At 49.3% G+C, this 71,459-nt stretch overlaps 1 protein-coding gene across 1 annotated transcript; it reads right to left on the reverse strand.

Annotated features, from left to right (window-relative positions):
• Positions 1-22,269: 22,269 nt before the first annotated feature.
• IRX4 (iroquois homeobox 4) lies at positions 22,270-45,473 on the reverse strand. Its single transcript, XM_029053973.1, has 6 exons — positions 45,098-45,473; positions 38,073-38,227; positions 36,440-36,697; positions 32,826-32,950; positions 26,831-27,189; positions 22,270-23,129 (listed from the first exon to the last, which is right to left on the reverse strand). Exons 2-6 carry the CDS (start codon positions 38,115-38,117, stop codon positions 22,357-22,359), a joined length of 1,560 nt encoding a protein of 519 aa, XP_028909806.1. The 5' UTR covers positions 38,118-38,227; positions 45,098-45,473; the 3' UTR covers positions 22,270-22,356.
• Between the last annotated feature and the right edge of the window lie 25,986 nt (positions 45,474-71,459).

Here is a 71,459-nt window from a genome sequence, read left to right on the forward strand (position 1 = left end):
ATGATAGCTCACAGATCTGTACACTTAATTCTCTTCATTTAAGGCAATGTCTTAAAACCATAGAGCGTGGGGTGAATATTTACAAAGGTAACTAAGGACCCTGGTAGGCGCCGAGTTACCTACACATAACTTCCCTCCCAATTCATTGTGGCCAAATTCAGTCCTCCAAAGTCAGGCTTGCACATCTACAGAGAGACAGGCTTATCACTGGCCTCTGCTGGAACACAGAGCTCCGCACAGTGCGGGGGGGGGGGGCCTATGTACTTGGGTACACGGGGTTTCATCTACCAACAGTCCTGTGTGTCTTCTGTCCAAGTTGATTTGACTAACGTTTGCCCTGGGACATTAGAAGAAGTTAACGGCAGTTCCAATATGGCACCACGGATATCAGTACGCGTCAAGAATTTTCAGCATGAGCTTATTTCGCGGTACAAAGTGACTGAAATGGAGCCCTGACATCACGTGTCTTCTTGCACATGATCACACATGTCAAGATGCATGTTCTTGAAAATTCCCCACAAGCACCAAATTGCCGAAATTACGCCACTGGTGCATATTAATCAACAAAGAGAACATAATTTTGTAGACAGGGAAGAAGAAGAAGGGGGTAAATTGTTGGATTGGGGATTTGAATAGAAGAAAAACACCTTTACTTTCAACCTAATTAATGGCCATTACAAGGAGGATGCATTTTTCTTTGATATTCAGATGCCAAAATGCATTTGCCGTTGTCGTGTGTGCTGAGAGCAGATTGATTCTATAACCTTTCCATCGTAAGTTGAGAGAAGAGCCCTGGAGAATCCGCTTTTGTAAATGTTTCCAGAGGAGGGGCTTCAAGGAGTTCTTCCAGCGTGTAATCTGGACCTCAGATGTTTTTCGGTATCTACTAGTAGGAGCAATAGCATTTAGCAAGCATTTACTATGTGCAAAATACAGTGCACGTAGTCTGTACGTCAGATGCTCTGTGGTACCTAGTGGTAGGAGCATTTAGTAAGCATTTACTGGGTGAAACACCGTGCAGGGTTAGATTCATAACTACTGTTGGCTCGAAGAAAATCGTCCTCTCCCTGTAAATTAAAGCACTCACATCCCGAATGATGAACTACGTCTTTCATTCAATAGTATTTATTGAGCGCTTACTATGTGCAGGGCACTGTACTAAGCGCTTGGAATGTACAACCCGGCAACAGAGACAATGGGCTCACAGTCTAAACAACCGGCTCACAGTCTTTCTCCAGCAGCTTGCCCTAGTGGAAAGAGCTCAGGCTTTGGAGTCAAAGGACCTGAGTTCTAATGCCGACGCTGACGACTGCTTGTTATGTGACCTTCCTGGGCCGGTCGCTTCACTTTTCTTTGCCTCAGTGAACTCATTGTGAAATGGAGATTAAGACTGTGTGCCTCAGGTGGGACAAGGACGGTGTCTAACCTGATTATCTTGTATCTACCCCAGTGCTTAGTACAGTGCCTGGCACATAGGAAGTGCTTAACAAATACCATTAAAAAAGAAAAGCCGTGCTTGCCTTAGCACTGTTCCGCTGGGTGAGACACGGGAAGAAAATGAGGAGACCGAAATAGGGAGGGCTGAAATTGGGAAGTTGAGACTGTCCCCCCTCTAAACTGTGAGCTCGTCGTGGGCAGGGATGGTCACTCTTTACTGTTGGATCGTTCTTTCCCAAGCACTTAGTAAGCACACTGTAAGAGCTTAATAAATACCTCTGGATGAATGAAAGAAGGGTATGGAAGCGCTTTAAGGACATGGTAGAGTAAAGGTCAGACAAAGCTGAAGCCCGTTTGTAAACTGGGATAGACCTGCAGAACACACTGCAATTAAGAAAGGAATGGGGTGTTTTTGAGCCAAAGTTTCAAAAGGAACAAGAGACATGAGGCAAAAGAGAAAACATTAAGAATGACAATAGAACAAGGGACAGTTGTTTTGTATGTTCAATGTGGCTGAACTACGTGTCCTCCATTGGTCTTCTCAGCCAACTATGAGCACTTGGGTGAACCTCGCCATCACTGATGCTGTCTTTGAAAATGAAGAACAAGTGTATGTACGTGTTTTTATGGTATTTATTAAGTGCTTACTATGTGCCAGGCACTTTACTAAGCGCTGGGGTAGATAGAAGCTAATCAGGTTGGACACAGTCCCTGTCCCACATGGGGTTCCCGGTCTTAATCCCCATTTTACAGATGAGGTAATCGAGGTTGCCCAAGGTCACACAGCAGACAAGGGGCGGGGGCAGGATTAAAACCCAAGTCCTTTTGATTTCCAGGCCTGTGCTCTATCCACACTCTCTATGTCCTGCCTGTCTGATGAACACTGTTTTCATTCATTCAGTTGTATTTACTGTCTACTTACTGTGTGCAGAGCACTGTACTAAGTGCCTGTTCAGCTTTGGAAAATGGAATTACCGAAATGACACGTGGAAAGTACCTGGAAAGCATCTTAGTGGAGGACGTAAATCATTTCACAATATTCCCTTTAATTTACATCCAGAAATATATTTTATGACTAGCGTATAGCTACATGGTTCTGCATATTATCACATAGCAAATAAATGGTTGTTTCATTTTGCAGATAACATGGTAATTGCCTTTGGATTCCTTGTCGACTAAAAGCTTAATTGGTCAGAGAGCTGCAAGGCATAAATTACCACGTCATTGCTATATATTTATGTCATAAAAGATGCCCGTTAACTTAGAATGGGAAAAGAAAAAGACTGCGTTTCACACTATAATTACATAACAAGATCAGAATTTAAAATAATGCTTGGCCAAAGAGCTGCGGAGGGCTGGGAAGTTTAAAGAGCAATTTAGTTGTCGGTGTCTTATCGAAATGGGTCATTGTGGAATAAATTCTTCTGAAGTGAAAGCCCCTTGAAAATATTTGATGGATTGTCACAATATTATGGGAAGCACTTGCCTAATGTATTAAACTGCATAAATAATGAATTAAGAACTACAGATGTTCAAAGGGAAATCAATTAATAGCATTTATTGAGATCCTGTTTGTGCAGAGCATTTTACTAAGAGCTTTGGAGGGTGCAAAAGAGGACACGAGCTCTCTGCTCTCACGGAGTTTACAGTCTAGCCGGGGAGATGGATGCTCTAACGAATCACAGGTAGGGTGAATGATAGGATATGTATTCAAGAAGTTAAAGGTCAAAAATAAGTAGGAAGGGGTGGAAGTCATTGAGCCAAGGAAAGCGATTATCAACGTGGTTAAAGTGTAAGATCCCAAGTGCTCAATAAAGTGCTCTGCACACAGTAAGCGCTCAATAAATAGGATTGATTGAGGGGGGAGTTGTAACATTGTTATGCAGAAGTGAAGGCAGAGTTACAGCAGGCAAGGATGAATTTGAAGTGGCTTAAATCGACCCGACGCCCGCATGTAAGTGAACAGAGAATAGCTGAGAAATCTGAAATAAAGTATCCTATCCACAATCAGAGATTTTAATTGGAATTAAACCATAACTAATCGGAGTACTAAGGCGCTAAATTGTCTAACAACATTCTGTTAACACGCTGTCCAACAACGAAATGCTGGACAAGAAAACAGAAAAGCGGAGAACAGGGCCGAAGTAACTTCTGGGAGGACTGAGGCGGGGAGGATCATGACATCAGGCTTCAAACTAAACTAAGGGGCTTTAGAGGTATCGGGCTGTCCAAGAACAATGAGGTTCTTGAATAAACTCAGTCAACTAGCATTGAAACTATATTCACCTCAGCACGGCTCGACCGGCGGGACATAATAATAATGTTGGGTATTTGTTAAGCGCTTACTATGTGCAGAGCACTGTTCTAAGCACCGGGGTAGATACAGGGTAATCAGGTTGTCCTATGTGAGGCTCACAGTTAATCCCCATTTTACAGATGAGGTCACTGAGGCACAGAGACGTTAAGTGACATGTGAGAAGCAAGGTGGACTAGTGCAAAGAGCGTGGGCCCGGAAGCCAGGGGACCTGGGTTCTAATCCTGACTCCGCCACTTTGCTGTGTGACCTTGGATCAGTCACTTGGCCTCTCTGTGGCTCAGTTACCTCATCTATAAAATGGAGATTAACACTGTGAGCCCCGTCTGGGACAGGGACTGTATCCGACCTGATTATCTTGTATCTAACCCAGTGATTAGGACAGTGCCTGGCACATAGTAAGCACTTAACAAGTACCACAAAAAAAAATTTAAAAAATCAGATTGCCACAGGATACTCAAAGAGCAGGTCTATGCTGAAATGGAAAGAAGATTCTATTTTTATCATAATTCTTCTCTCTCACTGAGACTTTTAGCTTTAGTCGTTAGACTATTCCATGAGGTCTTACATTAAAACCTCTGAACTTTTGCTGAAAAGGCTGCTTCTTTATTTCTCTTTTTTGTGCCTTTTCCTCAAATCAGTCTATTTCTGAGTAGAGTAGTCCTCTAGAACGTAGGTAAGCTGCCTATGGGCAGGGGGCATGTCTCCTAACTCTGTTGTATTGTACTCTCCCAAAGACTTAATACTCTGCACCCAGCGCTCAGTAAATACCATCGATGGATTGACCGAATGATTTTAGATTGCTTTTTTGTCAAGCTGGTGGAAGAAGCCATTGTGAATCCCAAACCTGGTAGATATATATGTAACTGGAATCTGGCTGAATTTCTGCCTTCTGTAGTTGTGCTATGGGAGGTTTTACTGTATACAGAAAGGTTTAACCACGTGAGAATTGATTTTCCACCTCATAAAGGATCTGAAAGCTCACGAAAAGAAAAGCAAACTTTACCAGTAATCTGTGTGATTATTGGAGGGCTTAACATGTCATCACTTAGCCTGCTATTCTTTAAGACTGTGAAATGATTCCAGAAACATGAATGAATCCAAAAACCTAATTGATCAGACTAAGAAATTTCAACCTCCTTGAAGATAACTCCATTTCACGCTGCCTCGGGCGTATTATCTGAACAACTCCAGGTGAGCAAACTAGAAATGGGCTAATGCTCGGTTGCCTTCCTCTGTAACTAGCCAAAGTCTCTTCTGTGAATTTTATGCCACAAATTGCTTGGGATTCAGCGGAGAGAATGAGAGGGTGCCATTCAGTAATCGAGGATGGGTAAGGAAATCGGAACCTGACGGGGCAGGAGACATTTCAGGAATGCTACCTGGAAGTACGTTTTCTGGGAGTCGAGTGCCCCTCGGGACCTTTGCCCTGGACCCGTCCTGGTCCAGAAGGCGAGTACGGAGCTTAAGCGGTCGTAGCATGCACTCCTAGCCACCAACACCATCAAACTGCCCCCTTTATTCACCCCCTCTCCCAGCCCCACAGCACTTATGTACATATCTGTCATTTATTTATTTCTATCAATGTCTGCCTCTCCCTCTAGACTGTAAGCTCACTGTGGGCAGGGAATGTGTCTGTTTATTGTTATATTGTACTCTTTCAGGCGCTTAGTACTGTGCTCTGCACACAGTAAGCGCTCAATAAATATGATTGCATGAATGAACGATTCAGTTAGTCAGTGGCAATAAGAGGTTGCCAGAAAATTTAGAATGTCAGTAAAGCACTGGATGTCACTAGACTTTTTATGAATGGTATTTGTTAAGGTCTTCCTATGTGCCAGGCACTGTTCTAAATGCTGGGATAGATACAAGCTAATCAGGTTGGACAAAGTCCATGTCCCACATGGGGCTCCCAGTCTTATAGATGAGGTAACTGAGGTGCACAGAGAAGTGAAGTGACTTGTCCAAGGTCACTCAGCAGCAGGCAAGTGGCGGAGTCAAGATTAGAACCCAGGTCCATCCGACTCCCAGACCTACTCTCCAACCAGGTAAGCCTTGCTGTTTCTCCCGACTCTGAACATGCCGGTTTTGTGTTTTTATTAGTTCACCTTTCCTTATGTACCTCTCACCAAATCAGCCCCCAATTTCTTAAAATAGTCTGAAAGCTCTACTCTAGACTGCAAGCTCCTTGTGGCACGCATCAAGTCTGTACACTTTCCTAAGTGTTTAGTACAGTGTTCTGCACACAGTAAGTGCTCAGTAAATTAATGATTCATAAATAATATTGATGAATTTACTTTGAGCCCCTTGGGGATCAAGGACCTTGCCTAATTCTCACCCATATTCCCTGCCTGCAACAAACTTACAGTCTAGAGCGGGGGACAGCCATTAATATAAGTGAATAAATTATAGATATGGACATAAGTGCTGTGGGGCTGGGAGAGGGGGTGAATGAAGGCAGCAAGTCAGGGCGACACAGAAGGGAGTAGAAGAGAAGGAAAAGAGGGCTTAGTCGGGGAAAGCCTCTTGGAGATGGGCCTTCAATAAGAGTTTGAAGTCGGGGGACCGTAACTGTCTGCCGGACATGGAGAGAGAGGGCGTTCCAGGCCAGAGGCGGAACGCGGGCGAGAGGTCGGTGGTGAGATAGAGGAGATCGAGGTACAGTGAGTAGGATGGCATCTCTCCGGCTCTTCTCCCTCTCCAGTTATCTAGCAAGTAGACAGGCTAACCCACTTGTTTTGTTTTGTTGTCTGTCTCCCCCTTCTAGACAGTGAGCCCCTTGTCGGGTAGGGATCGTCTCTGTTGCCGAATTGTACTTTCCAAGCGCCTAGTACAGTGCTCTGCACACAGTAAGCGCTCAATAAATACGACTGAATGAACGAATGAGATTGGCTGAGCCACCCCCCAGCCGCCAACATATTCAAGTGTCGGGCTGAACCCGTCCGTGGTTTGACTAAGATTGCAGAAATGGAGTGTCAGTGCAGCAGAAGTCACGATCACACTGCAAAATGGGAATCACGGTGGGCCACAACCTCTTTTCAGGGGAACCCACATTGCTCTTGCAGCTAATTAAAAAGAAAACCCTCTGTCCCGAAGGGCCACGAGACGGTTTGGGAAAATCAGACATCGCACACATTCATAAGTCTGACGGTCTATCTGGCCGGAGTAGGCGGCCTATTCACTGTGCGATTCGGGAAATGGAATTAGCTCTTACTGAATCGAGGCTGTCCCGGGAGAGAGGAGAATCAGCTGCTAGTTCTCTGTGCCAGCACTTACACTTTTCACACTTTAGGTAAAAAGTCAATGTTTGTACAGTGTAGGATTGGCTTAAGTGCAGTAAAATCAACCAGGGAGAACATAGCAGATACTGGGTAATTTGGGCAGCAGGGAATCGATCAAAAACTACATTGGCAATGTCACCTTGGAGGTAGCGGGAACCCTAGACCCTTTTCGTCCGTGTAACTCTCTCCCGGATTTTGATTTTTGCTCTCACTGGGCGGTTTTCTTGAAGGAATTCATCCTCCATCTTATTTCTATAAAACCTCTTGGAATAACAGAGTGGGAAACCTCAGTAGAGGAGATGCATCCCATGGTCATCATCAGTGACATTGATTGACAGACTACATTGAAAGAGAGCACTTGTACTAAGCATGAGGGATTTATAAAAGAAGTAAACTGTGCAATCCTTGACTTCAAGGAGCTTACAATCTAACGGGGAAGACGATAGACATAAATTTGACCAAATCAGTCGCATTTATTGAGTGCATACTGTGTGTAGAGCACTGTACTAAGTGGTTGGGAGAGCGCAATGTAACAAAAATATGGGAATTACAAGTATGAAAATAAATATAAAGAATAACGACCGGCAGATGGATAAATCAATAACAAATAAACACTTCAGAGGGCTGAGGTTGTCAATGATTGAGAAAATGAGAGGGATAGATCAGGGAGGACCTTCTGGAGGACTGGAGTGACTTTTAAAAAGGCTTTGAAGGAGGCGAGAATCTGGTTTGACGAAAGCGGAAGCATCATGGCCTAGTGGAAAGAGCAAGGGTCTGGGAGTCAGAGGGTTTGGATTCTAATCCCAGCTCCACTGCTGGTCTGTTGTGTGATCGTAGGCAAATCACTTCACTTCTCTGGGCCTCAGTGACCTCATCTGTAAAATGGGGATGAAGACTGAGAGCCTCACGTGGCACAACCTGATTACCCTGTATCTACCCCAGCGCTTAGAACAGTGCTCGGCACATAGTAAGCGCTTAACAAATACCATCATTATCATTATGATTATTACTTCTCTGTGCCTCAGTTCCCTCATCTGCAAAATTGGGATTCAATACCTCTTGTCCTTCCTACTTACTCTGTGAGCTCCATGTGGGTCCTGATTATCTTGTATCTATCCCAGCACTTGGAACAGTGCCTGGAACAGTAAGCCCATAAATACTATTATTATTATTTTAGTGCCCCCAGCTCTGAGAGATACTAAAACCACTAACACTCCAGCTGTTGATGGAGGCTGAGGGAGACATTTTCATCCCACAGTACTTGCTTTCTCTTGTCTTCCTTGAATAATATTCCAAGGTTCTTGGAGCCTGGAGGGCCAACTAAGGAAACGATTTGCCACCTAGGAAAAGAAGGTCCATTAATGACATAGGAAGAGGCTGTTTTTGACACGAGGTGTATTTGAACTTGGGTCTTCAGAAGGAAAATGTTAATGAGCAATAGAAATTCACTACCTCTTAACCTTTACTTAGACAGCTTTTAAAAGCTACCTTCTTATTTCTACCTTATCTCTCCTTCAATAGTATCTCTCCTCCACACTGACTCATGGATTCGTCATTAAATAATACTTGACAGGCCTGAATTTCTTAGAGTTCTTTTCTTTCTCCACCTGTTCTGGTGTCAGTCAATCAATAGGTTGTATTTAATGAGCGCTTACTGCGTGCAGAGACTGTACTAAGTGCGTGGGAGAGTACTGTGTAGCAGAGTTGATAGACCTGCTCCCTGCCCACAGGGAGCTTACAGTCTAAGAGGGTGTCCTCGATTTCTGTAGGAGGGGCCGAGTTTTGCAAGCACTCTTAGAACTAGCAAACTACCCTTGTGGTATAAATAATTTCCTCCCAGCAGCTTGGTTTCAAGACAACCCCTCTAAATGGAAATACCCTCCAATATAATGTAGTTAAATACTTTCAGTGTTTGCATTACACCACTATTTGCTATTATATCGATAGATTCAAGAAAACATCACGCAGCAGCAGTCGTAAAAGTGCAGTGCAACATTCTAGGCTTTGAAAGCGGCCCAAGGGAAATCCTGAAAAATAGTTGGCTTTTGTGTCAGCTTTTTTTGTAGTATTTGTTAAGCCCTTACTCTGTACCAGGCCCTGTGCTGAGCGCTGGAGTAGATACAAGCCGATCAGGATGGACACAGTCCATGTCCCGAGTGGGGCTCGGCCTCTCAATCCCCATTTTACAGAGGAGGCAACCGAGGCACGGAGAAGCGAAGTGACTTGCCCAAGGTCACTCAACAGACGGGTGGCGGAGCCGGGATGAGAACCCAGGTCTTTCTGACTGCCGGGCCTGTGCTCTGTCCACTAGGCCACCCTGCTTCTTGTTAATTTGGGAGCAAAGATCGCAGTAGCTACCAAGTACCCGCTGCCTGATCATAACACTATGGTCCAGTATTGCCACGCTGCTGTGGATCCAAGTAGGAAATCTTTGTGGGCATCTTTTACAGTTTTCCATACCCCTTGCCTGCTTACGTGCTCATTTCACTCAATGCCCCAGTGGGAATTTAACAGTCAGAGAAGTGAGCGGTGATGCATTTATCCCTCTCATCAACTCCTCGGCTAGATTCTCAGTTCTGAGGTCTTAGGACTAAGGTGTCCCCAACATTCAGTCACTCAATCAATCGTTTTTACTGAGCACTTATGGTATACAGAGCACTGTACTCAGCGTTTGGGAGAGTACAATACAATAGGGTTGATACACGTGTTCCCTGCCACAGTGAGCTTACGGTCTAGATGGTGAGACAGATATCGATATAAATAAATGATAGATATGCACATAAATGTTGTGGGGTGGAGGGTGAATTTAGGGTGCCAGTCCAAGTGGAAGGGTGGTTCGGAAGAGAGCGGGAGAAGAGGAAATGAGGGCTTAGTTGGGGAATCTTTGGAGGAGATGTGCTTTGAATAAGGCTTTGAAGGTGGGGAGCGCGATCGTCGGTCAGATAGCAAGATAGACGAGCTCAGTGTACAGGGAGTAGGTTGGTATTAGAAGTACTTCTTTTTCTCCTCCTCTTCCTCCCCTTCTTCTTCCTTCTCATTCCTCCTTCTCCTCCATATTTTTCTCTTCCTCCTCCTCCTTTTTCTTCTCCTTCCTCTTTTCCTCCTTTCTTCCTCCTCCTTCTGCTATTCCTTTTCCTCCATTTTCTCCTCCACCTCTTCCTATTCTTTCCATTGCTTCTCCATCTTCTTCTTCCCCTCCTTTTCCTCTTTTCCTATTTCCTATGCTACTTCTTCTTCTTCTCCTTCTCCTCCTTCACCTCCTTCATCATCTCCAGTAATTCTCCATGTCCAGGAAGGGGAAAATAGAATTACTTGCAGATGGCAAGATTAAGTACAATCCAAAGAAGAATTTTTCAACCATAACGGTTTGGGAGATTCTGGAATCGATAACCAAGAGAAGATATGGAATCTCCTCCCATGGGGATCCTCAAGGAATCCATATCGCTTCAGAAAGCTACTCCATCAGACTGCCAGCGGGAGAAGAAACATTCCTCATCTAGCTACAGGGTGGTGGTGCAGCACTGGAAGGACAGAGCAAGGGAGAGGAAAACTACTTATCTGTGTTCTCTGTCTTGCTTCAATTTCACCGAGCTGCACTGACAACACTCCTCAAGTGGGAGTCGCCATCTAATTAGGAAGAGGAGCATCTTTATAACTTTCCAATTCGCTTGAGCGTAATTCTGTGAGAGAGGTCTAAGGGTGATATGGTTACTCATGTGAATGCACACATTGAAAAACATAGCCTTCCGTTACCTATAGAAACCCAAGTTCTCGTCGTCATTCAAAAGGGAAGTTGGGAGTGAGTTTTAGGAGGCAAAAAGGGAAAATGGAAAGTTTTTGAGTGGATGGGGATGTGATAATAGCTTCAGGTCCGTCTTATTCAGGGGGCAACTACAGATACAGTGCTCTGCACACAGTAAGCGCCCAATAAATACGATTGAATGAATGTCAAAGGACTCCTTCCCAGGAGTTGGCAAATTCTCCTGCACTGTCCCGTGGCTCCTTCTGAGCTCTGAATGAATGTGCTAGAAGATGGAAACAAAGCTGACGTGACAGCTGGGGTACGTGAAATCTTTGGAGGGCAAAAGGAGGTCAACTGGCTGGGGACATCACCGAAATTCTACAGCCTCAGTACCCTCAGTAGTTATATTCTGGCCTCGTCAGGGTAGAGGTTGCTATTGCCCCTTCGCATGATTTTCACACATACTCCAGAGTTCATAGACTCTTACTCACTCACTTGATCACTCGCTGTCAGGCAGGAGACCAATATGACTTTAATTTGGGTTTATTAACAATCCACTGACAGTAAATGGCCCCAAAGAGCTGTTAGACCCCCTGGGCCAAGCTTAGCTCAATTGGTTGCATTTATTTTTAATAAACTTAAGTCCAGTTTAAAGGCATGATGGAACAGTACGCTTTGATTCAGAGAGACAGACCCACACACATTTACAAAGCTCGCTTAAGTAGTCTTCCCAACGTCCTCCGGGGGCTCCACGGGAATAAGGCGACATATGGTGAGAGTTCTTTTAAGGTACTCTTACAAGGAACACTAAGCAGACAGAAATACACAGGTTGTTGACAGCACCCCGTAGCAAATGTAAGGTCAAAAGTCCCCAGAGGTGTGAAGCTGAAAGCCAGTGTGAGACGGAGATCTGCTCCATGCTGCAATGGGCTTCGGATTCTGCTCTACTGACTTTCCCTTCCGTGGAGCAAATGCACGACTTTCTGCTGGGGAAAAAAAAATGCGTTTACAGTCGGAAGGTCCGATTAGAAGAAAATAGCTGAGGAGAATTAACATCACCAGTCCCCCTTGCGTTTGCAAACACCTCTTTAGTTCAACTCCCGCTGATGTTGATGGACCCGGTAGCTTTCCGTGGGCTGGCTCCTTTCGCTTAAGGAAGAGTGGCAGAGGAGGACTGAAATAATCTGTCCTCCCCAGATAAACCTGGGGAAGGCCACCTTCTGTGGACTTGCATAATGCAGTGTATTTTCAAGCAAGTCATTCCAGAGTTGGGCTCGGAGGAGCTGCGTATAAGCATTTGTCTTTTTGCCTGGGCTGCAGCAGACAGGAGAAAAATGAGCTATTTGAATCCAACATGACTTGGCTTAGTAATAATAATGGCATTTGTTAAGAGCTTACTATGCGACGAGCACTGTTCTAAGCACCTAGGTGGATACAAGATAATCAGGTTGTTCACAATCCTTATCCCATACTGGATTCCCAGTCTTAAACCCCATTTTACAGATGAGGTGACTGAGGCCAGAGAAGAGAAGTGACTTGCCCAGGGTCACGCAGCAGACAAGTGGCGGAGCCGGGATCCGAACCCGGGGCCTCCTGACTCCCAGGCCCATACTCTAGGCCGTCACACGGGAAAACGGGGCGACGTTGGAAGAATCAGAAAGGGAGACTCAGCCCTCAGAACCTGATTTGAGATCGAAAGACATTCGTGTGATGCCTCGGCCCAAAGAAAGCAAGCGTGATGACGACTCGCGATAAAAAAAATCAACAGCAGTAACAACGGGTAGGGTTTTTGTCACATTTTTAGTTTTGTAGTTGGTCACGCACTGTGTGATTTGCATATACTCCGAGCACAGATCTCTGATACGGCTCCATCTTTCCCCCACCTGGAGAGCAGGATCTGGGTCAGGGCTATCAGATGTTTTACTCCCGATGTACATGTTTTCAAAAACAATCAAAGGCTCCTTTGGAGAATAACGCCTAAATAATCATACAGAAAAGCTGTTAAGGGAAGGGGGAGAAATTATATGAGAAAGATGGATTCAATTTATTTCAAGATAAAAAGGCTTCAAGCATTCAAAGACAGAATATTTTCTTTCCGTGAATCAAAATCAGAATTAAATGCGATCGTCTCGTGCTTTAGTTTCGAAAGATGTTATTCTTGATTAGCTGAAGGAAAAGAGCAGACTACAGGAATATTGATGGGGAAAGTAGTTTGCATAATTGGAAAACAATAAAAAAGATTACAGATTACCATTTTGACCAATTATACCGAATGGAACAACATTCTGGAACTCATATTTTCTAGCTTCATTAAGCTCCTCAGGCTACAAACTTGCTAACAGAAAAGAGAATTTCAGATTCTATGCAGCTCTAGAGTCTCTTTTCACAGCCAAGAAAAGGAAGGAAAATAAGGTTGCAAATGTCCCGATAACCTCCAGACAAATCAATACTTTCTAACTTGGAAAGGTTAAGGGTCAACCTAGGGAAAGAAGTCAAGATAAGGATAGCCAATTCAGCCTTCGGATGCAAGGAACAATATGGATGTGTACTTCATCGAGCTTTTTACAGACGTCAAGTGAAGCAGCCAATCACTTTTTCTAGAAATAAATCCTCAAGGGAAACTCCAGAAAAATCCTATTATGTTTTCAAGAGTTTCAAATTCCCCAGAGACCTCTTTCCTCTTCTAATCATCACACCTCGCCACGTTGAAGATGTGCTGAGAAAAGATGAACACCGTTTTCGTCCCTTGACCAGAGTAGGTTGCCGACAGCTTTTCCGGGGGGGAAGGTATTTATGAAGTGCTTAATTAGCCCGTCGTGGGCAGAGACGCGTCTACCAACTGCGTTCTGTTGCACTCTCCCAAGCCCTTAGTACAGTGTTCTGCACATAGAAGGTGCTTAATAAATACCACTGTTGACGGTGACGATGCCAAGCACTGCGCCGAGCACTGGGGAAGACGCAGTATAATCAGATGAGATACAGTCCCTGACCCACCTGAGGATCCCAGATGATAAGCTTGTCGTGGGCAGGGAATGTGTCTGTTGATTGTTGTGTTGTAAAAATATGATGATGGCATTTGTTAAGCGCTTACTATGTGTCAAGCACTGTACTAAGCGCTGGGGTAGATACAGGCTAATCACGTTGCTCACAGCCCCTGTCCCACATGGGGCTCACAGTCTCAATCCCCATCTTACAGATGAGGTAACTGAGGCACAGAGAAGTGCCTCAAACGTTTACTACAGTGCCCTGCGCACAGTAAGCGTTCAATAAATAAGAATGAAGAACTGAGTGATAGCTGGTCAGACTTTCATTCATTCATTCAATAGTATTTATTGAGCGCTTACTATGTGCAGAGCACTGTACTAAGCGCTTGGAATGAACAAGTCGGCAACAGATAGAGACGGTCCCTGCCCTCTGACGGGCGCACGGTCTGATCGGGGGAGACGGACGGACGAGAACGATGGCGATAAATAGAGTCGAGGGGAAGAACATCTCGTAAAAACCGATGGCGACTAAATAGAATCGAGGCGATGTACATTTCATTAACAAAATAAATAGGGTAATGGAAATATATACAGGTGAGCGGATGAGTACAGTGCTGAGGGGATGGGAAGGGAGAGGGGGAGGAGCAGAGGGAAAGGGGGAAAAGAGGGTTTAGCTCTGGTTTTGAGGTCCCCTCCCTCTGAGAAATTGTGTTTGGAAGTCTCGAAGAGGTGCAGATGAATCCAAGGGACGCTTCCGTGGGGCCTCGGCAGGTGAGAGCCCTGAGGGCCCCTGGCCTAAATTTCCAACCACCAGCCTCTTTTTGGCAGGAGGGTGGGCCCCAGTACCAGACGATCTCTAGTCGGAACTGGCGCTTTGAGCCGAGATGAGAGTGTGAGGGAGAGGTAGCCACCTGGAGCACGTGCTGGCCAAGAAGGGCTGAGGTAGCCTTTGGAGGCTGAATCCTTTTAAGGGGTTGATGAACCAGGGGCGTCTAGGGGGTCCCCAATTATTAGGGGCTGCCCTATCCAACCTCCCACTCCCTCTTAGAGCAGCAGAGTCCTGTCCCTCCCACCCACTGGCGGGGGACGCGGGGGGACCCAATCTCCCTGCCTTTTTCCCTTCCAGCCAGAGGCTTCCCCTGGTGATCCCTTACTAGGCCAAGGGGAAAGGAGGGGTGTTAAAGAATCAGTCTTCTTGTCCCCGCAGTAATAATAAAAATCGGGGCAGTTGTTAAGCACTCACTATGTCCCAAGCACTGTACTAAGGACTGGGGTAGATGCAATACAATCAGTTGGACGTTGTCCCCGTCCTACCTGGGACTTGCCATCTAAGAGGCCAGGAGAACAGGTATTTAATCCACATTTTACAGATGAGGAAACTGAGGCACAGAGAAGTTAAGTAATAATAATAAAAATGGTATTTGTTGAGCACTACGTGCCGATCACTGGACTAAATGCAGGGGTAGATGAAAGGTAATTGCATTGGATGCAGTCCCTGCCTATACAGGATTCAAAGTCTTAATCCCCATTTTACAGACGAAGGAACTGAGGCCCAGAGAAGTGAAGTGACTTGCCCAAGGTCACACAAAGCAGACAAGCTTTGTGGAGCTAAGATTAGAACCCAGGTCTTTCTAACTTCCAAGCCCGGGCTCTATCCACTAGGCCCACGCTGAGTGACACTCTGAACTTTTCCTTGGCCTTTGCTACGTTTAAAATCCCATAAAGATTAAACATAAGCCATTGGGAGCTTTAATTGGGATTGGGAGGAAGAAATACATGTGCCTCAATTTTGTCTGATCTAAGGGTGCTTTGCTCCTTCTCTTTGATCTCCCTCCCCTTTTTCTCAGATATTACTGAGGTGCTCCTTGTTCCCGAAGGGTGTCACTTGGGTACTCTTTATTTTGAACGATGACATTATGTCACTAATCCTCTGATTTAAGGTCTCTAATAGTCACAAAGACAGCATCTAGAAGTTTATGAAAGAATCATCATATCCTTGATGTGCTCGTAGGATTACACGCCTTGTTCGTAGTGAAATTAGCTAATTATCTTCTCAAATATTCTCTCTTTATAAGTCTACCTCACCTCACTCCCTGCATTACCCTTTCTTTTTTTTTTTTTTAAAGAAGCGGAGGTATTTAGAGGGGAGACCTAATTCCTAGATCTCCGTCTCTCCTTTCTCTCCGTATTTTTTTCTTTCCGAAAGAAACGAGCTATATGGCCAGTTGCAGTTTTGCATGCATGCCTAGGAAAAAGTAGGTGACATAAATCGCATGCATAATCTCAGGAGACGATCATTTTAAATCTTAATTGGCTGCCTTTTAAATATCATTTAAGGTCTGGTTTCCTCTGCCTCTCTCTCTAGTTAAGAAGGTGTTGTGTCAAAGTCTATTACTTTGCTGGACGTCTCTCCCCTAAGTTAAAAAAAAAAATAGAATCATCAGCGGAGGTTTGAGAGGTCGATAAAGCTTTTAGATTTGGAGATGTTTTCAGGGAGCCCATTTCCTGCGGCTAAGAGTTGTTAATGGAGCTGAAGGAATTATCTTATGACTGGGGTGGGGAGAGCAGTATATTTCTCCGCTCCTGTTCCCTTGTCGAGGCTGAATATGCCGCTGTCAAACTCGCTTAATGAAAAGAAACGCGTCGCTGATTACAGTTTTATTTGGGCTCTATGTAAAAAGCGCTGTTAATTTAGCACCCCCCTCCTTTGTGTGTTTGAATTTGCCATGGTTGAACGATTTAGAGTCTCTCAGTTTCCAGCCCTTTTCTTTCTCCTTTTTTTTTTTTCTTTTCCCCTCCTCTTTCTTTTAAATTCTGGTCTTTGTATCTTGCCTTTCCCCTTCTCTCTCTTCTTCCCGATCCCTCCCCCAACCCCACTGGCGATGATTTTTCACTTGGGCCGCCGCATTCAACACCTAAAATGAATTCGTCGTATCCTTTCTCGTTCCCGAGGCCGAAGCTTTCGCTGGGAGCTTTTTGCTACCCGGTGTTTTCCTCTTCTCCTCCGGATAAGCCGGAACGTTCAAGAAAAGGGAAGGGGGAGAAATGAGCCTCTGTCTGTGTAGATGTGGGTGTTTTGTAAAGGAGGGGACCCTTAAAGGCCGCTGCACAGGGCCCCTGGGTTGAATCCTATTCGGGGGTGGAGGGACACGATCTCTCCCTGATGTGTTTCGTTCATTTATTCCTTCAATCGTATTGATTGAGCACTTACTGTGTGCAGAGCACTGTACTAAGCGCTTGGGAGAGGACACGATCACAACGGACACATTCCTTGCCCGCAGTTGTGCGCTGACTCCCGTGGGATGGTATGTCTGTGTCGTCTGAAGCGACCAAGACACTTCCAGGTTTCCCTTCTGCCAGGACTGGAGCTGGGATAGCCCGGGTTGGTGGGGAGAGTGGAATGCGTCTGTTTATTGTCATATCGTACTCTCCCGAGTGCTTAGTACAGCGCTCTGCCAACAGAAAGCCCTCAATAAATACGAATGAATGAAGGATTGAAAAGGAATGGACTTGTTTCCTCCCAGAATCTTCTGGGTTCCCCGACCGCCACTCAATCGATCATTTTTTAATAAAACACGGGTATTTGTTAAGCGCTTACTATGTGCCAGGCACTATACTGAACGCTAGGGTAAATACAAGCAAACCAAGTTGGACACAGTCCGGGTCCCCTATGGATCTCTCAGTCTCAATCCCCATTTTACAGATGAGGTAACTGAGGCCTCGACCTGAAGCGACCTGCCCAGGGTCACACAGGCAAGTGGCGGAGCCGAGATTAGAGCCCAGGACTTTCCGACTCCCAGACCCGTGCTCTGTGCGGTAGGCCGCGCTGCTTCTCAGTGGTATTTATTGAGCACTTACCGTGTGCCGAGTGCTGTGCTGAGCATTTGGGAGAGTACAATACAACGGAGTCGGTAGACAGGCCCCCTGGCCACCCGTCCTGACTCTGTCTTCATCTACAACCTTTGGGGACCCTGGTTGGACCTAGGCGATGTTCACCCAGGCCCCAAACCCCAAATCAGTCCTCCAGAACGCCGGGACTCGAGGTAAGTCAGACTCGAGCCCCCCATCCCAATCACCCACTCCCCAACACGTGAACGACGAAGAACCCCTTTCCCCCAAGGCCCCCAGTCCATCCAGGTCCTCGCTCGGGCTAAATCCACGTCTGTCTGTCCCACTCCCCCCATCTTACCCCCTCCTCCATCCCTTTCATCCCCAGCTCCTGCCCCCCGGACTCTCGGTGCCTTATTTTAGCTGAACACGATTTGCTTTGTCTAGAGGGTTTCAAGGGGAGGCTTCGCCGGCCGCCCCGGCTGCATTAAAATTCCTCCCGGCCCAGCTCGGAGCTGCAAACGCGCTTCCCCCGGGAATCCACTTTCGCCATTACTGTCAAGTACCCTTGACTCTTTATTTTTGCCCTTTTATCTATTACAACTAATTCGAGTTCTTTTGCCCTTTTCAGTTTAAGACGTGGGCTTTCGGCAAAGCCTTCCCCTGCCACCGAGATCTCCGGGTGTGGAGCCTTTAGAAATTGAGGGGTTTACTGTCAAAATGAAAATTTCACTTCAAATTATCTTGGCTGATGTACGTTTTCCAGGCCGGGGGCTCCTGTCTCAGCCTTTTGACAGCCAGATCAGCAGAGAGGTTCAGTGATCTCGATAATATCATCCAAGAGAGCGAAAGTCAATACAATGACAGGGGATATGACTGGATACAATCCAATTACAGAGGCACACCGGGAAGCAAGAGGGCTTGGATCGAGTCTCCGTAGTTCGGATCTTCAATTCAGGAATAGCGGGAGCCGGGCAGGCCCTGAGGTTGGAAAGGGAAGGGAAGCCGGGATCTTTGGTCGCCAGCTCGTCGCGGACGGGGAACGTGTCTGTCACGGGGGGCTCTCCCGACTGCTTAGTACGGTGCTCTACACACGGAAAAGCGCTCGATAAACCCGACTGACCGGACCGTAAAGTCGTTACGGGCAGGGAGCGTGTCTGCTGATTCTGTTGTAGCGTGCTCTCCCAAGCACTCGGTGTAGGGCTGTGCACCTAGTAAGCGCTCCACAAATACGATCGATCGATTGATAGCATCGCGTGGCAATCCACGGAGCCCAGGGTGGTTGAATTTTCTAGGCCCAGGTCGCTCTCTCAATCAGTCGTATTTATTGAGTGCCTACTGTGTGCAGAGCAAGCATACTGAGCGACTACAATACGGCAGAGTTGGTAGACACGTTTTCTGCCCACGAGGAGCTTCCACGCTAGTTTACAGTCTAGACTCCAAGTCTTCCTTGGATTCGGCTAATTAGAGATTTCACTTTTCCTTCTGAAACCTGCCCTTTGAACCCGAGCTCCCTCCTTCCGTGTGTAATGATCGTCTCCGCCACTCGTCTGCTGTGTGACCTCGGGCAGGTCAACTCACTTCCCTGTGCCTCAGTTCCCTCATCTGTAAAATGGGGATTAAGACCGCGAACTCCACGTGGGATACGGACTGTGTCCAACCTGGTTTGCTTGTATCTACCCCGGGGCTTAGTACGGGGCCTGAACGTAGGATGCGTGAAACAAATACTTGGCACGTAGTAAGCGCTTAACCGATACCATCATTAAATACCAAAAACAAATATCATAATCAGAACCTGAAAGAGGCATCCTGCCTATCTGATTCTTGGATTCTAATCTGCTCTCTGTCATCTCTGTGTCTCTGTCCCTGTCCTCCCATACGTGTAGCTCCGCAAACTTCAGCTTTCCTATTCTTTTCCTAAATCCACTGGTGCCCTACCTTCTCCGCTCGTTGCCTTATTCCTCCCTTTCTTCGGAAAGGGAATGGTTGAGGGCAGGGAATGTGTCTGTTTATTGTTGTATGTCTATTTATTGCTGTATTGTACTCTCCCCAGCACTCAGTACAGTGCTCTGCACACAGTAAGCGCTCAGTCGCTACGATTGAATGAATGAGCAGGGTTGAGGGTGGCGGGGGAGGGGAGAGCGGGGTAGGTGTGAGGTAGGGGGGAAATATATTAGTGAGATCTGAACGGTGGAGTTCTCCTGGAGCCCCAAGAATCCCACCCTGGAGGCGTTTTCCCTCCACTGCTCTCTAATGTCAAAACCTGTAAGGCACCGGTCCTGAAATGCTGAAATATTCATGGGCAATCAACGGTCCTCCCCATGGAGGAACGAACGGAGGAGGTTGGAGTGAAAATGGTTGTAGAAGAAGAAAAATCAAGTTTTCCCAGTGAAGCCGTCGCTTCATCGATGGCGGAGCTGCACCTATCCCAAAGAGCCCGGGCTTGGGGGTCAGAGGTCGTGAGTTCTAATCCTGTCTCCGCCACTTACCAGCTGTGTGACTTTGGGCAAGCCACTTCACTTCTCTGTGTCTCGGTTACCTCATCTGGAAAATGGGGATGAAGACTGTGAGCCCCACGTCAGACAACCTGATTACCTTGTATCTACCCCAGCGCTTAGAACAGTGCTTGGCCCATAGTAAGCGCTTAACAAATGCCTTAGTTATTATCCCATCCTATCCCGTTCTTGCGGATTCCTTTGCCTCCAAACCTCCTAAAACGGTGGCCGGCCTCTTCTCCCCCTCCCCGCCAAACGTCTCTCCTTCCAGGGGAGGAGGGCTAAAAATTGGGAGCAGGAAGGGAGGAGATCTGTCAGTCCTTTAGAAATAATACTATATGGGCTCTCTTGGTGGCTCCAGTTTAACGATCCCCTGTTCTCCCCCAGGCCGGCGGGGTCTTCTCCGCTCCACAACCCACCGCCTCTGGCTGGACAGTCGGACCAAGGGAGCTCAGTTGGTGACCCAGAGAGGAGTAGAGGTTATGCACTTCCCCCCCCCCCCCCACCAAGGCAAGAGAAAGAACCAGACTCTCATTTGCTTGTTTTTGTTCTAGACATTTGCTTTCCTACCCAAGGAAACAGTAACCTGAAATTCCACCGAAAGATGGTCCTCCTTGTAGCTGAATTAACCCCCCCCCCAAAAAAAAAGACCCCTAAAAATGTAGTTTTTAGTCAACGTATGTCAGTGACTTGCTTGAAATTGAATATCCCTCCCCTCTCTCTCCCTTTTACATCCCTCTCCCCTCCCCCTTTCCTCCTCTCGGGTTTAATAGATAGGAGTCACATCTTCCCAGTTTCGGCACCCACTAGTGCGTCTCCCAGTGCAAACCCTAAACCTGGAATTCACTCGTTTTGCGATGCAAAATACCACCACTTGGTTTTATTAGTATTATTATTTTTAACCTCTGAAACAGACACTTTACTGGAGTGAACATACCTTATTAACATCTCATTTGTCAAGTTAAGTTTGTGCAATAGTGTAAACTTGGGAGAAGTGCAGTCGGTGAGAATTATATGCTAACAATGAAATCAGAAGGGAAAACGTCTGAAAAGTCTTCGTAACTAATATTGGCATGCCTTAAAATGAAAAACTTCGAATTGAAATTTCGCCTCTGTAAACTTTTGGATGTAAACTTGTTTTGTTAAGTACTCCTACAACATAGCACGTGCTTCTTCTTTTTTTTTTTTTAAAACACGGAGTTAAATTATTGTCACAATGCTATTGAAAGTCGTAGCCAAAGTGAAACTCCTCGAAACATCCACTCAGAGAAGTCTGTCCGCTTTCCTTAAGCAAGCAGAACTTTAATCATCCATTTTCGGTTGGTTGGTTTGGCCTTTTTGTTTACTTTTTAACTTTTTTTCTTTCTTTTTGTTTTTTTTTTTTTAAGGGGAAAAAGAAAAAGTTTAGGGTTGGAACTGAAACTCTGTCCCGGTCTTTTCTGGCGGGGTGTCCGCTCCTTGGCAAGAGGAGGAGAAGGAGGATGGGGAGGAGGAGGAGAAGGAGGAGAAATGGGAAGAGAGGGAGGAGGATGGAGAGGAGGATGATGGGGAGGAAGGAGAGGAGGAGGAGGAGGATAGAGAGGAGGGGAAGAGAGGGAGGAGAATGGGGAGGAGGAGGAGGGTAGGGAAGAGGGGGAGGAGGAGGATGGGAAGGAGGAGAAAGGGAGGAGAATGGGGAGGAGGAGGAGAATGGGAAAGAGGGGAAGGGGAAGGAGGAGGAGGAAAGGAAGGAGAGAGAGGAGGAGGAGGAGGAGGAGGAGAAGGAAGATTGGGAGAAAGAGGAGGAGGAGGAGGAGGATGGGGAGGGGGAGAAAGAGAGGGAGGAGAATGGGGAGGAGGAGGAGGATGGGAAGGAGGGGAAGGAGGAGGAGGAGGAGAGGAAGGAGAAGGAGAAGGAAGATGGGAAGAAAGAGGAGGAGGAAAAGGAGGAGAAAGAGGGAGGAGGATGGGAAAGAGGGCAAAAAGAGGGAGGAGAATGGGGAGGAGGAGGAGGAGGAGGAGGAGGGAAGAGAGGGAGGAAAATGGGAAGGAGGAGGAGAAGCAGGAAGATGAGGAAGGAGAGGAGGGGAAAGAGGGAGGGGAATAGGAAGGAGGAGGAGGAGAAGCAGGAGGAGAATGGGGAGGAGGGGAAAGAGAGGGAGGAGAAGGAGATGGAGAAGCAGGAGGAGGAGGAGGGAGAGAGAGGAGGAGGATGGGGAGGAAGAGGAGAAGGGGGAGAAAGGAGAAGAGGTGAAGGAAGGGGTAGGAGAAAGAGAAAGAGAGGCCCGGGGCGCGGTTAGGAGCAGAACATTTTGCTGCCGGCTTTGGGGAAGGCCAGGAACTCCTTGTTGGGGTCGTGGTGGGCGGGGGGGAAGGAGGCCAGCTGTCCTTTCAGCAGGGCCGAGCCGGGGCCCAGCGAGCGGGCCAAGCCCCCCGGCTCCAGGATGGCCTCCTTGCTGCCGGGCCAGGAAACGGCCGGGCCGCCCAGGGCCTGGTTCAAAGTGCTGTGTCGGAAGAGGGGGTCGTGAAACACCCCGTCCACCCAGTTTCTCAGGCTGGTGACCGGGGAGTCCTGCTGTCTGTCCAAGGCGCCGCCCGGCGTCGAAGAGGACGACGAGGACGAAGAGGAGGAGGAGGACGAGGAGCAGGAGGAGGAGGAAGAGGAAGAGGGTCCCTGGCGCTTGAGCATGCACGAAGGGAATTCAGTCTGGTTCAGGGAGGTGGCCGTGTGGGCTAGTGACCAGATGCGGGGCTTGGCCTCCAGGATCCGTGGCTCGCCCGGCGGGTGGAAGGCCATTTTGGCGTCGCCGCCTTCCAGCAGCACATTTTTGAGGCAGCTGCGGGCCTGGTCCCGGGGCCGGTCCCGGTCCAGGGGGCTGCCCCCGTCTCCTCCGGCCCCTTCCTCTCCCCCCCCGCCCATCTGGGCCGGGGCGGGGGTCTTTGGGCCGGGGTCTGCCCCCGGGGGCTGGCAGGGCCGTTTCTGGAGGCCGCCGGGCCTGTGGGCCTCGATGGGGTGGAGGTCGTCCAGGTCGCTCAGGTCCAGCTCCTGATCGTCCTTGCCCGCGGGGTCTGCGGGCCGAGGGGGGCGGGGGGCCGGGAGGCGGACCGGAAACGAAAGGGCAGGAGTTAGAGAGGGGACCCCCCCCCCGCCCCCCCAAACCCTCCCTCCACCCTCTCCCCTCCCAGCGCGGGCTCGGGAGCCAGAAGGACCTGGTTCCAATCTCACATCCTCCGGGAGGCCTTCCCGCTCTGAGCCCGCTCCCCCTTTAAATGATAATAATAGTCATAATGATGGTATTCGTTAAGCTCTCACTATGTGCCAAGCACTCTTTCGAGCGCTGGGGGAGATAGGAGGTAATCGGATTGTCCCACGAGGCGCTCGCAGTCTCAATCCCCATTTTACAGCTGAGGGAACTGAGGCACAGAGAAGTGAAGTGATTTGCCCAAAGTCACACAACAGACGAGTGGCGAAACCGGGATTAGAACCCGTGACCTCTGACTCCCAGGTCCGTGCTCTTGCCACCGGGCCATGCTGCTCCTCCCTTCCCCCCATGGCCCCCTCTCCCTCCCTCTGCTCGCCGCCCCCTCCCCGCCCCACAGCATTGGTGTATGCATGGACAGATCTATCGTTCTCTTGATTCTATTAATGACGTGTCTAGCTGATGTGTTTAGAGAAGCAGCGTGGCTTCGTGGAAGGAGCCCGGGCTTGGGAGTCAGAGGTCGTGGGTTCGAATGCCGACTCTGCCACTTATCGGCTGTGTGACTTTGGGCAAAGCCCTTCGCTTCTCTGTGCCTCACTTACCTCAGCTGGAAAATGGGGATGAAGACTGTGAGCCCCAGGTGGGACAACCTGATTACCTAGTGTCTCCCCCACCGCTTAGAACAGTGCTTGGCCCAGAGTAAGCGCTTAACAAATACCAACATTAATTAAATGAATTAGATCTATCATTCTATTTCTCTGTTCTGATGCTACTGCTACCTGTCTACTTGTTTTGTTTCGCTGGCCGTCCCCCCTTCTATTCACCCGTTCATTCGATCGTATTCACCGAGCGCTTACTGTGTGCCGAGCACTGTACTGAGCACTTGGAAAGTACAATTCGGCAACAGATGGAGACAAGCCCTACCCAACAATGGGCTCACAGTCTAGACCGTGCGCCCGTCAAAGGGCAGGGACCGTCTCTATCTGTTGCCGACTTGTTCATTCCAAGCGCTTAGTACGGTGCTCTGCATCTAGTAAGCGCTCAATAAATACTATTGAATGAATGAATAGATGGGGGAGACAGACAACAGAACAAGTAGATGGGCATCAACAGCCTCAGAATAGATAAACGGAATTATAGACCTGTACACATCACGTGAGCCCAATGTCGGGTAGGGATTGTCTCTGTTGCCGAATTGTACTTTCCAAGCGCTTAGTACAGTGCTCCGCACATAGTAAGCGCTCAATAAATACGACTGATTGACTGAATGACTTCCCTGCCGGATGACCCTCAGCGAGTCGCTTCCCTTCTCCGGGCCTCCCTCTGTAAAATGGGGATTAACACTGTGAGCCCCACGTGAGACAACCCGATTACCTCGTAATAATAATGACGGTACTTGTTAAGCGCTGACTATGTGCCAGGCGCTGTACTAAGCGCTGGGATGGATACAAGCAAATCAGGTTGGACCCGGTTCCCGGCTCCGCGTGGGGCTCCCAGAGGAGGTCAGTGGGGCCCGGAGAAGTGAGGCGACTTGCCCAAGGTCACACAGCAGACAAGTGGCAGATTAGAACCCACGACCTTTGGCCTCCCGGGCCCGGGCTCTCTCCACTACGCCATGCTCTCTCCATCCACCCCAGCGCTTAGAACAGCGCTTGGCACGTAGCGCTTAACAAGCGCCATCATCGTTATCGTTAGTATTGTCACCACCATCGTCCGCATCCATCATTCTGCGCGCCTGCTGGGCACCGGACGCTGTAGGCACTGTACTGGGTGCCTACTGAGGAAAGAAGAGCGGCAGACGGCGCGCCCGCTGTGTGTAGCCCGCTGTACTGAGCGCCCGCTGGGTACGAAGCGCACCGTATTGGGCTACGACTGGGCAGACCGCACCGTACTGAGCGCCTGCTGGGTGCGGATCCCGATACCGGAAACCTACTGGGTACAAGGCGCTGTATAATAATGATAATGTTGGTATCTGTTAAGCGTTTACGATGTGCAGAGCACCGTTCTGAGCGCTGGGGTAGACACCGAGGAATCAGGTCGTCCCACGTGGGGCTCCCAGTCTTCATCCCCATTTGGCAGACGAGGTCACTGAGGCCCAGAGAAGTGAAGTGACTCGCCCACAGTCACACAGCTGACGAGTGGCAGAGCGGGGATTCGAACCCATGACCTCCGACTCCAAAGCCCGGGCTCTTTCCACTGAGCCAGGCTGCTTCTCTTACTGGGCGACTACTACGTGTGAGGCACTCGGGGAGCATTTCGATTGTAAACCGCCCGGCCTCTGCCTTCGAGAGCTCCGATAAGGTGAGAAACTCAAACGGATGACGATGCGGTATTTAAATGAGCAGGAGATTCAGGGCAAGTCACTTCACTCCTCCGGGCCTCAGTTCCCTCATCTGGAAAACGGGGATGAAGACCGTGAGCCCCACCTGGGACAACCTGATTCCCTTGTATCTCTCCCAGCGCTTAGAACAGTGCTTGGCACATAGTGAGCGCTTAACAAATGCCAACATTATTAGCATTATTCAGTAGAAAGAATCAGCACAAGGGCATAAATCAGTCAATCAGTAGATAAATACATGGGTGCCGGCAGGGGCGTAGAGGAGGCCAAGACGGGGAAGGATGGAGGGGAGGAGGTAATCTGGGAAGGCCTTGAGGGGACTTGAGGTTTTTAGGGGACTTTGAAAGACGGAGAGAGTGTAATTCGGTGAAGCTTAAGTGTCGTCGCGGGGAAGGGGGAGAGGGGAGGGTGACCCTCTAGGCGGGCATCGATCAATCGATCGCATTTATTGAGCGCCGGGTGCAGAGCACTGCATTAAGCGAGAAATGAGCGAGCGGAGGGTGGAAAGCGGGCAGAGCACGGTACTGAGCGAGAAACGAGCGAGCGACGGGTCGAAGGCGGGCAGAGCACTGTTACTGAGCGAGAAACGGGCGAGCGACGGGTCGAAACAGAGCGGCCTAGTAAGAAGCCCTGCGACCTAGTGGAAAGAGCCCGGGCCTGGGCGTCAGAGGCCCCGGGTTCTGATCTGCCAAACTGCCTGCTGGGTGACCTCGGGCAAGACTATCTACCCCAGCGCTTAGGACAGTGCCTCACACACGGTGCGCGCTTAACGAATACCGTAATCACTACAGAGGCGACGTGGCTCGGTGGAAAAGAGCCCGGACTTGGGAGTCAGAGGTCACGGGTTCAAAGTCCCGCTCAGCCGCTTGTCAGCCGTGTGACTTGGGGCGAGCCACTTCACTTCTCTGGGCTTCGGTCCCCTCATCTGTAAAACGGGGGTGAAGCCCGTGAGCCCCACGGGGGGGCAGCCCGATCGCCTCGTATCCTTCCCGGACCTTAGAACGGCGCTTCGCACATAGTAAGCGCCTAACGAATTCCATCGGGATCGGGATCGTTATCCTCCCCTGGAAAAAGGGGGCCGCGACCTAGACCCCGAGGCCCAGGCGGGACGGAGAGCTGGGGGGCCCCCGCTAAGCCTGCATCCGCCCCGGCGCCCGGCACGCGGTAGGCGCTTAAGACGAAGCCCCCGCCCGGGCCCTCCCTCTCCCGGGGAGCCCCGCGGGCGAACCGACCGTCAGCCTTGTCGCTCTTGAGGGCGCCGTCCTGTGCGTCCTCCTCTTCCTCTTCCTCCTCCTCCTCCTCCTCCTCCTCCTCCTCCTCCTCCTCCTCCTCCTCATAGGGTCGCTTGTCGTCGGAGCATTTGTTCCTCGGGGGCCAGGTCATCTTGTTCTCCTTCTTCAGGCGGCGCCGGGCGTTGGCGAACCAGGTGGACACCTGGGTGAGGGTCATCTTGGTGATGATGGCCAGCATGATCTTCTCGCCCTTGGTGGGGTAGGGGTTCTTGCGGTGCTCCTGCAGCCAGGCCTTGAGGGTGCTGGTGGTCTCCCGGGTGGCGTTCTTCCTGCGGGTGCCCCCGTCCATCGTGCCGTACCTGCCACGAGCCGGAGGCCCGGGGGAGAAGGGCGCGGCGCCCGAGCGCTCAGTACAGGGTTCCGCACCCAGTGAGAGCTCGAGAAATACCGTCGAACGATCGACTCCGGCCTGGCCCGCCGGGGACCCTCTGGGAAAGGGAGCGCGGGGCTTTCTTCCTCTCCTCGCAAGCGCCCGGATGCATCCCCAACGCTTTAGTACCGTGCTCTGCGTTCGCTCGTTCGTTTCGGTAGTATTTATCGAGCGCTTACTACGTGCGGAGCACTGTACCGAGCGCTTGGAATGGACGGCACACAGTAAGCGCTCAAGAAATACCACCGAACGTTTGACTCCGGACTAGCCCGGCCAGGGAGCCTTGGGGAGAGGGGGCGAGGGACCTTCTTCCTCTCGTTTCGAACGCACGTGTTCATTCCTTCATTCCATAGTATTTATTGAGCGCCTACTATGTGCGGAACACTGTACTGAGCGCTTGGAATGACCAAATCGGTAACAGATACAGCCGGTCCCTGCCCTGTGACGGGCCTACGGTCAAATCGGAGGAGACGGACGGACGAGAACGGTATTTCGTCCCAACGCTTAGTACGGTGCTCTGCATCCACTCGATAGTATTTATTGAGCACTTACTATGTGCGGAGCACCGTACTGAGCGCTTGGAATGTACGGCACACGGTAAGCGCTCAAGAAATACCACTGAATGATTAACTCCGGACTGGCCCGCCGGAGAGCCTTGGGAAAGGGGGCGAGGGGCCTTCTTCCTCTCATTTTAAATGCACGTATTCATTCCGACGCTCAGTACAGTGCTCTGCACACAGTAAGAGCTCCAGAAATACCTCTGAATGATTAAATCCGGACTAGCCCGCTGGCGAGGCTTTGGGAAAGGGAGAGAGGGGCTTTCTTCCTCATTTCAAACGCTCAGATTCATTCCAACGCTCAGTACAGTGCTCCGCACTCAGTAAGCGCTCAAGAAATACCACTGAACGACAAAACTCCGGCCTAGCCCGGAGGGGAGCCTTTGGGAAAGGGAGCGAGGGGCTTTCTTGCCCTCATTTCAAACGCACGTATTCATTCGAACGCTTAGGACGGGGCTCCGCGCACAGTGGACGCTCAAGAAATACAAGGGAATGAATTCAAAAACGGGTTTATCGAGCGCTGACTGGGTGCAGAGCACTGTGCTGAGCGCTTGGGAAAGTACACTACAGGAATAGAGACGATACACGCACGCGCGCGCGCGGACCCGTGCCCCCGTACACGTAGTCATATACACACACGTGCGTACTGTGGGCAGGAAACGTCTCCACTGCCGAAGTGACCTTTTAATAGCGCTCAGTACAGTGCTCTGCACGCCGTAAGCGCTCAATAAATGGATTGAATGAATATGATCTCACACACACACGCAGACCCGTGTACACGTACACGTACTGTGGGCAGGGATTGTCTCTACTGCTGAACTGATCTTTCCCGAGCGCTCAGTAACAGTGCTCTGCACACAGTAAACGCTCAGTAAATGCGCCTGAATGACTGACTATGGTCTATGCTCACACACACGTACGCACACACGCTTACCCATCCACACGTACACATCTCCGTACGCTCACACGCACACACACACTTAAATTTAGACCGAGAGCCGGCTTGGGTTTCGGATAATCTGATTATCCGGCCCTGGGTCCCAGCGCCTAGCACAGTGCTTTTAGCATATGATAAACGCCTCAAAAACCATCACGCGCACTCCCGATTTCAGATCGGGAGCCTCTTGAGGGTTGGCGGTTGGGTCTGATGTGATTATCCTCCATCTTCCTTGCACAGTGCTTAGCGTCGAGTAAGAGCTTCGCGAGCACGGCGATCGTTCATACATTCACACCCCCCATTCATTCATTCATCCATCCATCCATCCATCCATCCATCCATCCATCCATCCATCCATCCATCCATCCATCCATTCAATCGCATTATTGCGCGCTTACTGATGATGATGATGCTGGTATTTGTTAAGCGCTTACTGTGTGCCAAGCACTGTTCTAAGCGCTGGACTCGATACAAGATAATCCGGTCGTCCCCCATGGGGCTCACAGTCTTCATGCCCATTTTACAGATGAGGCCACTGAGGCCCGGAGAAGTGAAGCGACTTGGCCCCAAAAATCAAGCGGAGGCGGGATTGGGACCCACGACCTCTGACTCCCAAGCCCGGGCTCTTTCCACTAAGCCACGAGAAGTCACTTCACTGGGCCTCAGTGGCCTCATCTGTAAAATGGGGATGAAGACCGAGTCGCATGTGGGACAATCTGATTACCTTGAATCCTCCCCCAAGCGCTTAGAACGGTGCTTGGCGCACAGTAAGCGCTTAACAAATGCTATCGTTATTATTATTATTATACACACACACACACACACACACCCCCAAAGTTTCAAAAGAAAAGAAAGCTCGTGTTCAAGCTGCAAATTATTTGCCCGGCGCGGTGATTTCCACCGCACCGGGGGGAAAGGAAAATACGTCTTTTTCATGCAGACGCAAGATCCAGCGCCCACGGGAACAATACCTCTAGGAAGAAAGCTTAACGAACGCCATCCTCATTACCCGAATGCGAGATGACAGTCCTGCACATGGCCCGCTCCAAGTGCTGCCCCTTCGAACGATTTGCTAAGCGCCCCTTCCGAGACGAGAGATCCAGATGACCTCGGGGTACGGCCCTTAATAGAAATGCGTTTCATCCCCTTCCTTTATGAGTCGTCTCCCCTACCCTTTTGTTCGTGAAACGGTAAAATGAATAAATAAATAAATAAATAAAAGAAATGAAAACGCGACGCCTAAGACACCGGACTTCACCTGAATATTTAATGCGCGGATCCACGAAAGGTCACCGGTGCCCAGTGGGCTTAAAAGGTTGAAATGGCCCAAGTGGAGGGTTGTTGGTTTGTTGGGTTGTTTTTTTTTTTTTTCCCTGCTGTTTTAAAGCTAATAAACAGGAGCGGAGGACCCTCCTCCACCCACCCACTCTCCACTTCGAGCCCCCCTCCGCGTCCCCAAAAATTGGAGGAGGGGATTTTTGAGATGGGGGAGACGGGTTGGGCGGGTAAACCGGAGCCTGGACCGGCCCCGGCTGCAAAGATTAGAGATATTGCCCCTCCGGGACGTTGGCGGTCCCTAGAATGAGACTATTTATTAATAATAATAATAATAATAATAATGGCACTCGTTAAACGCTTACTTTGGGCCAAGCACTATTCTAAGCGCTGGGGGAGATCCAAGGTCATCAGGTTGTCCCAGGTGGGGCTCCCGGTCTTCAGCCCCATTTTACAGATGAGGGAACTGAGGCCCCGAGAAGTCAACTGGCTTGCCCGAAGTCCGATCGGGGCCGGGGGCGGGATTAGAACCCACGCCCTCTGCCTCCCAAGCCCGCGATCGCTCCACTAAGCCGCGCCGCTTCTCTCAGTCAAACCGCTTCTCTTTAATACTGAGGATGAAAGCATTTGTTAAGCGCTTCCTATGTGCCAAGCACTATCCCGAGCGCCGGGGGAGATCCAAGGTCAGCGGCCTGTCCCAGGTGGGGGCTCAGTCTCCGCCCCCGTTTCACAGATGTGGGAACTGAGGCCCAGGGGGGTCGAGTGACCCGCTCCTAGTCACACAGCCGATCGGTGGCGGAGCCGGGATTAGAACCCACGACCTCTGACTCCCGAGCCCCGCTGCTTCTTTTTACGGAGCGTTTATCCTATCGCAGAGCGCCGTCCTAAGCCCCCGGGTAAACCAACAGGCCTAACTCTTCCCCTCCCCAAATTCCGACTAGTTTGCAACAGGGGGAGGGAGAGAGAAAATGCCACATTTCTTTGTAGCAGCGTGGCGCAGTGGAAAGAGCACGGGCTGTGGAGTCAGGGCTCATGAGTTCGAATCCCAGCTCTGCCACTTGTCGGCTGTGTGACTGTGGGCGAGTCACCTCACTTCTCTGGGCCTCAGTTCCCTCATCTGTAAAATGGGGATTAAGACTGTGAGCCCCACGTGGGACATCCTGATTCTCCTGTGTCTACCCCAGCGCTTAGAACAGTGCTCGGCACATAGTAAGCGCTTAACAAATACCAACATTATTATTATTATTATTGTAGAGGTCGAGGCTTCCGTCCAGGAGCAGATCGTCACAGAAGAATTTAAACGACTCCCTAACCTCCCTCTCCCCAGCCTCCGCCACAAACACACACTCCCACGCAAACACACTTCCATCAAAAGGTCAGCAAACCCCGGGCCCACCCAAATTCGCTCAGTTAATCCTATTTATTGAGCGTTTACTGTGCGCAGAACTCTGGACTGAGCGCTGGAAAGTGCGATTTAGGTGGCAGAAGTCTGGCCGACCATCAACGGTGATGGAGCTCTGTTGGAGCGTTTACTATAATGATGATGATGATGATGATGATGATGGTGGCGTCTGTTAAGCGCTTACTATGTGCAAAGCACCGTTCTAAGCGCTGCGGAGGATACAGGGCGATCCGGTTGTCCCACGTGGGGCTCCCAGTCTTAATCCCCATTTTACAGATGGGGGAACCGAGGCCCAGGGAAGTGAAGTGACTTGCCCACGGTCACACAGCCGACAAGCGGCGGGGTCGGCATTTGAACCCATGACCTCCGCCTCCCCAGCCCGTGCTCTGTCCACTGAGCCACGCCGCTGAGCGCCGGGTTGGATACAAGCAGATGGGGTTGGCACACAGTCTCAATCCCCATTTCGCGGAGGAGGAGAGTGAGGCCCAGAGAAGTTAAGGGACCGGTCCAAAGTCACACAGCAGACACGTGGCGGAGCGGGGCTTCGAACCCGTGCCCTTCTGACTCCCAGGCCCGGGCTCTATCCCCTGGACGACGATTCGTCTTCGTTGCTATTTACTGAGCGCTTACCGTGGGCGGAGCGTTCATTCATTCATTCGTAGTTATCGAGCGCTCGCTAACTGTGTGCCGAGCACTGTGCTAAGCGCTCGGAAAGTACCATTCAGCAAGAGAGACGCCGTACTAAGCGCCCGGGAGAGCGCAGTGCATTCAAGCGGCATGAATTCAGCACGGCCTAGTGGATAGGCCACGGGCCCGTGAGTCGGAAGGCCGTGAGTTCGAATCCCGCCTCCCCCACTCGTCCGCCGCGCGACCTCGGCCAAGTCACTTCCCTTCTCTAAACCTCAGCTCCCTCATCTGTAAAATGGGGATCGAGGCGGTGAGCCCCATGTGGGAAAGGGACGGGGTCCAACCCGATTTGCTCGCATCCGCCCCGGCGTTTAGGACGGTGCGGGGCCTACCGGGATCATTTATCCGAGTAGACACGGATTGCAAACTCGAGGAGGGGGGGAGGCCCGGGTGGCCTGTCGCCAGTGAGGGGGGGAATTGGAAACAGGAGGTCCCCGTGGAGGCCTGACACCCTCCCGCCCCCCACTCTCCCACCCGACACACAAAAACACACACAACACACACCCCGCCACGTCCGTCTCGGGTGGAAATTCACCCCGCCGGCCTAACAGTTCCCCTCTGTCACTGCGGGGAAAATACATCATCGTGCTCGGGAGAGGAGAAGGGGAGGGGAGGCCGAGCAGAGGGATTTTTTTTCTCTTCTCTCTCTCTCCTTGATTCCCGCGTTTGATTGCTTTTCTGTTGTTGTCGGTCGGTTGGTTTCTCACCTGTCATACTGATACTGGCTGAGCGTGGGATCGTAAGGGTAATAGGCCGCCGCCGCCGCCGCCGCCGCCGCCTGCGTAATTCCCGCGGGCGCCGATGCAGCCCCGTCCTTCGAGTCGAAACTATTCTATAATCAGGAATTATAAGAGGAATCAGGCGACATTAATCGGCTCCGGATCCTGTTGGGGGTGCGGAGCCCCTTCTGCCTTCCCCGAAACAGCTCCCCGCTCTTTGGAATGATAATAATCGCAATAATACGATGGTATTTGCTAAGCGCTTACTGTGTGCCAGGCGCTGGGGTGGAACCACGCAGACCGGGTGGGACGCGGTCCCTGTCTCACCGTCTCCATCCCCCTCTTCGACGGGTGAGGTGGCCGAGGCCCAGACAATAAGACCGATGATAACTAGGGTATCCGTTAAGCGCTTACTACGTGCCAGGCGCCCTGCTAAGGCGCTGGGGTGGAACCGAGCAGATCGGGTGGGACGCGGTCCCCGTCTCACCGTCTCTATCCCGCTTTTGACCGATGAGGTAACTGAGGCCCAGAGAATACCACCACTGAGGTATTTGTTGAGCGCTTACTACGTGCCAGGCACTGTTCTAAACCGCCGGGGTGGAACCGAGCGAATCGGATGGGACACACCTGGGGCTCGCCGTCTCCATCCCCCCTTTTGACAGATGAGGTAACCGAGGCCCAGAGAATGACGCTGATAATAATTACGGTATTTGTTAAGCCCTTACTATGTGCCAAGGACCGTTCTAAGCGCCGCGGTAGATACGAGATGAAGGCGGGACTCAGGCTTAATCCCTATGCTACAGATGAGGCAGCTGAGGCACAGGGAAGTCAAAGGACTCGCCCAAGGTCACACAGAAGACAAGCGGCAGAGCCGGGATCAGAAGCCGTGACCTTTTGACTCCCAGGCGCGGGTTCTGTCCATTCGGCCGTGCTTTGTGTAGTAATAATACTAATAATAAGCAAGCGCTCGGTACACTGCTCGGCACACAGTACGCGCTCCATAAATGCGATTGAATAAATGAATAATAACAGCAGCCGTTCGGTTACGCGTTTACTTTGTGCCGAGCGCTGTACGAAGCCCTGGGGTAGACCGGGCCTCACAGGTAGGAGGGAGAGCGGTCACCGAATCCCCATGTTGCGGATGAGGGAACTGAGGCACGGAGAAATGGAAAGATTTTTGCCCCAGGTCGCGCAGCAGGTTCGGGACGGAGCCGGGAGTAGAACCCGGGTTCTCTGCACTCCCAGCTCCGGGCTCTTTCTTTCCACTAGGCCAGGCTGCTTCTCGTAGTTGTTATTAAAACTGCGCTCACTGTGCGCGCACTAGGCCAGGCTGCTTCTCGTAGTTGTTATTAAAACTGCGCTCACTGTGCGCGCAGCGCTGAACCGAGGGCCGGGTGCTGGGTTTATGCCGCGAAAACCGCTCTCCGGGTCTTTCGCCCCAGCTCTGCAAAGTTTAGCAGACCCGGCCGAGGTGGAGACATTGTCTCCTGCCCATCCACGGCCCCTCCCCGAGGCCCCGGGAAACAGAGAGCAGCCGGATCGTTCAGCAGATGGGCGAATTTCGGCGGCCCGCGGCTCCACACTAACTTTGCCCGACTTCCTTCTCAGCGAAGGAATCCGGCAGACGCATTAACCCTCCCCGAAACGATGTGTCCGAAGGGAAAGCTCATTCCGACTGGCTCTGGGACGCCACTTTTAACGAAACTCGGGTTGTTTTTCACTGTCCCCGCAGCTAGTAGTGGGACCGATAGCCCACCGGAGGGAAGAGGAAGGGGATAAATATATATATAAAGAAAAAGAAAAGAAAAGGAAACACAAGCCTCCAGCACCAATCATCTCCACCACACGGTGGGAAAATAATAATCCAGATCACTCTTCCACCTCCTCCCCCACTGGACCCGAAGCATCAGTTTTTGAGTAGGAAGAGGAGGCCAGGCTGGGGAGAGGATGATTAATAATGATAATAATAATAATAATAATAATGGTATTTGTTAAGCGCTTACTATGTGCCACTGAGCGCTGGGGTGGATCCAAGCAAATCGGGTTGGACACCGTCCCTGCCCCACGTGGGGCTCCCAGTCTCAATCCCCATTTTCCAGATGAGGTCACTGAGGCCTGGAGAAGCGAAGCGACTTACTCAAGGTCACCCAGCCGACAAGTGGCGGAGTCGGGATTAGAACCCACGACCTTCTGACGCCCAGGTCCGGGCTTTAGCCACTAAGCCAGGCTGCTTCTCTAGGATGAGGATGATAATAATAATAATTATTAATAAGTATGGTATCTGTTAGGTGCAAAGCACTGTTCTAAGCTCTGGGGTAGATACAAGGTCATGAGGTTGTCCCACATGGGGCTCATCGTCTTAATCCCCATTTAACAGATGAGGTAGCAGGTCCGGAGAAGTTAAAAGTGGCTTGCCCTAGGTTACACAGCAGACAAGAGGCAGAGCCGGGCTTAAAACCAAGCCCGTGCTCCTTTCCACTAAGCCAGGACTGCTTCTTTATGGAGAGGGTGGGGAGGATGAAGAGAGGGGGGAGGAGGATGGAGAGAGAGGGAGGAGGAAGATGGAGGGAGAAGGAGGATGGAGGGGGGAGGATGGAGGGAGGGGGATGGAGAGGGTGGAGAAGGATGGAGAGCATGGCGGAGGGTGGAGAGCATGGCGGAGGGTGGAGAGCATGGAGGAGGGTGGAGAGCATGGAGGAGGGTGGAGGAGGATGGAGAGAGGGGGAAGGAAGAGGATGCAGAGAGGGGGAAGGAGGAGGATGGAGAGAGGGGGAAGGAGAGGGAAGGAGGAGGATGGAGAGAGGGGGAAGGAGGAGGATGGAGAGAGGAGGAGGGAGGAGGATGGAGAGAGGAGGAGGAGGAGGATGGAAGGGGGAAAAGAGGATGGAGAGGGGAGGAGGAGGATGGAGAGAGGGGGAAGGAGAGGGAAGGAGGAGGATGGAGAGGGGAGGAGGAGATGGGGGGGGAAGGAGGATGGAGGGGGAGGAGGAGGATGGAGAGAGGGGGAAGGAAGGATGGAGAGAGGGGGAAGGAAGGATGGAGAAGGGAGAAGGAGGATGGAGAGGGGAGAAGGAGATGGAGGGGGAAGGAAGATGGAGGGGGAGGAGGAGGATGGAGAGAGGGGGAAGGAAGGATGGAGAGAGGGGGAAGGAAGGATGGCGAGAGGGGGAAGGAAGGATGGAGAGAGGGGGAAGGAAGGATGGAGAGAGGGGGAAGGAAGGATGGAGAGGGGGGAAGGAAGGATGGAGAGGGGGAGGAAGGATGGAGAGGGGGGGAAGGAAGGATGGAGAGGGGAGGAAGGAAGGATGGAGAGGGGAGGAAGGAAGGATGGAGAGGGGAGGAGGAGGATGGAGAGGGGAGGAGGAGGATGGAGAGAGGGGAAGGAGGGTGGAGAGAGGGGGAGGGAAGGGTGGAGAGAGGGGGAGGGAAGGGTGGAGAGAGGGGGAAGGAGGATGGAGGGGGGAAGGATGGAGAGAGGGAGGAGGATGGAGAGAGGGGGGAGGAAGATGGAGAGAGGGAGGTAGTCGCATGTCGTTTCTCATTTTGAAGGGGTCCGGGGGAGGGGTCCGGGGGGGGGGGGGGAGGAAGGGGGGATGTCTTACCAAGGAGTAAAAGGCGGAGGCCTCGGTGCCGTAGGTGACGTAGTTGCCGTAGCCCTGGGGGCCGGTGTAGGGGTTTCCGTAGACCCCCAGGGCGGCGGCCGAATTGAGCTCGTGCCTGGCGGTGGCCAGCAGCCTGCTCTCGTACACCGGACAGTACACGGGGGGCTGAGCCGCCGCCGCCGCCGCCGCCCCGGGCTCCGCCAGCGGCCGCCCGCCGGACTCGCAGCAGGTGGTCAGGGAATTGGTGGTCATCAGGAACTGGAAAGGAGAAGAGGCGGGGCCGTCAGGGCGGGAGGGACCCCGCCCTTGCAGCGTCCGTGGCGAGCGGGCCGGCCCGCAGTCTTCACGCCCCTTTGACGGATGAGGTCGCCGAGGCCCGGAGGCGAGGGGACTTGAACCCAGGTCGCCCGGCAGAGGAGTGGCGGGATTAGAACCCACGTCCCCCGACTCCCCGCGGCCTCTCTGAGGGATGTCGGGGCCGGGACCACTTCCTCCCGCCCGCTCCCCGTTGCGGTGTCGATTCCCGTCCCTCACCGATGCCCCTGAGATACCCGGGGGGGCCGAGGACGGTTCAGACCCCGCCGGTGGCCCCTACCGAGAGGTCCCCTCCTCCGGGAGGCCTTCCCGGTCCGAGCCCCCCTTTCCCTCCGCTCCTCCTCCCCTCCCCGGTCCCCCCCTCTCCCGCCCTCCGCTCTTCCCCCTTCCCCTCCCCTCGGCACGGTGCTCGTTTGTACCTATCACCCCATTTATTTTGTGACGAGGGGGGACGTCTCCGCGTTTCTATCTATCTTGATGACGTCGTCTCGTTTTGTCCCGTTTTGCTCCGCTGTCTGCCTCCCCCGTTTAGACTGTGAGCCCGTCCCTATCCGTTGGCGAATTGTCCAGGCCGAGCGCTCGGTGCAGTGCTCTGCACATCGTGAGCGCTCGATAAATACTACTGAACGAACGAACGAATGATGGCTTTGAGGCCAAAGGGATACATTCTCTATTCCGGGGGCCGGAGGTTTGGATATCCCAAACCTGGATCCTGCAAAGTTACTTTTTACCCCTCCGATTTACAAACCGCTTGGAAAGGACCGCCCCCCACCCCCACCCCTCCCCACCTTAAGCTTCCATCTGCGCCTCCGAAGAGCGTTTTCCCCAATCGTTGGTGTGTGTGTTTACCTTGGCTGCGGATTTCTAATACGCACAGACACGCTGACACACACGCGCACGCACGCTCACATCTGTTATTAATCTGCCGTCCTTTAGGTATTCCCCGACGTTTCTCTAATTACTCGTTTAAGGCACTTAGCTATTTCCTCTTTGGAGAAGCAGGATCTAAAAAAAGAACTTAAAACCTGTGTCCAAGACAGCTCTCCCCCCTTTCTCCCTCCTCTCCCCCTCTCCGGCCAGGATTTCCTCCATTCTCCTTCGGATTCCCCAAATGGGTGGAAAAAGGAATTCTCCCGCCTGAAAACACCGGCGAGAATAAGGGAAGCTGAGTCAATCCCAACGCTCTCTCTAAAGCTTTTTTTTTCTTTTTTAAGTTTCACCGAAGGAACACCGTAGCTGCCGGCCCCACTCGAAGGCGATCAATAAGAAAGGAGGGGGGGGGGAATATCCAATCCATTAGCGGAAAATAAGGTCTTACCTGGGGTGCCGAGGAATAAGGGTATCCGAACTGAGGGTAGGACATGGTACAGGAGTTTCCTAGGGTCGAGAAGCGAGGATTCCTCCGTCCAGTCGGGGGATTCTCCCGGTTTCCTCTATGGTACCGATTGATCGGTAACCACGGTTACCTGGATGCTTACAGGACCAAGCACAACACCATATTTAATTGATCTACGTGCCCCTGAAACTTTTTTTTAAAACTGAAGATACAGGGTGCTGCAAAGACCCTGGCGCATACTCCTCTCTCCAACGAAAAAGCGATGCTGTTTAGGGGCTGGGGGGTGTCTCTGAGGATCTATCACGGTGGCCACACAGATACATATTTTACCAAAGGAAAAAAAAAAGGGGGGGGTGGGAGTCGTACAAACACGTCAAGTCGGTTGAACGTTTTTTTGTTGTGGTTTTTTTTTTTTTAAGCAGCAGAGACTCTGACGTCAGATAAAACCCACTCAAACTGACCCGACTGCAAGTTTAATATTCATTTGGGGCGCATCAGATTGCGGGCGGAGAATTCGCCATCCGCAATGAGGTGGCTGTCCATATGCTCTGAATCCGAGTTGGGAATTTCGCATGGAGAAAACAAACACCGGGCATTCGTCGTACTTTTTACGATTTTGATCAAAAATCAATATTGCACCAACTAATGATTTTTTTTTCCTCCTTAGTCACTGAAGGATGGTAAGCACTTTTAATTAGAAATTAATTAATGAGCAGCTGCTTCTTCCCACTCCGCTGTAATAATTAGTCTCAATTACAAATGAGACATATGAAGGGACACGAGAGTGAATCTTCATTTAAGATTGAATCAACAGTTTAAATTAGCACGAACGCTGGCGATAAACCTCACGACAACGACTTCTCTTTTCTTTGTATCTCCTAGCTCAGATGTCCGATTAAACACGTAACTCCCATCCCCGGGATCTAAGAAATAACTGCAGGGAGCAATATTTCCAGTGGAAAGGAGTTGGAGAGAAAATCGTAATTACGATTCTGCGTCGGATGGAGCTCCAACTGGTCTTTTGGACCTAGGGCTCCCCCGAAACTATCAAACCCAAGATCGAGAGTTTTGACTTTCAAAACAAATCGATTGGAAAAGTTACCCATCGTCGATTTTCCAGCATTCTTTCATACCTGGTGTGTGGGGGGGGGGGGGGGGGGGGGAGAAAGAGTTTGTGATTGTGGTGTGTACTTGTGTGAGAGAGAGACTATTTGTGAGTGTGGTGTGTACTTGTGTGTGTGTGTGAGAGAGACAGTTTGGGAGTGTGGTGTGCGCTTGTGTGTGTGTGAAAGAGAGAGAGAGAGAGAGTGAGTTTGTGAGTGTGGTGTGTCTGTGTGTATTTCCCATTCCGAGCCAAGTTGTCTGAGTCCCGGAAATTCAGCGCTTACTCTGTGCCAGGCACTCTACTAAGCGCTGGGGTAGACACTGGCAAATTGGGTTGGACAAAGTCCCTGTCCCCCGGGGGGGTGGGGGGCGGGTAGAGGGGGGCTCACCGTCTCCATCCCCATTTCACAGATGAGGTCACTGAGGCACGGAGACGTAAAGTGACTTTCCCAAGGTCACACAGCAGACTGGTTTAGAACCCAGGTCCTTCTGACTCCTAGGCCCGGGCTCAAGCCACTAGGCCATGCCGGAACTGTCCCGTCTCTAGCTCAGGCTGACTGACGGCCATTCTGCACTCCAAATTCGGAACCCGCCAGCTCCGGGTTTTCGAGTTCATTTGGAGTCTCCCCCATTCCTTAGCCCGAGGCGGGACTTCCCTGCTTCTCCCCCTCCTCCAAATCCCTTCCCCATCCCCATCCCATCTCTGGGGGAACTGGAAAATTCGTGGCTCGGCTGGGGGAACGCGCTAGAGCAAGGAGGACTTCTCCAGCAAGGTGATGGTCAGGAAGCTTGTGATGCATTTGGAGGAGATGATTTCCAAGGCCGGGCTCCAAATATCACCCCTTTCCCACCCTCGCCCCCTCCCCTCCACCAGCCCTCGACCGATCGGGGACAAAAAGAGCGCACTACTATCGAGAGAGAGGGGCTTTACTCAACCAGAAGGCCCCAAAGCGCCCCATCCATTTGGTTCAGTCTCTGCTCCCCGGAGCTGGGTGTGAGCATCGATCGGGCTCTCACCTCTCTCCCCCGACCCCCGACCCCAATTCGGGAGACCCAGTGCCAAAGTGTAACCCCCTCCCCGCCCCCCGCAGGAAGGCTGAAATGCCCCCCTCCACCAGGATTGGAAACTCCTCCTGGGCCGAGAATGGCTGTTCTATTGCTATAGTGTCCTCTCCCAAGCGCTTAGTACAGTGCCCTACACACGGTGAGCCCTTCTAGACTCTGAGCCCGTTGTTGGGCAGGGATCGTCTCTATCTGTCGCTGAATTGTACTTTCCAGGCGCTCAGCACAGGGTTCTGCGCACACTAAGCGCTCAATAAATACGATTTCAGATCTTCCCTCCTGCTTCCCCGGCCCAAGGGGGACGGTTCTAAATCCCGGCTCCACCACTCGTCCGCTGTGTGACCTGGGGCAAGTCATTTTACTTCTCTGGGCCTCAGTTCCCTCAACTGTACAATGGGGATGAACTGTGAGCCTCACGCGGGACCACCTGATGACCCTGTATCTACCCCAGCGCTTAGAACAGTGCTCGGCACATAGTAAGCGCTTAACAAATACCGACATCATTATTATTATTATTATTGACTTCTCTGGGCCTCAGTTCCCTCATCTGTCAAATGGGGATGAAGACTGGGAGCCCCACGTGGGTCAACCCGATTTACCTCGCGTCTACCCCAGCGCTTAGAAGAGTGCCTGGCACAGCTTAAGCGTTTAACAAATGCCATCGTCGTTATTACCATCATTACTAATTCCGGCGGCCAGGAGGGACTCACCGCCCTTCCCGGTGACCAAGAGCAAATCATTAAACTGCTTAACCGCCCTTAAACCGGACGCCCGGGCCTCTGGTCTCCCAAGGAGAGCGGCAGAGACAGACGGAGACACAGAGACGGAGAGAAAGGAGGGAGAAGAGAGACAGACCCAGAGAGACAGGCAGAAAGGCAGGAGGGGAGAGGAACGTGCGGAGCGCTGCGGTGAGGTCGCTGGTGCGCAGACTTGCTCAGAGAGATTCCTGGGTTCAGACATGTGAATAGCCCCAGGGTCACACTCTAATTAATGATGATGTTCTTCTTCTTCTCCCCAGCTGGAAGACTGCCTCCCAGAAACGAATCTGCCCACTCTGACAGCTCGATTGAGGGTGATGGATGACTATCTGGAGACCACAGTACACATAATATAATATCTGCCGCGTAATTGCTTTAATTTACAGATGAAAATACCGGTCCTCCGATGGAGTTAGACTTCGGCCGGCCACGTCCCAGCCGCTTTCAAAGGAAAGGCATCGGAAATAATGGATAGAGTAGCCATGCAAATTATTCAGACAGTTTAGCGTCTGGAGCCAGGAGAGATGGAGGGAGAATAAAAAAAAAAAAAACCAACCCAACAAAAACCCACCAGTCAAATGACATTAATAATTGTTTTTGAATTCCGTATTGATTTCTCGGCGGACTCTGTTGATTTCTTTCTCACCTGCATTACTAATATCACCTTCCTGTAAATAATAAGAAACTAGCCATCGGGCTTCTCTTTCAGAAATGAAACTCTCTCTTAGAGAAATGAAACTCCCCCCCCCCCCCCGACGCCCCCCTCCATCTTTCTCATTTTTTCTCCCCCTTCCTCCTCCTTTTCTTTCCCATTCTGGATTTCCATCTCTTCCATCTCACAGTCCTATTTTTAATTTTTAATGGTTTATCGTTCCACAAATAATACGCTCAGAGCCTGATAGGGTGGCGAGGGGAGGGGGAGAGAAAAGGAGGAGAGGGACAGAGAGATAGAGAGAGAATAAATGAATGAGATAATGTATAGCAGTGGAGGAAAAAAAAAATCTTGATTAGGAGATTTGTTCTGCTTTCGCCTCCCATTGTTGTGACAGTTGAGAGTGAGGGTGGGGGGCGGCGGAGCTTATTTTGAACACTCGGGAACTGGTCACCCGGGCTGGAAAGGGAAACGACGACCCGTTGTTTTTTTTTTTTTTCCTTCCAGCACTATAATTAGCAGATTGAGCCAGTGAACTGTTTTTCAACAGCTGTAACTCAATCTCACAGTTCAGCTTCAATGTTAGACGTCCTGTCTCCTGATGCTACTGCAAACAGCAGCCCCGGTAGTCAGCGCCACCCTCCCAACACGCCACGATTGATATTTTTATATGAGCCTATTCATCTTTTAAAATACAGGATCAGATTTAATATTTAGATTCCACGTCGGACTTCATAGCTCCTCGAAGTCTTTCACCAGCAGGCTCCATGGAAATCCGTGGGGATTTTTTCTTTTCTGTTTTGGCTTTTGTGGTCGCTCCCAAGGTCTCTATTAATCACTATAATATTTTGTCATTTTTCTTTCCTCCCAGGACGTCTTCTTCCAATCAAGCCCTCCCTCCCTCCCCTCTCTCTCCCTTCCAGTGGAGCCGCGATCTCTCAGTGATGCCCGGAAGCTTGTCATTCCTAACTTTTTAAAAAATCTCCAGGCAAGAGGTTGGGGTTCGTTTTATTTTTAATTTTTAAAAAGGCGCCGAGTATTTCTAGCCACTCTGATCCTCCCTTCGCCCAGCCCCAAACTCCCTTCAGCTCCGGCTGTCGTCCAGGCAGTCAGCCGATCGTACTTATGGAGCTCTCCCCGTGCGCAGAGCATCGTACTAAGCGCTAGGGAGAGGACAGGATAACAAACGGACAGGTTCCATGTCCACGACGGGCTGACCGCTTGCTGCGGTGTGCTGTCCCAAGCGCTTAGGGCAGTGCTGTGCACACCGGGAGGGCGCAGTAAATAGTTTGGGTGAATGAATGGAGGTCTGTCCACCCGGGGGGCAGGTTTGGTCTCACGTCTCCAGGCGGTTCTCATCCGTTTGGAGACAAAAGCTTGGTTGGCGGGGGGTTCCCCGCAAGGTTTAGGACGGATGAGTTGGCAGCGGTCTGGCCTGGCTAGAAAAAAAAGGGGCGTCCTGGGCTTTCTCATCCATTCGATCCTATCTATCGAGCGCTCACTGTGCGCAGAGCACTGGACCAAGCGCTTGGAATCCCGGTGGGGCAGGGAGGAGGGGGTGTACAACAGTGCTTTGCACATAGTAAGCGCTTAACAAGTGCCATCATTATTATAATTATGAGAGGATGGCCCTGCAGTGCCCTTTCCGAGCGCTTAGTACAGCGCTCTGCACATAGTAAGCACTCAATAAATACGATTGAATGAATGAAATGCCCCTCTTTGGATGAATGGGGGGGGGGGGGAGAGAATCTCCCCTTCCACTAAAACCACCTGCCATCCCGACCCCCCGCCAGCAGGAAAGCTGGACATCGTCCACCCCGGGTTTTCCGGGGCTTAGAACAGTGCTTGGCACATAGTGAGCGCTTAAGAAATACCCTCACGATTCCTGGACACGGACACTCGCCGGTGCGTTTCTCGCATCCTACTCCAAAGTTCCCGCAACTTTCCCCGGGAGAACCCCCCACCTCCCAACCCCGTGCCAACCTCCAGGGTGGGAGCAACAGGCCCTAGCAGGTCCTGGCTGCAACCACCCGATGCAGGTTCGCCCCCGTCCACCCTAACTTCTCTCCCGGCCCAGAATTCGGATGGGTGGGCGACTCCCTGGGTCGCAGACAGAGTCCGGGCCAGCTTTCGGGGGGGGGGGTGTCACCGAGCTAACCACTTTGCGCACATGCCCTTTGGCCCGGTAACCGCTTGACCCCGCTCAGGACCCCCTATCCCCCCCCCCCCAAAAACCCTCCCCATCCTCTGAACGCCCCCCCCCCCGCCCCCATCCCTTCTCCCATTTCTCCTTCTCCCCCATCAGGGAGGGACCCAGAAGCCAAGGAGGCTCCGCTCTTAGCCTTTTCTAGAAAGTGACCCCTCCACCCTAACATCCCCTCCCCAGACCATCTGGAAGAGCCCTAGCCACGATCCCCTCCGCCCCCCCGCCCCCCCAAAAAAGACGGGAGGCCAAAGGCTGAGAGGGTTCAAATCACCTCTTTTCCCGTCCTACAGGCCAGGGGAACATCCAGCCGGTCCTTGGGGAAGCAGGGCCACCACGTCCCGGGAGGGAGGCTTCTCAGCTCGACCTCCCCCGTTCCCCATCCCCTCCCCCGCAAAAAGAGCAAGATCAGAACTTTTAAGGGGTCTCCTTTGCCTCCAACAGTCTCGATGAAAACAGCCGCGGTCTGAGCGGACCCCCGAAGGCCTGGAGCCTCTTAAAGACGACTCAAGACCCCCACCCTCAAAACACACACAAACGCACACGCGCGCGCCGAGTTTTCCCCATCTCAGAACAAGCGGAGAAGCCGGGTGGGATCCCAGGTAGGGTCCTCTTAGATCCCACCCCCGACCCGGCCCCCCGGGAATAACGCAGATCCGGCCCGGCGCTTCCCGGGATTCCCCCAATCCCGCCGCCTTTACCAGGACGCGGGCCCCTGGGTCCCCTTCTCCCTCTCCATCTCTCTTCCCCAGAGCCCCTCCGGAATTCCCAATCCCCCCTCCCCAGAATCCCAAGTCCCCCCACCTCTCTCCCCCCGCCCTCCCCCGGCCCCCGGCGACCCCTCCTCCTCCGGGAAGCCCCTCCGATCCCCCCCAACCGGTCCTTCCTCCTACCCTGCGCGCCCTCCCCGGCTTCCCGGCTTCCCGGGTCCCCGGGATCCCGGCCGGCCAGCCGGCCGCTCCGGCTGGATCTGTGCGCTGGGTCCTCCGTGAACATGGCACAGGAATCCGGGGATGCCCCTCCGCTCCTCCGTCCCCCCTTCCCCCCCGCCCCTAAACGCTCCGCACCCTTTTGGGGTGGGTGGGGGGGATGGGGGGAGCTACGGCAGCCTCCTCAGAAAACGGAGGGGGCAGGGGTGGCGCGGGGACTGGTGGCCGGGAATGGGGAGGGGGGGGAAGGGCGGGAGAGGGGCAAAGGGGGTCGGGGGCGGGGGGGGTCTCTTCCCTACCTGTGATCTCTCCAGGCTGCAACCCCGCCGTTGCAGGTGGGGGACCTCCATGGGGAAGGCTCCAGGCGTGCTCAGCTCCCAGCCGCATCGTCAGCGGCCAGGACCAGCCGGGACCGGCTTCGGCTCCCCCCTCCCCACTTTCCCAATCCCGACCCTTCCCCTCCCTCCCAGCGGCCAGTGCTGGACGCGTCGAGCCCTCCCTAGGTGCCCGGCACCGTTGGAAGGCGCCGGGCCCTCTCCCCCTCCCCGCGAAACACTCCCCAGCGCTGCCCTCCTCGCCCAACTTCCCAACTTTTCCTCCGCAGAGCCGGCTTTCCCGGCCGTCTTCCCGGGGGCTTTAAGGGCTGCGGTGGGGAGTGGGAGAGGAGGAGGAGGAGGGGCGAGGCTGGGAGGCAGGTGGACGCCGGCCTTCATCGCGTTAATGACGTGGGAGAAAGGGGGGTGGGTGGGCCGGGAGGGGAGGAGGGAGACCGGGGGGAGGGCCCGGTGGTCCAGGCACCGGGTGGGATAATGAGGATGCCTCTCCGCAGGAGCCGGCTCCGGACAGCGCGGCTCCCCTCCTTCGTTCAGTCGTATTCCCCGAGCGCTCACTGGGTGCGGAGCACTGTCCTAAGCGCTCGGGAGAGGACACTACAATAAGCGCACCTCTCCGCCCACCTTATTAACAGCGGTAATGATGATGGTGACGGTATCTGTTAAGCCCTGACTACGCGCCGAGCGCTGTTCTAAGCGCTGGGGGACAGACGAGGGAATCAGGCGGTCCCACGTGGGGCTCGCGGTCTTCCGCCCCGTTTTACAGATGAGGGGACTGAGGCGCAGAGAAGTCAAGTGGGTTGCCCAAGCTCACCCAGCAGACCAGAGGAGCAGGCGGGATCAGAACCCGCGTCCTCTGACTCCCCAATCCGGGCTCTTTCTACGAAGCCACGCTGCTCCTCTTCGCCCTCACGGTCGTTTCTCCGATCCAGGAAGGCCGGGATGAGTTAAACCTGGGCAATTTCTCTTCCTCTGAACGGCCTCCCCTCCCTCCCCTCCACTTTCCCTGGGAGCGAGGCGGTGGGATTTGATTTTTTTTTAATGGTATCTGTGAAGCGCTTACTATGTGCCAGGCACTGTATTAAGCGCTGGGGGTAGTTACAGGCCAATCGGGTTGGACACGGTCCCCGCCCCGCAGGGGGATCACGGTCTTAACCCCCATTTTACAGATGAGGGAACTGAGGCCCGGAGAAGGGAAGCGATCGTCTAAGGTCACCCAACAGATGAGTGGCGGGGTCAGGATTAGCATCCAGGTCCTTTTGGCTCCCAGGACCTTGTTTAATCCATCAGGCCACGCTGCTTCCATGAATTTAAGCCCTTTTCCTGGTCCACGCATCTTTCTCTATATGGTATTGAAGACTATAAGGCTTTTTCTCCCCCAGCCCCTTCCACTCAATAGACTTGATTTCTCAGCCGCCCCCACCCCCACCCCCAAAGAGCAACACCAAGGTTCTCCCTTCTCTTTTGCCCTTCTCCTTCCCTCCTCTGTTCCCTGCCCAATTTAACTTGAGCTGGGCCACGTGCCTTTGGCAATTTTCCAGGACCAGGGTTATTTGGACCCTCAGCTTTTCCTGGCAGGTGCAGAGTGAAACGGGCTGGGGTCGGGGGCGATAGGGAGGGTCCCTGAGCTCACAGGTAGCAGACTTGCCACCTGGGGGGTTGGAGGAAAGCCCCCAGAAGCTCCAAGGAGTGAGGGAACAGTCTTGTCCACCCTGCAGGCCATCGCCCGAGCCTTCAACCTGCACAGGGTCTTTGAGTTCTAATTTTGGCTTCCCACCTAGGGAAGCCCTTAGGGGAAGATTTTAAATCACCTCTGCCCTCGTCAGGAAACGGCCCTGGGCCTCTACTTGCAGGGATACAGGTGTGTGTGTGCGTGCGTGTATGGCGGGGGGGGCGGGGGTGGGTGGGTTCCCTCACTGCTGGCTCAATCCAGAATGGTTGAGGAAAAGGAAGGGAGGACGGATAAGATGCCCCCGATGGAAGGGTTGGGAGGGTACTGGGTCACGTTTGCTTGCCCCTCAAGCCCCCCCCGCCCCCCCCTTTTGAAATATTATCTTTTTGCAGATCAGTGAGTTTCCATCCTCTGCCTGGAGAGTTTTAAGGGTCTCAGCCCTCTTTTTTCCCCACAACAGACTGGGTTTGACTCCCCCCAACTTACTGCTGGGCTGGGCAAGTCCACATCCCATTCAGGGGACGGGTCACAGGAGGAAAACACCCTCACTGCTTTTTTTTTTTCTTTTCCTTTCCCGGAGTTTTTGCTTCCTCGTTGCCCCCACCTCCAGACTGGAGGGATCCAGCTCCTTTTTAATCGTGGGGTCGGGAGGTGAAGGAGAGGGAACATCCCAACAGGTTAGAAAAGTCCAATCACCAGGATTGAAGTGAAGTGACTTCACTTCAAGTGGACAAGTGGAGGAGCCACGAATTGAACCCAGGACCTTCTCTCTCCCAGGCCTGCGCTCTATCCATTAGGCCCCAGTGCTTCTTAATCCTTTAAATCTCTCCAAGACCTTCCTTTTCTGTCCGTGTAGACTCCTCGGTGCCGTGCCTCTGGAGAGAGATTAAAACCCTAGTCCTGGTCTTGTCTGGAACTCCAGAAGAAGACAGACTGTCCCCTGCCCCGTTTACCCCCTTCCACCCCTGCCTTAGCAGAAAATGGGGCCCCTAGGAATCTTCCACTTTGTTTCCAAGGCTCATCTCCGCCCGGTGCTCCAGATGAAGATGAAAATTCCCCCAAGATCCCTGCCAAGGGGCCCTTGGGGGGAAAGAATTCCCATCCAGTCAGATTGGGTGTTTTGATTTAGAAGACAAAGCAGCACTGCAGCGGCCAGAGCAGCCACAGCAACAACAACAACAACGACGTGATCTTCATCAGCCTAGGAGCTGTGTGTGTCAAGAGTTGCCACTTCATTCTGCCGGGGTGCTACTGACAAGTCGGAGAGTTCTTGCCACCTCTCAAGCCAGTGCCTTCTGGTCAGTACTTGTTCCCCAACAGATCATCTTTCAACTTTTTTTTTTTCCTTCCCCATTGTTTGTTTCTCCTTCTGGCAAAGCAGCCGGAGCGGAATATGAGCAAATATTTCAGCTCCTCTAGGGCTTGGCCACGGTGCCTATATATTTCCCTCTTTGACTGGAAGTTGCTACAACAAGCAGGGGCAGCTGGTGGTTTTTGAAAGGGTGGTGAATTGAGGTGATGGTTGTTATCAACAAACCCCTTCAAACCCCGTCTTGCACTGATACCTGTTCCTTTTAGCCCAAGGATTAAAAACTAGGATGGGTTCACCTGCCCTCACAGTGTTGGGACTTCTAATGTGGGCCGTAACTTCCATTAGATTGTAAGTTCCTTAGGGGCAGGGATCATGTCGAACCATTCTCCTGCACTGTAATCTCCCAAATTCTTAATACAGTGCTCTGCCCCCAGTATCTGCTCGATAAATACCATTGATTGGCTGATTAATTGAAAAGGGCTGCTGTTTTTCCAGGCCATGGGGAGAACAGCACTTATTTCGGACAGCGAAGAATAGCAGATTGTCAGGAAACTTTTTTTTTTTTTGGTATACGGATCCACTACCAGAACGATTGCAGATGGCCATGGGGCTTCTGAGAGGACTGGACAGCACAAGACAAATTTGTGAAGCACTTACTATTGCCAGGCACTGTACTAAGCGCTGAGGTAGATGGAAGCTAATCAGGTTGGCCACAGTCCACGTCCCACATGGGGCTCACTGTCTTAATCGCTATTTTGCAGGTGAGGTGACCGAGGCCCAGAGAAGTTAAGTGACTTGCCTAAGTTCACACAGCAGACAGGTGGAGGAGCTGGGATTGGAACCCAGGTCCTCTGACTCCCAGGCCGGGGCTTTAACCATTAGGCCACGCCGCTTCTCATCGTTCGGGAGATCTTCTGGGGCTGCAAGGGAAGAGACCACTGCTTTACCTCGTACCCCCAAGTTGGCAGCTACTGTTCGCTTTCCTAGCTGGTGCCCTCGCCTCTTGGCAGAGCAGATAATGAAGAGTGCCATCTATTGAATTGACGTGGGGATGTAGCCAAACTTTGGGGGGGGGGCAAGGCGGTTGGGGGGGGGGGAGGGGGAAGGGCAAACAGGAGAATCAGTCCCCATGTCACAAGAACAAACTCATTTTCCTCCCTTCTATTTCTCCTCCTTCACAAGGCAAAATTCTGAATTATTGAGAGACGAAGGTTAAAGCCGAGATCAGACTCTTGACTTCTATTCAGTAGAAAGCACAGCATGGGAACCCTGGGAACACAGAATCGAAACATTACCAGATCACCAACCTGTGATGAGATCACTTGAAAAAAATAAAGATCGGCCTGCTGATGGGCTCTGGGTAACAAACCCAATGCTCACCACAGCTATTTTCACTTCTTGGGTAGGCTGCGCTCTCTTGCTTGCTCTCTGCTCTCCTCGACAGCCAAGCTGACCATCCTAACCCCCTCGCAGGAATCTGAAATAAAGAACATCCTTCTTTCCTTTCCACCGGCTCTATGTGAGGTGCTCAGAAGACTGAAATTGAGGAGAAAACCTTTAGGGAAAGCTTATTCGTTCAAGTAGCAGCTGCAAGAGGTATCTTTACATTCAAAATCCAAGACAGGGCTTTCTTTTCCCCAGCGGATATTTGCTATCCCGCCCCCACCTCCCTTTTTGCTTTTTGATGGGGTGGGGGAGGAAGAGAGCACAAACGTTTGAAAGGTGAAGCAAAGTAGATGAACGTTTGGTTTCATAACCTGCAATCTTTTCCATGGCAAAATGACTTATTCTCGGTTGGTAGGGATTATATTCCTTAAACTGCAACTAAATACAAGTGCCTGGATTCCTGACAAGGACATCTGCATGTCTGATAAAACAAGGTATTTTGAGGCTTGAATTTAGGATGGTGTTGCTTTGACTACCTGAGTTTGGTGTGGGGAGAAGGGAAAATCAAATTCCCAGGGCAGAAAATAGCATTTACTCTGTGTTTCCGTGCTAGTATTTACCTTCTCTGCTTCTCTTCCTACCTAGCACAACAAAACCAATTAATTAATTTTACAAATATAAAAACTCCTGAGGACACGGAATCACTTCTCCATAAAATAAGAAATGAAGAGGATTATTAAAGGGCATTGGTTTCCCAGAAACAAAGTGCTGCAATTAATTGAGACTTTGCATTTTACTGGAGTGCTAGCTTTCAGTCCAAGGCAGCCTTCCTTCCTGCTAATTATTCCAATTAGCAATTTTGACTCTTCACAAAAACTCTCAATCCGGGGGTTTCAGGGGAAGGCCGTGCGGAACTAAAAAAAAAAAAAAGAAAAATCACTTTATGACATCAATTATATCCCTGTAAGAAGAGTGGAGGAAATCAGGCAGCATTTACCATAACAGGGTTTTCATTATTTAATTGTTTAATGTAGAGGAGTTTAATTGTGTTTGTATTTAATTATCATGTAAATATCACTGTGATCACTTTAAGAGGTAAATTTAGGCATGCGTGCTAACATTTTCAAAACTGCCTGAAAAAAAAAGAAAAATATGTTGCCTTGCTGCAATAATGTCTCAAGTACATTATATATTTTAACTTAAACCACAATATAGCCAACGGCAGGCAGGAGTTCCAACAGTGACCAGTGTAATATTCTGGGCTTTTAATTACTATAACAATAAATCACGCAGGAATGTCCTCCAGGAACTAAATGATTTTCTAAAAAAAAAAAACCATTTCAGAATATTTTTTGAAATTCAATTAATTGAAGGCACCAGATAAAAGGTACACATTCTTAATGGCTATAAAGTAACCCTAAGGGAGGAAACGGAGCTGCAGAGCTCAACTTCAAAGTGTGACAGAAATACTTATTCTAGTACTTTAAAAGTATTCAGATCAGTGAATCAGTTAAAATTACTTATACATTTAGCAACCTTTTCATTTTCTTTTTGAATGTGAGAGAAAGGCAAATGCCCTTCTTTTCCATGATACAGGAAAAAAAAAAAAGCTGTAGAGACCTGTAAGATAAATTGTAATTACAAGTCTTCAGTTCAAAAACCACAGTTTGAAATGGAAGACTTCTGGTAGACATTAGCTTTAGGAGGGCAGGCTAGCATAAAAATGATTTGAAGAAGCTGATCCCAACGATATTTTCATTCCAATTTAAGAGAGATTTCAAAAAACAGGTCATTACTTTAGCTTGAATCTTTGATTTAGAGGTAGGATATGCTTGTTCATGTGCAAAAAATTGAAAAATGTGGCACGGCTTGGCTTAGGAAGACTCAAAGAAAGCACTCATGTCTCCAAATCTTTTCTGATCGATTTTTGACTAGTTTACCTCAACATTTTACTTTCCCGTACTCCTGACTTCCACCACCCTCCACATGAGGTATGTTCTCACAAGGATGAAATCGCAGCTAATTCAAATTCTGTTGCACTTCATTTTATCAAATTTTCTTTCAGTGTTCAAAGAGATAAACGGAGTATATGGTAAAAATATGTCAATGTTAATAAACTAGCTATTGAGTATGTTGAGGAAGCCTAGCTCCTGAAGAACGAGGAATCAATTAGTGATATTTATTGAGCACTTATTATGTGCAGAGCACTGTACTGAGCACTTGAGAAGCAGCGTGGCTTAGTGGAAAGAGCCCGGGCTTGGGAGTCAGAGGTTATGGGTTCGAATCCCGGCTCTACCACTTGTCAGCTGTGTGACTGTGGGCGAGTCACTTCATTTCTCTGGGTCTCAGTTACCTCATCTGTAAAATGGAGATTAACTGTGAGCCTCACGTGAGACAACCTGATTACCCCGTATCTACCCCAGCGATTAGAACAGTGCTCTGCACATAGTAAGCGCTTAACAAATACCAACATTATTATAGAGTAAATGGACCCGATCCCTGCCCTCAAGGAGTTTATAGTTCAGCAGGGGAGACAGACATTAAGATTGATTTCATGTAGGGAAAGCAACCTAATATAAGGAAATGTACAAAAGCATTTATGGCATGAGAGATTTGTTTAACCGGTGTTTAACCCCTAAGGAGTCGGGTATATAGGTGATGCAGTGGGGAGGGAAAATAGGACAGTTGTACGATCCTTTCCTTCCAGTGAGGCCTTTCCCATCGCTCGCCGTCTACAAACGTAGTTGAGTCTTGTCTCGTCTTAGGCCGAGTCGTTTCCGACCCGTAGCTACACCCCGGACGCATCTCTCCCGGACCTCCCCGCTCTCCAATCTGCAATCGTTCCGGTAGTGGATCCATAGGGTTTTCCACTGCCGCCTTCCACGCAGTCGACTGGAGTCTCCACCCTCGACTCTCTCTCGTGCCGCCGCTGCCCGGCACGGGTGAGTTTTACTTGTGGCAGATGGCCTGCCTCTCGCTAGCCACTGGCCAAGCTAGGAATGGAATGGACGGGCCTCTGCCCGACCCTCCCTCCCGTAGCCGAGACTGGTAGAGGACTGGAAACTCTCCAGGTGCGACCCTGAGAGGGGCATAGTTGAGTAGATGGGGGTAATTTTGTAAAGATGGATGAGAAGCAGTGTGGCCTAGTAGAGTATGGGCCTGGGAGTCAGAAGGACCTGGGTTCTAATCCCAGCTCCACCACTTGTCTGCTGGGTAACTTTGAGCAAAGTCACTTCACTGCTCGGCACCTCAGTTACCGCATCTGTACAATGGGGATTAAGACGGTGATCCCCACGTGGGACAGAGACTGGGTCCAACTGATCACCTTTTATCTACCTCAGCACTGCGTACAGTTAATTAATTCATTCATTCGATCGTATTTATTGAGCACTCACTGTGTGCGGAACACTGTACTAAGCACTTGGGAGAGTACGATACAACAATAAACAGACACATTCCCTGCTGGCAAAGAGCTTAGGGTCTTGAGGGGTGAGGAGACAGACACTAATAAAAATAAATGAATTACAGATTTATACATGAGTACTGTGGGGCTGGGAGGGAGGAAGAAGCGCCATGTAGTGAGAGCTTAATAAATGTCCTTATCAAAGTGAGAAGCAGCGTGGCTCGGTGGAAAGAGCCTGGGCTTGGGAGTCAGAGGTCATGGGTTCGAATCCCAGCTCTGCCACTTGTCAACGGTGTCACTGTGGGTGAGTCGCTTAGCTTCTCTGTGCCTCAGTTATCTCATTTGTAAAATGGGGATGAAGACTGTGAGCTTCACATGGGACAACCTGATGACCCTGTATCTACCCCAGCGCTTAGAACAGTGCTCTGCACATAGTAAGCGCTTAACAAATACCAACATTATTATTATTATAAAATAGTATGCAAAACTTACCTGCCCGTCAACAGAATTTATGAAGAATTATTTACTTAATCATTTGATTAAATCGAAATGGATTTGATTAAATGTATCGAGAATTTGTTTAAGACGGTGAGCCCTGTGTGGGGCAGGGTCTGGGTCCAAACCTGATTATTTTCTATCGACCTTAGCGCTTAGTACAGTGCCGGGCATAAAGTAAGCACTTAACAAATGCCATTAAAAAAATACTAGCCCATCCCCTCACCAGAAGAGCCACAAGGCAGCAAAACAAATAACATCAGCATTCCTTACTGCTTGCTTGGCATGTATTATTATTCACCCCATGGGAGTGGTTATTTGCAAGGCTGGATTAGAGGAAGAATGACAAGTTCTAGGTTGTTTGAAGAGAAGGGAGAAGACAACTGATTGAGCTTGAGTCTCCAAGGACGAGGGACCTGTTTTTAGATGCCCGAGGGCGTTCTTAGCAGCCTTGCATGGTTTTATGCTTGGCGAGGGTTGGGGAGAGGGGAAACTCAGAGGGGAGACTCAAGTCTAATGACTATCTTAAAATGCTTGAATGCCTTTGGAGAGCTCAAATTATTTTCTACAGAGAATGATAAAAAGAAGCACCCACAAATGAAAGTCTCCCTTACCATAAATGCAAAGAAATGGTAATAAATGAAAAAAGAAACCCATGTCCTTTTCTTGATTAAAAAACAAAACACCTGCAACTTAAAAAGAAACCTTGAGCCTGTTTTTAATGCTCCAGTCTTGGGTAAAAGGGTGGAGTGGAGTGAACGCTCGGAGACTATGATAGCGTATCACATCGTTAAAGAAACACTTGTCTGGAAAAGCTTCGAGCTTGCCCACTGTGAAAATTCACAGCTTGTTTCATCCGACTTCTGTAGAAATGCTGCGTGGGTGAATTTAGTCAGGCATAAGAGAGACAGACACTGCAAAATTCCCTCTGTTGTTTACCTGGTACCTCTCAGTCCTGTCTAGAAAAACTGATGCAATGGGTCTGTTCCGATAAATCCCAAACGGTTCCACAATTACGTCCAAGTGCCCGGCGCTTTTCCGAGGCAGGCAAGGGTGAATTTATTTTGGACACTTCACCTCTGACCTGAGGGAAGAATTTGAACTAGAGGTGTTGTTTCAAACACTCTGAATATATTGGTGTGTGTTACCTCCCCTCCCCCCCATCCTCAGCACTGTGCTCATTTGTATATATTATTTATTACCCTATTTATTTTGTTAATGAGGTGTATATCTCCTTGATTCTATTTATCTTGATGATCTTGTCTTGTTTTGTTTTGTTCTGTTTTGCTTTGCTGTGTGTCTCCCCTGTTTAGACAGTGAGCCCGTTACTGGGCAGGGTTGGTCTCCATCTACTGCCGAATTGTACATTCCAAGTGCTTAGTAAGTGCTCTGTACATAGTAAGCGCTCAATAAATACTATTGAATCAATGAATGAAGTCAGGTGAAGGGTCGGGGAAAAAAAACCCAAAACCCTGCTAAAGAATCCAGAGAAACGTATAAATCTCCCCAGTGGTGTGATGTCGTGAGCTTGACAGTGGAAGCTTCGCCCCAAAATGCTATTCAACTTTGTTTTTTCAGACACTGTCCTTTACTGGTTCTCTGCCATCTTTTCCTGTTCTATTTATTTTTCTCACCCAGCTAATTTAGGTGATCCTCAAGACTGATCTGGGCGGTCCACTCTTCTTACTTTACACTCACTGAGAAATCTCATCCACTCCTGTGGCTACAGCTACTACTTTGATCAAATCTATCTTGCTAGGCCCTGACCTTTTATCTCTTCTGAAATTTTGAATTTCCTTACGCCTTCAAACACAACTCCACCCGGATGTCCTGCTAGAGCTGCAAACTCAAGAGGACGAAAACCGAACTTCTCGTATCCCTTCCCAAATCCATTCCTCCATGTAACTTTCCCATCCCAGACAACGCCTCCCTCCTCATAGTCTTCGAAGCTCACAATCCTGGTCACTCGTTGTCTTTCCACTGCCATTCCCATCACTAAATCCTAATGGTTTTTCCTCCGTTAACATTTCCTGGATCCCATCCTTCCTTTCCATCCACCACTTTTTCCCTGAAGTTTGTCATATCCCGATTCGTATCCGGTATCAGCCTCCTCACTGCCTCCCTGCCTCCGGCCTCTTCCCTCTCCAGTCCATTCTTCACACTGCCGCCCAGATCATCTTTCTAAAATATCATTTTTTGCACGCCTCCCCAGTCCACAAAAACCATTACGGGGCATCCATTCCTCTCTGCCTTTAAGGCATTTTAACCGCTCTCTCTCCCTCATTTATCAAGACTCTTTTCTTCTACACGCCAGCTCGTTATTAAGTGACGGGCATGCAAACATTTTTACTTGCAGGATCTATGGCCAAAGTAACCCCAGTGAAGTGCAGATCCTAGGCCACGGAACCAGGACCTGCAAAGTGGTTGTCCTGGTGGCTGCCGTGTCGTCAGTCACTCGATCATATTTATTGAGTGCTTACTCTGTGCTCAGCACTGTACTAGAGAAGCAGCGTGGCTCAGTGGGAAGATCCCGGGCTTGGGAGTCAGAGGTCACGGGTTCGAATCCCGGCTCTGCCACAAGTCACTTAACTTCTCTGTGCCTCAGTTGCCTCATCTGTAAAATGGGGATTAACTGTGAGCTTTACGTGGGACAACCTGATGACCCTGTATCTCCCCCAGCGCTTAGAACGGTGCTCGGCACATAGTAAGCGCTTAACAAATACCAACATTATTATTATCATTCTTATTATTACTAAGCACTGGGGAGAGATAACAATACAACACACACATTCCCTGCCCACAACCAGCTTACAGTCTAGAAGGAGTGTGGCCTACATCGGCCTTCACTATTAAGTCAGCCAGTTCTTTTTTGGGTGTTGTTCTGGTTCTGTCAATTTATGGAATGGCTAAGGTGGCTCTTCGGTCAGAACTTTCACTCCTAATAGCACAGCCCTTACGGACAGAGCTGGGACTAGAAGCCTTTCATTCACCTTGCCTATCTTACCTTGCTGATGTCCTACTCCAGCATGTTCTCTTCCCTCCTCTACCACCAACCCACTCGCTGTACCTCAAATCCGTCTTATCTCCTCGCCAACCCCTCTCCCACATCCTGCCTCTGGCGTGGGTCTCCCCTCTCCCTTTATATCTGCTGGCAGGCCACCCCTCTCCCCCGCCCCCCTTCAAAGCCTTATTAAAATCACATTTCCTTCAGGAGGGCATCCCCAATGATCTTCTCATTTCCCTTACTCCCTCTCCCTTCTGAATCACCCTTGCCCTTAGATTTGTACGTCTGTACTCTGTATTCACCCCACTCACAGTCGCAGTTCTGTGCAGTGCCAGAATTTATCTATATTGTCTGCTTCCCTCTTCTTGACTATAAGTTCCTTATGGACAGAGATCGTATCCCCCAACTCTGTTATATTGTAATTTTCCCAAGGGGTCAGTTTCAGTAATTCCTACTAATTGACCCTAATCCCCAGGGGCGTGCTCAGTGAACCCGTATTATTTATTGATTAGTTGAATGAAGAGCTATTGCAAACTTATCTGAAGATGATAGCGCTAATGGAAGGCAGGTATTTCTGGGTCAGCGACCCGGAACATTTTGGAAGAGGGAATGACATCGTGGAAAAGTTTTTCACCCTCACTGCTGCCGACACCAAATGGCTCGTGGCTTCCAGATGCTGCATTTGAAGATGGCGGGAGGGGAGGCGGTGAACAGCATTAGTGAGGTTTAACTCCCTCCATCTCCTCACAGAAGATGCCAGGCACAGAGGATGAAAAAAATTTGGTGGGATACAGCCTATATATATATACACATATGTATATATTTAAGATATGTGTAGTTTCTCACACATTTGAACGATGTTGACTGTCATTCACTGGGGCTTAACTTCCACATTTGCCAAAAGGAGTGAGGGAAATCAATCACTCAATCATATTTATTGAGTGCTTCCTATGTGCAGGGAACTATGATGGCTACCGATAGATAGCTGTGGCTACACACCATAGCTGTCACCTGTCGTTTGGAGGAAAAATAATATAGAGACATTGCAATGCTTTCCCTATGATATTTGATCCCCATGAGATTTGAATTTTCTGGGTTCTCAGGGATTCATTGACAGGGTCAGTGGTTTTGGTGCCTTCTTGTTTTCCTTTCCCTGGTGTGTATCTTATGTGATCAAGGCAGAAGAACGTTAGTAAGCAAAGATCAGTAGGCTTGAGAACTACGAATGCCTTGTCTCCAGATGTTCTCGTTCTGTTGAACAGTTGTTTCTGCTACAACAAAATCAAGACTTTTGAAAGTACTTGGTACTTTTTCACACCTATGTAATTTTACATCAGATTTACAAATGTCTTCGAATCTGTAGGTTGGCTTAGCAGTCTGAAAGAGGAACAACAATCAGTGGTACACGCGCTAAGTGAAATGAGACTGCCTTGCGTGACCTTGTTGAGTGACCTCGGACAAGCCCGTGTGCGTTTCAGGTTTATCGACTGGGTCAGTTCTCTACGATCCTTATCTTCCTCATGTGGATGTCTGGAAAAGAAATAACTTGTGTGGAGATTAAGTATACCCTGTAGACCTGAATGCATGTTCTATCTAGATGCCTTGAGCACTTGAGCACTTTGCATGTGTAGAGCAATATAATAATAATAATAATAATAATTGTGGTATTTATTAAGTGCTCACTATGTGCCAAGCACTGTACTAAGCACTGGGCTGTTTATAAGCAAATTGAGTCGGACACAGTCCCTGTTCCTCATCGGGCTCACAGTCTCAATCCCCGTTTTACAGATTCGGTAACTGAGGCATAAAGAATAAAAATCATGATATTATTTGTTAAGTGTTCACTACGTGCCAAGCACTGTTCTAAGTGCTGGGCTGGGTCCAAGGTCATAATAATAATAATAATGATGGTATTTGTTAAGCACTTGCTATGTGCCAAGCACTGTTTTAAACACTGGGGTAGATACAAGGTAATCATGTTGTCCCACATAGGGCTCACAGTCTTAATTCCCATTTTACAGATGAGGTAACTAAGGCACCGAGAGTTTAAGTGGCTTGCCCAAAGTCACACGGTAAAAGAAGGGGTACGTAGCCAATTGCACAGGCAGTGTTTCAGCTTCCTCACCTCTAAAATCTGTTCTCCTTTCTTCCTAGACTGTGAACTCTACGTAGGACCGGGGCTACGTCCGACCTGATTATCTGGTATTCATCCCTGTGCTTAGCGCGTAGTAAGTGCTTAACAAACATTCGTGAGTTATTTTTCAGTTTGGATCAGGTCCCTGTCCCACATGGCGTTCGTAATCTAAGGGGAAGACATCCGCTTAATTCCTACGAAGAATTCTGCTATTATGGAAAAATGGGTTTTTTATTACTAGGAATGATAACAATTGCCTTTCCAGCTCAAATTTAGTCAAGCTGTTCAACCCACCACTTCACCGGGTAGGTTTTTCTCCAAAGTCCATCGGCTTGTCCACACGGCAACAGAAATTACTTCAAGTAGGTTAACAAACTGCATTTCCCTAGGGGTCTTATGAAGTCAGGCTGCCCATTTCCAGATTCACTGATAGACTTGTTGCTAGCTTTCTTGCAGAGGGTTAGCGATTCAATATCTTTATCTGGAAGATCATCTGTGACACAGGGACTCTATTGCTACTAAAGGATGTTGTGCCAGGTATTAGATCTTTCAGCAGCTAATAATGAGCCGGAGGCAATTCCTGTTATAATGATTTAGTAGGATGATTACTACAAAAAGATGTAAAACACATAGAACCGTTCCTGAAAAGACAAGTAAAACAAAATGGATGAATCTGACCAATTAATAACGAGTTTAGCAATTAATAATGGGATTTACGGAGGCAAGCAGCACTGAGCCACCCTGAAGATGTGTGGGCAATTTATTGAAATTAAGGATTTTGATGCAGCCTCCGTGGGAGCTTGAGAAGTTCAGGTGAAGGCATTGGGTTCCTCATCCCCGGCCTGAGATCCTACCGTTTCTCACACTGATATTTAACTATTTTCTCATTTCGCTGTAGAGCAAGTCTTCTGGTGAAGACTTTCATCCTACTCACCATCTCATTTGATTGTACGCTGCTAAGCGCTTAGTACCGTGCTCTGCACAGAGTAAGTGCTCAATAAATACGATTGAATGAGTAGAAGTTTTTATGGTTTTTTTTTTAAATGGTATTTGTTAAGCGCTTACTATGTGCCGAGCACTGTTCTAAGCACTGGGGTAGATTCAAGGTAATCAGGGTGGACATAGTCCATGTCCCACGTGGGGCTCACGGTCTTAACCCCCATTTTACAGATGAGGTAAGAGAGGCATAGAGAAGCAAAGTGACTTACCCAAGGTCACCCAGCAGACAAGTGGAAGAGACGGGATTAGAACCCAGGTCCTTCTGACTCCCAGGCCCGTGCTCTACCCACTAAGCGCTTATTATGTGTCAAGCAGTGTTCTAAGTGCTGGGGTAGATATGAGTGAACTTATGTGCATATCTTTAAATTATATATTACAAATCACTTATTTATTCATATTAATATCTGCCTCCCCCTCTAGACTGTATGCTTATTATGGGCAGGTAATTCTCCTGCATTTTACTCCCCCAAGCGCTTAGTACAGTGCTCTGCACTCAGCACTTAATAAATACGATTGACCGACTGACCGATTGATTGATGTTAGGAAGCGTGGCTTAGTGCAAAAATCACGAGAATTTAACATCGGGGACCTCGTCGAATGAGTAGGGAAGGACTGAAAGCGAACCCTAGAAAAGCAGGAAGATTGGCTCGAATTGACTCAGCAAACGTATGGCAGGGTGGGAACACTTCAAAGGATAGAGAGACATGACTGGGCCTGTGTTTGCACTGGTAAAGTAAACGAAGAGAAGAGCAACTGTCCGATAAATTTTATCACTGCGCACAATTTGGATAAATCAGGCTGGGACCACCTTTTCTTCGTGAGCCCAACGGAGTTTGACCAAGGTGAACTCAGCTCAACTGGGCCAAAAAACAAATATACCAAAAAAATGGAATGTATAAATTCAAAAGAGAATACAAAATTTCAACTGGTAAGCAGGTTCACCTGACTTAAACACACATGCTCACCTGTTATTAAGCCAATCATTTCCCAGGCAATGTGAAGGAGAAGAGCTAACCAATTATCCAGGGAGTCTGATCACTGTGGACTGTCGATCTTAATAATCAGAAATAATACTATTTACTCAATGTTCTGAATTGTGCAGATAATCGCCACAATTCTACCCTTTCACTTCTGGCTTGAACCTGATCTTTTCTTATTGACGTCGAACACAAAAGTTTAGTGAGCCAATCTGGAACTGGGGTGGGGGAATCCAGACTTTCCTGTCCATCCAAAAGGCTGTCGCCTTATTCCAGATGTTTGTCCTATCCCGCTTAGAATTAGGGAATCCTAAGGAGGGAAAGTATCCCTGTGCAATTGTTTTCATTCTGCAGAAGCAAGGGGAACAGATTGGGGGGAGGGAATAAGACTTTTGAAGAGCTCAGAGATCCATAGCTTAAAGACACCTAAACAGCTTTTCCTCCTCCCTTCTTCTCTCTCTAGCTCTTCCTTGTTTCTTCCTTCTCTCCCTCCTTCTTCATGCAGGAATATTTGTGTTTCTTTTTTCAGTGTGGTATTTAAGCGCTTACTCTGTGCCAGGCACTGTACCAAATGCCGAGGTAGAAACAAGATAATCAAGTTGGACGCGGTCTGCGTCCCACGTGGGGTTCACGTTTTACAGATGAGGGAACTGAGGAACAGATACGTTAGGTGACTTGCCCAAGGTCACACAGCAGACAAGTGGGCATTAGAACTCAGTTCCTCTCAGGCCCATGTTTTTTCCACTAGGCTGCTTCTCTAATAATTTATTTCTGTCCAAGTATCCCATGATTAGAACAGCATAATGTCGTACAATGTTGTATAAATGCTTTCGGCTGTAGCTGGTACAATCCATCATATTTATGGATCGCTTACTGTACTGAGCGCTTACTATGTCCAAAGCACTGGCAGTAGCGGGCAAATCGTTGTCTGGCTAATGGACAGCTTTTTGAGTGATGCCTATTCTGGCGAGAAATGCTGTTGAAATATCTAGATAGATTCCTAGAATAGGAATGGACAAGATAGGCCTCTTTTAATCTGGATGGTTCAGGTGAGAATTGTCACGATTTCTTTTAAGCAAGCTTGGATACTCATGTATCATTTCTCAGGTATTTAGTCTCGGTAGAGGAAGAGCATCATTTTGATAGGTCCATTTATTGAGTCAGCACCTCAGGGCAGAGAGGTGTTACCCTACTCTGTCTCAAGTTACCGAGATAGCCACAGTAGCTTGAATTTGGTAGTCTGGATAGAGCGAATCTTCCGAGCCCTGGATCTCATAGCCTAAGACGGTCCGTGAGAGTGATGTGAGACACTGTGGTTGGATATTTGACTCTTTAATGACTCTGATCTCGGGGTAAAATGAGAGTCACAGCCCACAGTGACAGTCGGGATGGCCCGTAAGAAGCGGCTTAGCCTAGTGGAAAGATTCCGGACCGGGGGGGTGATCAGAGGACCTGGTTCTAATCCCAGCTCTGCCACTGGTTGCTGCGTGACTTTGGGTGAGTCACTTAACTTCTCTCTGCCTCACTTCCTTCATCTGTAAAATGGTGATTAAGAGTGTGAGCCCCACGTGGGACAGGGACGGCATCCAATCCAATTTGCTTGTATCCATCCCAGCGCTTAGTACTGTGCCTGGCACAGGGTAAGCGCTTAACGAAAAAAAATCACAATGATGCATGATCCACTTCAAAACTCTACAGGATTTCCAGAGAATACATTGAGCACAATGGATGAGCATTCAATTAGCATAGATATATTTACATGCAATAATAATAATAATAACAATGGTACTTGCTATATGCTAAGCACTGTTCTAAGCGCTGGGGTAGGTACAAGTTAATCAGGTTGGACACAGTCCCTATCCCATGTGGGGCTCGCAGTCGTCACCCCCATTTTACAGATGAAGTAAGTGAGGCACAGAGAAGTTAAGTGACTTGAACAAGGTCACCCAGCAGACATGTGGCGGAGGTCGGATTAGAACCCAGGTCCTTCTGATTCCTAGGCCCATGATCTAACCGCTAAGACATCCTGCTTCTACAGACGTAGAGACATATATATATATATATATATGTATATATACTGTATAAACAATATTTCCAACAGGCACACTCTCCTTGACACATTCCATTGTATCTAGCTCAGCATTCGCTGGTGGAAGATGGACAGGAGGAAGTGAGTTTGAAGTTGCAACTGTTTACATTCTGCCTTTAAATTGCCACTTCCCCCCCCGCCCCCCCCCAAATTGACTGCTTGGGTAAGACCCAGTGCCGCTTCCTGTTTCAGGCTAAACTCTCCCCAACTTCAAAGTGAGTCGTGCCTGTGAGAGGAATGCAGGGCTGGATCCAAAGATAGCAAGTCTTTGGAACCGGGTTTCTCTCTCTTGCATAAGAAGAGTTTTGGTTCAGATGCAATCGATAGACACAGACCCCTCCAGGAATCTAAAGGCCCCAGCTCAAACCTCCAGAAGGCTCTAGAAAGCACCTTTGAGCATTTCTTCCGTATGCTGAGACTACATTTGAAGCCAATCATTCGGGCAAAAGAACAATAGCTACGTGACCAATATATACTTCTAAATGACCCCTTTATTTCAGGAGAGAACTGTCACCTTTTACTCAGTCTGGGTCACTGTGGGTAAAAAAAAAAAAAAGTCCTTCTCAACATGAAAAGACCCACATAAAATGCCTTCTGGAAAAAAAAGTACAATTTTTCAAGGTGATTGACAGCACTGAGGGTTACTGAGATCCTTCTAAAATACGTTGTGCCCCGAGCGATGTGGGAGACCCGTGTTAGACAGAAAATGTTCCTATCTTACTTTTAATTTTAGATGCAGTCCTTACTTTTTATCTTTGATACAAAAAAGGCTACTTCCGTAACCCAGGTAGCACTCATAAATAGTTCCACGGAAATAGAATGCTAAATGAAAGGGCGCTAAGCAGAGTAGAACTTCACATAGAAAAACTGCCAGGTTTATTAATGGATCCTCAAGATCCAAAACATTCATTCATTCTGTTATATTTATTGAGCGCTTACTGTGTGCAGAGCACTGTACTAAATTCTTGGGAGAGTACAGTGTAACAGTAAATAGACACATTCCCTGCCCGCGAAGAAACGATGACCCAAACAATATAAATATGATAAAAGCACCTATATCTGTAGTTACATGGTCAAACAGTAAGCGCTCAATAAATACGACTGAACGAATGAACGAAACAGCAATAATCACCGGGTACCAATAATGAGAGATTTTGAATTAGATTATTTTTGGACATACAAAAGTATACTCCTGAATTTTCAGTGTTCATTTTCACATCCTATTCAGCAGAACGACACCTGGCACCAATACTGCTTTCATCTAAATTCTAAATTGAAATCACTTCATCAGGGGTATTTAGTGAGTGCTTACTGTGTACAGAGCACTGTACTAAGCGCTTAGGCGAGTACGATACAACAGATTTGGTAGGCACGTCCTCTGCCCACAATGACCTTACAATCTAGAGGTGGAGGCGGACATCAATATGGATATGAGAAGCAGCGTGGCTCAGTGGAAAGAGCACGGGCTTTGGAGTCAGAGGTCATGAATTCGAATCCCAGCCACTTGTCAGCTGTGTGACTGTGGGCAAGTCACTTAACTTCTCTGTGCCTCAGTTACCTCATCTGTAAAATGGGGATTAAGACTGTGAGCCCCACGTGGCGCAACCTGATTCCCCTGCGTCTATCCCAGCGCTTAGAACGGTGCTCGGCACATAGTAAGCGCTTAACAAATACCAACATTATTATTATAAATAATTTATAATTCATAATGTAAATCACTTTCCTCAAATTTTCAAAACAGGAGGAGATGGGAAATACTTATAATAATCGTGGTATCTGTAGGAAACTTAACAGCGTTATCGGGAAAGAATGCTAACGGAAGAATGTAATATGTAATGCCTCTAGACTGTGAGCTCCTTGTGGGCCGGGATTGTCTCTCTTCACTGCTGTATTGTACTTTCCCAAGAGCTCAGTACAGTGCCCTGCACACAGTAAGCGCTCAATAAATATGATGGAATGAATTGAATAAGAGGGGAGGGAGGCAGGTGACTGCATCAACCTGTGAGTTACTTTTTAGGGAGAATGTTAAGTTCTGAGCTGCCTGTTTTTTCCATGAAGTAGGGAGTTTTAAAGACCTATCTTATTCCAGTTGCATATTGATTTACCAAATCAGTGGTTCCAGAATGCTGTAATAATAATAATAATGCTCTCTAGCCTGTAAGCTCATTGTGGGCCTGGAATGTGTCAGTTTGAAGCAGCGTGGCTCAGTGGAAAGAGCACGGGCTTTGGAGTCAGGGCTCATGAGTTTGAATCCCAGCTCTGCCACTTGTCGGCTGTGTGACTGTGGGCGAGTCACTTAACTTCTCTGTGCCTCAGTTCCCTCATCTGTAAAATGGGGATGAAGACTGTGAGCCCCACGTGGGACAACCTGATTCCCCTATGTCTACCCCAGCGCTTAGAACAGTGCTCGGCACATAGTAAGCGCTTAACAAATACCAACATTATTATTATTATTGTTGTATTGTACTCTCCCAAGTGTTTAGTACAGTGCTCTGCACACAGTAAGCGCTTGTAAATAAATAAGATTGAATGACTAGGGGTATTTGTTAAGCCCTTACCGTGCGTCAAAACTGTTTTAAGGCACTGGAGAAGGTACAAGATAATCAGGTCAGATAATTAGAGAAACAGCATGGCTTAGTGGATAGAGTTTGGGCCTACGAGTCAGAAGGACCTGGGTTCTAATCCTGACTCGGCCACCTGGCTGCTCTGTGACCTTGGGCAAATCATTTAACTTCTCTGTGCCTCAGCTGCCTCATCTATAAAATGAGAATTGGGAGTGGGAGCCCTATATGGGACAGGGACTGTATCCAACCCGATTATCTTCTTTCTACCCCAGCGTAAGTGTAAGTGCTCAACAAATACAACAATTAGTATCGTTACTTTTAGGTCAGACCCGGTCCCTAACCCACACAGGGCTCACAATCTAAGTAGAAGGGAGAACAGATATTGAATCTCTACTTTACAGGTGAGGTAACTGAAGCACAGAGAAGTTATGCTCAAGGTGATAATAATAATAATAATAATAATGTTGGTATTTGTTAAGCGTTTACTATGTGCCGAGCACTGTTCTAAGCGCTGGGGTAGACATAGGGGAATCAGGTTGTCCCACGTGGGGCTCACAGTCTTCATCCCCATTTTACAGATGAGGGAACTGAGGCACGGAGAAGTTAAGTGACTTGCCCACAGTCACACAGCCGACAAGTGGCAGACCTGGGATTCGAACTCATGAGCCCTGACTCCAAAGCCCGTGCTCTTTCCACTGAGCCACGCTGCGTCAATATGATCAATAATCATCATATCAATCAATATCATCATCATACTGATGATGATATTGAAGTGCTTACTATGTGCCAAGCACTGTTCTAAGTGCTGAGCTAGATACAAGGTAATCAGGCTGGACACAGTCCCTGTCCCATGTGGGGTTCACAGTCTTAACCCCTATTTTACAGATGAGGTAACTGAGGTTCAGAGAAGTGAAGTGACTTGCCCAAGGTCACCCAGCAGACAAGTGGTGGAGCTGGGATTAGGTCCTTCTGATTCCCAGGTCCGTGCCCTATCCATTAGGCCACACTGCCTCTCCTCTTGCCAGAGAGACCCCTCACCCCACTTATGAGAATGATTTCACCAGCACCAACCTTCCCACAGAAGACATTAAGTCAAGGTCTTCTATTGGCTTATGACTTTTTCTTCTGACCCTCCTGTATCAAGGGACTGTCATCATCAAAATCATTTAAGCATGACAGGAATCATATTTCTCGCCTTTCCACCTAGGCCTATCCCAAGAGGCCTTTCTTGGTCTGACTTTATTGGTCTCCTCATTCCATTTTCCTCCCTACAGGCACATCAGTCCCTCTTCGCTGCTTCCCTTCTAGGGGGAACGTGCGTACTTGACTGGTCAGACTGACTTTTCACTGTTTTCCTTTCCGTCACAACAAGGAAGAGCGCGTATGTGTTCGTGATCTATAATGCCACCGTGGTGATTGGGGGGGTCGGCCTAGTAGAGATTGAACGTAGTAGAGATGTGACCTTGGACAAGTCACTTCACTTCTCTGGGCCTTAGTTACCTCATCTGTAAAATGGGGATTAAGACTGTGAGCCCCATGTGGGACGTGGAATATGTCCAACCTGATTGCCTTGAATCTACCCCAGTGCTTAGAGTAGTGCCTGGAATATAGTAAGCGCTTAACAAGTACAAAACAACAAGCAAACAAACTTTGGCAGTGGTGATGCTTGATGGTGAGGTTGTATCCATGAGTAGGAGATGACCTCTTGCACACGTGCATAGTGTGCCCAGAAAAATATAGCGTAACCCTATTCTTGGCCCTGCCATCTGGGGTGAATGTGTGCGGGAGTGGGCAGAGTGTTTAGTCGACTCGATTCACTTTTTATTAAGACCTGCAACAATAATAATAGTGGTATTTGTTAAGCGTTTACCATGCGCCACGTTCTGTGCTAAGCACTGGGATGGATACAATATAAGCGGATGGGACACAGTCCGCGTCCCACTTGGGGATCGCGGGAGGGAGGACAGATATTGAATCCCCATTTTACAGATAAGGAAATTGAGGCATAGAGAAGTTAGTCGCTTGTCTAAGGCCACAAAGCAGGCTAATAGAGGAGGTGGGATTAGAACTCAGGTCACCAAGGCCTGCGCTGTTTTCACTAAGGCATGCCGTTCTCCAGAAGCGTCGAGTCTGAAGTGACGGCTGGATCAAAAATCTCTTTCAGTGTTTATCGCTTCTCCGGAATTTCATGGCTCTCTGGGATTTCTCCAATTTCAGGGGAACACCCTTTGAAAGGGAGGGTGAACGTAGGTGTTACCGACCATATTAAAACAATCTCCTGGAATGATTGTCCTTAAGTATTTAATGCTTCAGACTCTGTGGGGAGACTATTTATAGCTACTCTACTGCCAGGAGAGAGAAACAGATCTGCAGGGATTTCTAAAATTAACTGGTAAGGCTGAAGGGGATGAAGAAGGGAGTGAAGAAGGCAAAAGGCTGAAATTCCTATGGATGTCAAGTTCTGAGGAAAGAGCAAAAATGTTAGATTTTTTTTGAAGGGAGAAAAGGCCATTGATATTCTTTGAAAATGTCTTTACTGTGTAGTTCTCAAAGAGTACACACTATTTCTCTCTCTCTCCCTCTTACACACACAAACACACACACGAGGCTACGGATGCCAGCCGCTTGCTATTGTAGGGTAAGAACTTGCTGATCATCTTGGCAGCCTGATGGATCACTTCATTATGTAATTTGTGAAGTCTTTCTCTACTCCTTTCTCTTTCCCCTTGTACCTCTTCCCATTCCAGTTAATCATAATGTCCTGAAGATTTAAGGCACAGGATTTACTCAGCTTTCAAAAGATACAAAAGGAATTCCCCTTATTGTGGCCCCATATGCTAGGGGAGTGCATTTGTATATTTGTTTTGTTTTTCCTTGTCTTGTAGAACCATTGTTTTCTCAGGAGTTCCAAGCATTTCTGACGCTAAAGTTTCACTCACCGCGATAAAGCTTCTGCGAAGGGACTACGCGGCAGGTAGCGTTTCTTCTTTTTTAAAATGGAAGCAGAGGGGGGTGAAAGCAGTGTGCTCTAGTAGAAAGAGCACAGGCTTGAGAGTCAGGGGATCTGGGTTCTAATCCCAGCTCCTCCGCTTGCCTGCTGTCTCACCTTAGGCAAGAAACTCAATCTCTAGACCTCAGTTTCCTCATCTGTAAAATGGGGATTCAATACCTGTTCTTCCTCCCCCTTAAACTGTGAGCCCCATGTGGAAAAGGGACTGTGTCTGACCTGGTTATCTTGAATCTACCCCGGTGCTCAATACAGTACTTTGCACCTAGAAAGCACTTAACACTGAATTCAATTATTATTAAATTCACAAAGTATGGTTGAAGAGTCCTTGGGAACAGAAAATGATCAGGATCTCAAGGTTCATGGATGTTCATCTTGCCTAGAGTGGGGAAAATAAACCAGGTGACTTCTCAAGGTTTTTTTCCAGTCCTAGAATTCTATTATTAGTGAAAAAAATCCAGTGAGAGAAAGAAAATATTGAAAGTATCATGTTATTTTTTTGGTAGTCCCATAACCGAAGCTACCTCGCTTTCAGGAAATATAATTCCAACTGCATTTTTCCTATAGCCTCTATACCTCAAGTGATCAAAAGGCAAATATTAATCACTCCCTCTTTCCTTCTCTCTTTAATTATATATAGAACTGATGGGGGCTGATTCAATCAGGCAATAGGGAAGAAAAGTGGACAAACTGATTAATGCGCAGGCTCAGGTGGGCTTTTCATTCGGAAAACAAATTAGCGTATGCAACACAGGCATCCTGATTTAGAAAACAAAATAGCAATTCCTGGTGTTTTTTCTTTCTATCTAGTGATACCGTAGCAATGTGAAATAGTCACCTCTCTTACCAACATTAATTCCATTTTAAATGATCCTGGGAATTGAAATTAAGATTCCAGCATTCATTCATTCAATAGTACTTATTGAATGCTTACTAGGCGCAGAGCACTGTACTAAGTGCTTGGAATGTACAATTTGGCAACAGAGAGAGACAATCCCTGCCCATTGACGGGCTTACAGTCTAATCGGGTGAGAAAGACAAAAACAATAGCAATAAATAGAATCAAGGGGATGTACATCTCATTAACAAAATAAATAGGGTAATAAAAATATATACAAATGAACGGATGAGTACAGTGCTGAGGGGAGGGGAAGGGAGAAGGGGAGGGGCAGAGGGAAAGGGGGAAAAGGGGGCTTAGCTGAGGGGAGGTGAAGGGGGGGGCAGAGAGGCAGCAGAGGGAGCAGAGGGAAAAGGGGAAGCTCAGTCTGGGAAGGCCTCGTGGAGGAGGTGAGCTCTCAGTAGGTGTTGAGGTGCTGAACGCATCATTCAGGTGTTGATCCAGCTATTTTAAATATGGAGAATTTCATAAAAGCAGTCAACTCTCACCAACTGTGGAGGGAGAATGCGGACGTAGGGTAGTTGCTGGAGGAATGATGAGAGGATTTAGGGGGACGAAGGGAGGCAGTCGAAGAACCTGTGACTTAGTTCTGTCTACGGTGGATTTCAGGTCCGAGGCTTAGGGAATTGGCTTTCAGGTGTGAGAGGGTGTAGGATGGAATTCTCAAGAAGAAGCTTAAGGAATCAGGTACTTTGCCTGTTCATTTGCTCCCTACAATAGGTGGTTAAAGCCTGCTACGTAGCAGAAGCCACTCTACGTGTGTAGTGTGTAGCCAGGCCTCTAATCTCGGTAGCCTTTAGGTCGTAACAGTTGACAGTGATGACACTCCCTGATAATGGGCATTCTTTTGCTGACCTGGAAGTAAAAGCTATGCCTCATTTAGGTTATGCAACCTAAACTAACAATATACATAGAGCCTTTTGCAGAACTCTTTAGACCCTAAAGCTTAATAATAATTAGGATACTTGTTTAGTGCTTGCTATTTTCTGAGCACTGTTCTAAACACTAGGGTAGATCCAAGTTAATCAGATTGGACACGGTCCTTGTTCCTCATGGGGCTCGATCTAAGAGGGTGTAGGATTTAATTGCCATTTTGCAGATGAAGTAATTGAGGTGTAGAGAAATTGAGTGATTTGCCCAAGGTTACACAGCAGACACGTGGCAGAAATGGGATTAGGACCTAGGTCATCCGTCTCCCGGGCTGTTTTCAGTAGGCCACGCAGCTTCTCTAAGCTGCTGGAGTGGTGTCATTGACTTCCCTTTTTCTCTAAAGGAGTTGCGTTCCCTATTCAGATGCCACATAATAGTACTAATTACAGTACTTGTTCAGTGCTCATTGTGTTCTAAGCACTGGGGTAGATGCAAGTTGATCAGGTTAGACACAGTCTCTGTCCCCTCTGGGGCTCACAGTCTTAATCCCCATTTTACAGATGAGGTAACTGAGGCCCAGTGAAGTGACTTGCCCATAGTCACACAGCAGACATGTGGCAGAGGCAGGATTAGAACCCAGGTCCTTCTGAATCCCAGGCCCGTGCTCCATCCGCTAAACCACCCTGCTTCACGGGAGCTGCTTCTGAATCAAGGGACTCGGTGACAGGAGCTAAAGCGGAGGGAGACTGGATGATAAAAATAAAAATCCTGACACGGAGGCATCTGGTCCCATGTCTGACTAGCCAGGGGATAGATGAGCTCAAAACCAGACTGTCCAGTATAAAACTGGACGAAAGGGGGCAGCCCCTGGGTGAGCTGGCTTTAAGCTGGAGGCTTTCAAGAGCAAAACTACTGACTTCTTGAAAAATGATTCCACTCCCTAAATCCATGCCCCTCTGCAGATCAAGCCCAGATTGGATGGAAAAAGTGGTAGCTTGAAATTAGAAGACCCGGAATTTAATCTTGGCTCTGCCACTTGTCTGCTGTGTGACCTCGGGCAAGTCACGTAACTTCTCTGTGCCTCAGTTCCCTCATCTGTAAAATGAGACAACACGATTTGCTTGTATCCACTCCAGTGCTTAGTGATAGGTGCTTGACCCATCATAAGCACTTAACAAATACCATTATTATGATTATTACTCCCCCGTGTGCTTAGTACATGGTCTGTACAGAGTAAGTGCTCAGTAAATGCAATTGATTGAGGGGGCCAGATATGAATAGAAATAAATTACAGATATATATATATATATATATATATATATATAAATGCTGTAGGGCAGAGAAAGGGATGAATAAGGGGTGCAAATCCAAGTTCAATTTCCCCTTTCTCTGCAGGAAGGACATAGGGAAGGATAAAGGGAGGGGGAGAGAGATTAGGGTTCAATTTATCAGTCACTCAATGGCATTTATTGAGTGCTTTCTGTGTGAAGACTAATTAACATTTGGGAGAGTGGAATCC

Source organism: Ornithorhynchus anatinus, chromosome X3, assembly GCF_004115215.2.
Source record: "Ornithorhynchus anatinus isolate Pmale09 chromosome X3, mOrnAna1.pri.v4, whole genome shotgun sequence".
Taxonomy (NCBI): domain Eukaryota; kingdom Metazoa; phylum Chordata; class Mammalia; order Monotremata; family Ornithorhynchidae; genus Ornithorhynchus; species Ornithorhynchus anatinus.

Bases quoted from the DNA above. Each gene is read 5' to 3' on its own strand.
- IRX4 (XM_029053973.1), bottom strand. From the start codon at position 38,117: ATGTCCTACCCTCAGTTCGGATACCCTTATTCCTCGGCACCCCAG. The intron at 36,698-38,072 runs GTAAGACCTTAT...TCTCCTTTCCAG, and splicing joins CTTATTCCTCGGCACCCCAG to TTCCTGATGACCACCAATTC. The intron at 27,190-32,825 runs GTGAGAAACCAA...GGCTCGTGGCAG, and splicing joins AGCCAGTATCAGTATGACAG to GTACGGCACGATGGACGGGG.